The sequence below is a fragment of the Orbicella franksi genome, chromosome 14 (genome assembly GCF_964199315.1).
Source record: "Orbicella franksi chromosome 14, jaOrbFran1.1, whole genome shotgun sequence".
NCBI lineage: Eukaryota > Metazoa > Cnidaria > Anthozoa > Scleractinia > Merulinidae > Orbicella > Orbicella franksi.
Window position 1 is genome coordinate 14,672,795 of NC_138158.1, and position 68,926 is coordinate 14,741,720.

Below are 68,926 nucleotides of genomic sequence, written 5' to 3' on the forward strand. Positions count from 1 at the left end.
CCTTATTTATGGAGTTTTGCTCTTAAAACTTAAGCAAAGACTGAAAGGGCGCTAGTCATCAGCCACTCCTTTGTTTTTGTTTACATGCGGAGAGTTTGGTTCTGATTATATTTTATTCGGAGCATCCCAAAACGAAGGAAATCACTTTGAAACTACTAAAGATAATATAAGCATTGCACGTTCATTCCCGGGAAGCGTTATTGTAGCCCACAGGGGAGTTCAAAGCTGCGTTTCATTGGTTGGCGGCATGGCCACGTTGACAACCGCTTCAGTGAGGTGCGAAAACTGTGAATTTCTTTCGAGGCCGAAACTCAAGGTTTATCTTTGCGTAAATTAACTTTATTCAACTGAATTGATAGGGTATGTAGATTTAGTGGATTTTAACGAAACTTGGCTAAAATCTTCGTCAGATATTAGCGGACCAAAGTGTGTGAGGTTTTTACGAAAATCGAAATATTTTTCCTGTGATATTTTTCCATTGAGTAGCAGCAGTCAGAAAATTTTCCATTGTCCAACCTAAGCAACCAATAGAAATATCGAAAAAGCCTCACATACTTTATTAGCCCGTCTCTCCTGATTGATAATGTCTAGTCAGTTTGTATGTCCGCGGTGACACAAAGGCTGGTAATTCAGTTTAGCAAGTACGGTCAGTTTTGCGTTTTTACACTTGCAAAATATATTATTTTCGGATTTTACAGTTTGTTAGCTTTACAATGACATATAGTTTACCGTGGTTTTCTTTAAAGCAGCGCGTAAAGAAAGCATTTTCCGGAAGGCACCCCTGAATGTCTACAGTAACCTTAAACATACAGGAACACAACTTAAAGTAAAGCAATAAGATTTCGTCTCACCATGCAAGATCAATAATTCGATGGCATCGAAAATTGCAGAGGCTGACCAGGGTCCTTTAAGGTTTCAACACACATTTCTTGTTTTCATTTTTAAGTTCAACTTGTTGATACTAGTGCGTGTCATAAAGGAAATGAACACAATGCAGCCCACAGCGGGAGAGAGGCATAATCATCAGATAAGGTAGGAAGGAACACTTTCCCGAAAAAAGAAAACAGTTTTTAGAATCTAACAACAAGATTATTGGTTAACGTTTCGGTTACGTAATTCATGCATAGTTTATGAGCGCAAAACAAAAGATTTTGCGCGGACGTGGACCTTCAAATATAAATCTTGGGATCTTTGTTTGCTCCTTTGATGTTTGCCGGCTTCATAACCAGTCCGCTGTATGGGCCGAGCAAACAACTGAAACAAATAATTCAAATTGAGCATAACATTGTTAAGAATCCCAACCGGCCGGAGGCAAACCAGTTGCCTATTTACTGAATAATATTTATTGAATAAATAACAACGGTTGCATTATATACTAAAATTATTGGAATATTTTTTTTTTTATTTCATATAGGTACTCAATGCAGGGAAAACGGAAATTTGTGAAGCGTCTACATATCATCAACTCATGTTATAACTATCATTTTTGCAGACTTAGCGTCAGAGCGTGCCTGGTGATGAGTCCTTTGCTTGGGATCACGTGGTTGTTTGGTCTTCTGACGCCATTGCACAAAGCTTTCATCTACATTTTTACGATCCTGAACTCTACTCAGGTGAATTATTTGTGCCTGTTTCCAACCATAAATGATCTTTAAACTCTTAATTAAAGGAGATTTATTTTACCCGGTAAAATAAATGGTTTTATGATGCTTGTTATGACTCCGTTCTCACTTCCGACTGAGGGGCTTCCGTACTACGCACGGTTATGACGTCACGTTCCTCGATGCGCTTTCTCTCCCTTCACGTCGATTGAAGAAAGCATCTTGCTAGAATTTCATCCCCTCCTCCACCCCGTCTCCTCTGGTACATATACTCTTATTCTGGGGCTCGCCAGCGGTTTTCACCCTCACCTTTGCTGAGAACGAGATCGTTTAAAGGGTTAGCTCTTCCTTAGGGATGAGTGATTGGTAAATAAATGCTGTACACTTTATTACTGATTTACTAAACGGCCACTCACGTGGCCAAAAGTTTGCCAATCCGGGTGTTATCCTTTTTACCCACTTCCTCCGTTCTCATCAAACCAAGCTCGGCCTACGCAGTGCTCATGCGCGGCTTTGTTAATAACCTACTTCATGAAAGCATCTTTTTATGCTATGGTTAAAGGATAAAGTCTGCATACGAGCCAAGTGACCCATCCGCGTTCCAGCATTATCTCCGCTTTCTCTCTAGCATGAAACAACTAGGAGTATTTCTACGCAACCCTAGATGGGATGCTAGTTCATCGAAGGGTTATTCCCCCAGCATTTTTATACACCCGGGTGGAGAGAGGCACCGTGAGAGTACAGTGTCTTGTCCAAGAACACAACACAATGTTTCCGGCCAGGACTCGATGCAGAGTCGAGCACACTAACCATGTCGCCATCGGGCCTCCCACATTTTTTTATTGTATGATATAAAAGTATTTTTTCACAAACTTGCTTTATCGACCTGTATACATTTATCGTTAATTATACCCATGTATAATTTGCGAGTTGCAACTATTGAATACTAACATGATAAATTACTTTATTTGATAAGAGTAAGCTTACATCAAAAGAGGTCTTATCCTTAATTTACTGAAATGCGTATATATAATACATATCTTTTTTTGAGTAGAACATATTTCGTAGAGCGCTCAACTCAATCGATTGAGGAGCATCAACTATAACTTTACAGAAGTTCAGGTTTCACGAGTAATCATTGTTTTATTGCTAAAACGATGATTACTCGTGAAACCTGAACTTCTGTGAAGTTTTAATCATATAATACTTTTTTGTCTTTTAAAGGGATTCTTGATTTTTGTCTTGCACTGTGTGAAAAACAACCAGGTAAGAGCACTCTGACGACAATCAGGAAGACCAATCATTACGTTCCGAAACTCAAAATAGGATACGCGTCTAGAAACCTGGCAATTACCTTCATTTGTTTTCTGTCAGTCGCCGATAAGTCCCAGCATCTCGGAGAAACCAGTCGAGACGCAGCTAGAGAGAAAACAAATTCAAAATAGGATACGCGTCTAGAAAACTGGCAATTACCTTAATTTGTTTTCTGTCAGTCGCCGATAAGTCCCAGCATCTCGGAGAAACCAGTCGAGACGCAGCTAGAGAGAAAACAAACTTAAAATAGGATACACGTCTAGAAAACTGGCAATTACCTTCATTTGTTTTCTCTCAGTCGCCGGTATATCCCAACATGTCAGAGAAACCAGTCGAGACACTAGGAATAACTGCGAAGATCAATAACAATATTCGCACTCGGCTTGGGCTAACAAGGGAAAGACCAGTTTCGACCTCTGGACACTGGGAAGAAATCCAACCAGTTTGTGGATCGGCTAACCACACAATACCGCTGAGACGGACAATAACAGACTCGCCTTTTTCTTTCTTTTTTTTTTTTTTCAATGAATTTTGTTGTTCCATTAAATCTGCAGTTTAGAGAGCGGTTCCAAAGAAAGCTGAATGTGATTTTTCCAGCTGTAAGCGATGCAAATGTTGGCATAGTGGGGATGATTGAAGTGCAGCCATGTGGCGGTGCTTTTGAGCTGAAGGAGCTGTGAAGAAAAACTTCCCAGTTACTCTAGATTTCTGTCATGGCCGATGAGGTCTAACGAAGCTTTAGAATAATGAACGAGTTCTTCGGATTTGCTTTGTTGTTTGAAATGGCCTTTAGTTACACAGCTAAGAACTTGTATTTCTAACCTATAGCAAAGGTATTTGTGACAAGAGTACTAGTTTCCAAGAAAACAGTTGATCTGTATCAGCAGACAAGTGAAACACAGTTATTTATCAGATTAAGTAAATAAAAAGCGGCAAGACATTATGACCATAGCCTCTTGAGAGTGGATATTACACGGCGGTGCGAGAATATGAATATTATTTTCCAGCGGTAAACTGAACAATATTTACGAACGAGAGTGCAGCACAGACAACTGAGAAAAAGCGGAAAATGACGTCGTCAATATATTCACTAGTGAGGATATGAAAAATACGCCACTTGGGTCCCGGATGTAGTTTCGTATGAATTTCACGAGTGGTGTATGATCCATTACTAGATAGAACCCTGAGCGCGCTCTGATTGGTCGAAAACCCATGTTTTATCAGAATATAAAACATAGAAAAAGCGTGTTTTAGTGTTTTTCTCCACATTACCTCTATATCATAACGCAAATGAAGAAGCCTAAGCCCGCAATATATAGATTTAGGCCAGCCTAAAAGCGAAGCTCCTGGGCCAGCTTGTTAAGAGCCCGATTACGCTAACCCAGGAAAAGGTAGAATTTTGATTTGAGTTTTGTAACTTTGCTGTGAGGCTTTCTGTATATTGTTTGGCCTTCTGTTTTGAGTTTTAATAATCACCACATACACAAAACAAAGCAGCAAAAAACATTTGTATTCGGTTAACTTTTAATCCTGGGCAAGCGTTAACCGGCTTCCGAACAATCCTGCCCTGCTTACAACAAGTTAACTTGACACGAGCCCGCGATCAAATCGAAAACCAGCACTTGGTCAAAAACACGTGACCACGTAATGTAAACTTGAGCCCGCCATATGTTCACGTGATACTGGTCCGTGGATACCTTGTTTTGACAGGTGTCAATTGATCATAACCTGGATGTCCAATATCACAGAAGTACACGGTAAACCAAGGCTACATGTCTCTGCAACCTATTATTTGGAGTATGGCCGCCATGTTGCGCGACTCCGTCGCCGCCGTCACCGTCGTGCGTACGCGCCCACGAGCAATACTGCTAGCCATGATAACCGTGAGAAAATCAACTCACGGGTTTCCTTTTCTTTCCTATATGAGTATGGGGCTCCGCTTGGCGGCCCTTCGCGCCGCCGGAGCTCCGCTATTACACTGTGATAAAACACTCCCGACATTTAAGAACACTCGATAAAGGTAGAAAACACTCGCCTACTGCTCGCGTTTTCTACATTTCGCTCGTGTTCTCAAATGCCCGTTGTGTTTTATCACAATGTAATACACGGCTTAGGCTTCTTTATTTGTTAAGTAAAACGCTCTTGTCCATGTAATGAAGGTGGATGAAATGCCTAAGTGAGTTGTGAAGCTGATGTTTCAAGAGTTATCTTGGTCACTTTGCCCTTTCAAAGTTCCAACGTTCAAAACATCACCTTCCCAAACTCGCTTCCGCCGTTTATTTAGCTGCATTAACTTTAGTTTCAAGTTTTGAAGTTTTTCGTTCTAAGTACCGTAATGGTAAAGAACGAGTAAAATATGAAAAGGTTTAGCCAAAGGAGTCCAGTATTTTTCATGAGTTTTGAAGTAAGCTTGAATTCTGTTTTTATAAGAATTATAGAAGAGTATTTTTGGTTTTTCTCTGTATGGTTAGACAGACGTCAGTCTTGTACATGTAGCTGACAGCGTTTTTTCTTCAAACGATAGTAGTATAATAGTACAGAGGAAGTTCCTTGTAAAATTTTAACCATCTAGCTTTCTTCATGACTGATGAAGGTCTTAGTTTGTTCCTGAATTTTTATCAATTTTTTTTTTGTTTGGTTTTGTTGTTGTTGTTGTTTTTTTCCAGTTTTCTGTCTATTATCTCAAAAGGCTGCCAGTTTTATAGCTGACAACTTAGGGGTTAAAGTTTTGATTATTGAACGGTTCCACAATTTTTCAGGCCACTATTTATAGAGGTAAACCAGGTCATCTTCAGGAGCCCATTACCCTGGCTCCTGGTCAGCTTCCTATAACTCATGCTCACAATGCTAGTAAAGGTCAAAGCAGTCGCCATCCGTGGCTCGCGCATTAATATGCAAAAGTAGTTCACATTTTAGGTTTAACACCTACTGTGTGTTTTTAGAATGTACTATACTATCATAATCACTATTATCACCTAGCTGTATCAGTTAAGTGTTAGGGCAGCTAAGATTATATAATCAAGGTTAAATCAAGTTAACGATAGCTGATAATTATTCAGGATATAGTTTTTTAATAGTATTTAGTATAATTCTGTACAGATAGATTCTGTACTTTAGATAATTCAATTAGTTAAGTAAGCGCGGCTCGCTGGAAGAGCACATCCATGTTATGTGAATTGATACCGTGGATAAATAAAGAATACCTACCTACCCTAAGGTTGTAATGTATGTCTGCATGTACCAAACCATATAGAAAACTGAGATAGGACGGTCAATGTCCCTTTATTATTGTAGAACTGCTCCCAACCTCTCCCAGCGGCGAGGGGTGATGACTGCTCCAGTGTCATAAACCTAACTCTCGCAATATTTTGCACTCAGACAGTCCTTTTCACACAGACGGCTTTTAGGCACAAATTGGTCCCACATTAAGGAAATAATAAAGCTGCTTTAGCTTGAGAAGGAGTTTCTGTTCAGGAGGTTCTGTTCTACCATAATTCGATTTCAAACCTTTACTATGGTGTGGGTTAACGAAACGTCTTTTTCCGATCTCAGCTGCTCGACTAAAACTTTTCAGTTAGAGCTGACACAGGTAATTGAAAGGGTAATTTCAGTTTACTGGGAAACCTCATTCTTACACCTACATCTGAATAATTTCTTACTATTAGGTACACAATTAGTATTGTTCATAATCGTATCATTGTTGTACTTAATCCCCAAAACATTTTAATTTTGTAATGCCGACATTTGGGTTATGTAATCAAGCCACGTGCAATGAGTGGAAATATGATGCCGACGTTTCACCGCAGTGATACCTAACGCTTACGGATAAGACTGTAAGATCCTTTAATTCGATAAAGAGCACGTACAATAATCGTTTTAAAAGTGTGAGTGTGTAACGCTGAACTGACAATAATTTGCAAGTCTGTGCACGTGCAGATGCACGTGGGTATACCAGAGCGGAGTGAACTCCCAAATCAAACGTGAAGTCAATTAAGTAAACCAAGCCAAACCAAACCAACTACAAAGTAAACCACACTGCTCTTTGGTTTATCGCAGCTTCATTCCCAGAGTCAAACTTCAATCAAGTACAGGAGCACTTTGGATAAAACGCTATTCTCTGAGTATGCGAGCCATTTAACCGGTACGCATGTACGTAAAGTTTGTGCTAGAATGCTTTCTTTAAATGGAATTTTTTGTTGAGAGTATGAATCAAGACAATTCAATTCATCTAAAACAATACCGTAGAAAACAAAGAGCCTTACCTCCCAACTCTCGTCTTCTGCAAACCGAATCCAAGACCTCGAAAAGTACTTAATCAAAGTCTTCAGGCTTGCTGTAAAAGCACTTGTGGTGGCGGTGCAGGTTCTTTTAGGCCATGCCAACATAACGCATGCGATGAGACACATTTAATTGCTGTACCACATTTAATTGCTGTACCAATTATCATGGTTTGTGTAAAGTTACACGGTAGCCGTCAATGGCGTTCGTTTGCGTTTTTTTTTTTTTTTTTAAGTACGGCGGTCTGAGAAGGATCCCACGGATTGTCTTCCCAAAACTATAACAATATTGGTAAAATAGAAAAAAGGACGTCCTGTTAATTTTGTTGTGTGTTTTGCGATACTGTAGTGAGGGCGCATTCAAATTTACAATTGAATTAGCGGCTCAATTATTACAGTTAAGCTAATTGTTCAGACAGGTTTTCACAATTGGTGATCCGTAAACAGAGAACCCGTCGTTTGTTTAGCAATCGTTTTCGTAACGGCACTGGCTCTGGATCATACCGATCAGGTCTACATCTCAAATTCACCGGGAATTTGCTTGACCAAGTAAGACCGCTGGAAAAAAAATGACAAGGGAAGGATTGAAGCGCCGACTCTCGGAAACCATTTTGAAGTTCGGTCGTGGAATGTCCACGATGAGTTGTGTTCAACCGCAAGCTTTTTCAGAGGACAAAGGTTTCGAGCCCTTCAGGGAACAAAGAGAAATAACTCCGGAGCAGGAGCAGCACGATTCGGAATGTCTGCGAGAGAGTGAGGAAAAAGAAATGCTGGACACTTTTGAGACTCATCGAATAAGGAGTATCTCATTCACAGGTTTTGGCATACACGAAGTTGAGCATTTAAGGCGCAACACAGAACGCTACGGTGCAAACACAGCCACTTCAGGACCAGAATCCACTCTACCTGAATCACGCAGGAGAAGGTGTCATTCGTTTGGAGGTGTTAAAAGCAAAAAGCTTGTGAAGATCACTCGAAGATCACACGAAACTGCAGTTATAGACGGATTATTAACGACAACACTTTGCTCCACTGATCTTTGAAATGGTTGAAGACAATAGGACTGTTGAACATTGGACTTCGTTGTCAAGAGCTTGACTGCAGACAGTGAGTGCTTCGGGCGACATGCGACACGGACACTTCGCAGTGAGCAACAATTGCCCGGTTTATATATTCATGCGGGTGAAAATAGCAAAATGTTTACAAAGCTCGAGGGTTACATCGAGCCAAGTCCAATATCAGGAAAGACAGAAAATTAAACGGCCAGGTAGCCAAGAAATCCAGTTAGGCTAATATCGTTGTGAACGTCTACAGACGCAAACACCGCAGCCTAATGAAAAAGCTCTTAGCTGATGTCGTGAAATCTTGTCGAACTGATTGGTTCAGATCCTGCTAAGGAATATGGACGACCTCTAAGTTTAATATTAGCTACATACTGAGAGTTACTCAGTTGTTTATGTATAAGTATCCATAACAGAGTGTGAGAGAGTTTGGATGAACACAAGTACTGTGTACATTCAGAAATGTTCTGTACGTCCTCAAACACTACGTCCTCAAACACTATTGGTCTCATCTGCAATCACTGTAGTGCCAAAAATTTTAAATTCTGGATAGTGTGCCAAATATTTTTGTTCTAAAAGTGAAGAAAAGCTGAGACGGGAAGGCCATCTACGTGAGAGATCATGTTGAAAAAAAAAAAAAATCAACTTCGCTTTTTTCCTGTATACATTGTGTGTACTTTTGTGTTGTTCTTATCTGTTTCCATTTCTTGTTTCGCAAACTTGAATAAAAGTCCGTTAGGAACTTCCATGAGCCTTTCAACCTCAAATTGAGGTGCAAACATTACTAACTGATGTTTATAGGAAGTAACAAATCTAAAATGCTCTTGCAATCATTTAACTGGAAATAGTTTATCATTTTAAATTGTTTCACGACAAGTCAATCACTAAAAGAATGTCGGTTCGTGTGAAACTGGTGTTTTTCAGGCAGAAATAACCGGGTCAAAGCTAAAATGTTGTAGTATGACTGCTGCTATACGGAGTGCAAATCGTGTAAGGATGAGATTTTAGGGTTCGTTTGATGATTTGGCGATCAATCAATCTAGTTTTTCCTACCTAAAGCTTGAATTTTTGCAGTTGATAATTCAACGAATGCCCGCGGCATCAAATGATTACTGCTTGTTAACCATGTGTGCTGAAACTAAGCGTATTTGAGTGTTTTGCTCTGTGTTTTCTCATGAATTGATCGAGGCTATTAGCACCCTCTTCACAAGCAATAAAACCAAGATGGTCAAACTTTGACTTTGATGGATCGGCACAACCTCGTACCCAGGGTCTCTCATCCTACCGCCTCAATCGCTCCAGGGGGCGGTAAGATGAGAGACCCTGATAACGAGGTTGGCATCGGCATTGCGTCATGAATTCCATTCGGGTGGAATATTTCGGTAAACTAAAAGGATATCGATATTCCGATAGAGCTTACCGATAAAAATGCTTCAAGACATGTTAATTGTTAACTTCTGTTACTTATTGTATTTCTCTGGAGTCACATAGAAATTCGGTTCTAAGTTAAATCTTAAATCACTCATAGATTAAAATCGAAGATATCAGCTGCTAATTTCGTTTTGTTTGTTTTGTATTTGTTTTGTTTTGTTTTGTTTTTTTTTTTGGTGTCTGTCGTCTTGCTGAGCATGATTAACGTCACGACAGTGTCAAAATAGATGTAGATTTCCACAGCGATTTTGACATTAGCGATCTAATATTCAGGACGCCATTGAAAGAGCATGGGTTATAGTTGTCATGTACTAGAATTTGCAGCAATGTTCTCTGTCATTCTTTATCTCCTTATCTCTTGGGCCATCAGTTTAATTAACTTATAGCGCTTTTAAGTCTCCACGATTTGTAAAGACTGGCGAATGCGTGCTTGACCTTCGATTCGACATGCCTTTTGATTGTTCATGGGTGGTTACTAATGATTAATATTGTGTCTGACCACAGACCAATGCTATCGGCGTCCAGTCCTTTTGTTTACTGCAGAGAGAAACGGCCTGAGAAAAGTACTGCGTTCACACTCGGTCAAAACATGTTTAGTCTCATTAGGACGCAGGGAAACGTTTCACAGCGCAATTGAAAGTGTAAATATCATGCACTGAGTTGCGCAAATAGGGATCGAAACATGCTACTATCCTGAGTATGATTGAAACTAACTCTCGAGGTAGTCTCACATTAAACGATCTCTATGCAACAATTTCCTACCCTGTGCCCTCTTTTCATTTAGTGAGCACCGAGAACGCGGAATTTGGCCAGTCCCGAGTTTTTGCATAGGCCCAGAGTCGATTGTCAGCCAATCAGCATAAAGCTGAAACCACCGGAAGTCCGTGGATCGCGAACTCTTAAAGTGGAGTCAGAGTCCGCTTTCTTGGTGCAGACCAAAATAAAAGCGGCTCTGGGGAAGATATTGAAGATCTAGGGACATCGGTTGAAAGACCGGGGGTACTCTCAAAAGTTCATGATCAGTAATAGGGTTGTGTGGCTTGAAACTTGACAATTGAAACTTGAAACCAGCACCCTATATTTAAGAGCAAAATCTGTGATTTTTCATACCCTATTTCATGCATTCAGACCTGAGCGAAATATCTATACCTCATTTCAGACCTCTATAATAAAATGACCGCAGCTAACCAGAAATGGCTTCCATGTGTGTGAAAATTTGAGAAGGGCTGCAAATTTGCTAATGTCGATGCTAAAAAGATACTGTTTTCTTGTAATCAAAATACCCAATGCCAAGTCAGAGTGAAAAAAAAAAAAAAAAAAGCCATACCCTTTGGGGCCGCACGTACCTATATAGCCCACATAGGGGAGTCCCCCCCCGGATGAAGGGGGGTTGAAAGTAAGTATCAAGTGAGATTAAATTCACCTAACCCCAATTTTTTTTTTCGCTAAAACGAATCCACTTGTTTTTAGAAGCATTTGGGCGAAGAAAGAATAAATAAATTTGGTTGGATCCTCGATTTTCTATGCCCTTTCAAAGTCGCTCTTGAAGTATTGCGAGACCGCATTTTAGGGAGTCTGGGGCGGTGGTTGCTGATGACGTCTAACCAGGAGCCAAACACAATGGCGCCTCTGTCAGCTCTCTATATTTGCTCGAGAAAATGGGCAACAGAAATAATCGTTCCTATATATTTTGGGACTAAAACGTCCAAGTTTTGTCTCAAATCATTTCTTTTTCGTCTCTGGAGTCAGAGTTAAATTTCGATTCGGAAGACACCGAGCACGTTTGCCAACTGTGAACTCACTGCTTAGAGCTTTGAGAGCAATTTGCAATATTCAAACGAGGACGGGGAAAATTTCTTTCCGGACGAACTGCCTGCATATTAGGAACAGATAGCTAGATACGAAGTGGTGGAGCAGGCAAACAAAAAGCAGAAAGAAAACTTAAGGACTGCTTTGCATTGTAATTTCGTCACCTAAACAAAAGATTCCCACGCGTGTTTATATAGCCCGTTTACATTTGTCCTTAGCGAGAATGTATTTTGTCGAGGTATGATTTTGTCAAGGTGTTAAATCCAGTTTGTGTTTTACTTTCTGGAATGCTTCATGTTTTTAAGAGCGACGTAAGTGTTGCAGTTTTCAAGACTTGATGACCTCCAAAACACTGGCTTTGATAGATTGAATCGAAAATCGTAGAATTGTTTGGAGCTGTATTTTTGAAGCTGCGGGAAGCAAGGCGGAAGTTTCTCAAAGTTTGCAGTGAAATTCGTCGGATAAGCGAAAAGGATGTGTTCCCTAAGCAGTCCGCAGATAATGTTACGCGGTCATATTTTTGACACTATTGCACAGGATGTCTTCCGCGCTGCTCATTTTCAAAAGGATTTATCTTCGAACTCTATCTACATCGAAAGAGAAATAAGTGTTGGTTGGCGGCGTATAGTTGCGACCTATTTACATATCAGTATATCGGTCGTAACGCCTCTTTATCGATCACAACTTTGCCGGTTATGTTATAAATACTGCGGGATTGGAAGATATTGGTTGTCGGTAGTATTTCTAAAAATTGCTGGTTGGCTTTAAGCAGAAAATTTTGAAAATAGCGTTTGAAAGTCTGCGGAACAAATTCCAGTGAGAAGGCCTACTCTAGGACCTTAAGTCGCCTTAAGTCACATTAAGCCGCCTTAAGACGCCTTAAGCCGCCTTAAGTCGCCCATTGTAAAAGAGTGACAAAAGTGAGCCATTTCTTTCGCAAAAATCATTATTTGCGTTTTACTTCTACATTCGACCAACTGTAAACGTTAGAATTTCGTAATTGGACGAACCAACTGGCAGCATAATGTTTATCTATCCTTTTCGTACATTTGATGAAGCCAGGTATTCACATAATTTTATACACTGTACGTGGATTGCGCTACTGCTACTATCAAAAGCTAAGGTACAGAAAATTCTCTTTGATCAACTCTCAGTAGAGGGTGGTAAAGGGAGGGGGGGATCTAGATCACGTTTCACGGAAAATAAAACGGTCCTTTCACAATTTACGAAAAATTAAACAGGCATTTCACGCTTCACGGAAAAAAGGAGAACGTTTTTCGTTTTTCGTCTGCAATGGCTGACAACTGTCATGAGTGTCATCGCGCTCGCTGACTCGCCGGTCAACTACATAAATTGAAATTCTCGACTTAAAAATATTTAGCTCTAAAATCATTCAAACGTTTTTCTGCAATAGCTTACATTGTTCCATCGATCTGCTGGTAAATGCATGCAAAAGCCATTATTATTAGAATGACCGACAGCAAGCAGTAAGCGGACATAATTTACAATGCAAAGACAAATAATTCAAAGTGCTAACATAGTCAACTTACCTTGCAAAATACTGTCGCGTCCTAGAAGAAGAGCCATTTCATTTTCCCACTATTTCTGGGTACGAATACAAAAACTTTCCACAGTTCCAGAACGGACGGTTCGCATAAACGAGCAGTTAATGCTTTTTACAAGGCCTTTGGCTTCAGCTAAAGACTGCACGCCACAAAAATCTAACACAGCTTTCTTAAAGATTTCGAAATCTCTATGGAGGAGGACATGGGGATTTGCGGTGTTGCGGTGTTGATGTTTTTTTAATGCGGTGATTCGGTGAATAAAATCTCAACTTGCGGTGTTGCGGTGATCTCAAACCCTACGGTGTGCGATGTTTCATGTGTTTTTCACGCTGCGGTGTTCGGTGAAATGAAATTGTTTGCGGTGCTGGTGTTTTTTTATTTACCTTTCTCAAACCTAAATTTGACCTAAATTTAGCATGTAAACTTAGTTAATCGATCTAATTTATGACAAACACGTACCATTGAGGTTAATAATTTATGAAAAGAAAAAAAAAAAAATACAGACCATCACTTTCTAGTTAATCTTCAATATGCTTCGGCTGCCAATCCTAAGCTGTTTTCATTTATACGTAACTTGACAAGTAACTTGACCTCTGCGCTGCCACCCGGCGCTCAGTGTTCGGTAGACACGTGGAGGAGCGAGGACAGAAACAATGTGTTTATTTTGTGGAATATTGTTGAGGTATAAAAAGTATTTTTTTAAGTGTAGATGAACGAATCATGGCGCTAAAAATACGTGTTGCGGTGACGGTGTTTCGTTGACTTTTCTGGCGGTGATGCGGTGTTGGTTAATTTCTTTTTTTTTTTTTTTTTGCGGTGTTGCGGTGATTAGAACCCCCTGATATCCCCCTCTCTATGGGCTGTGGCAGAAGACGGAAAACGGGATTTCTCCCTGTGAATCAATACTTTTTTGTTACCTTCGGCTTCGGAATTTTGACAAATTTGACCCAAATTACTACCAGCCAGAGAGACAGCTTGTGTATATATATAAGGTAATTGGACTTGAGTCCATGCACATAATTTTATTTGTAGAATAGTTTGATACACTGCTTTTTAGCCTTACACTACACTAGATTATCACTCTACAGTAATATTTCAGTTTTCTGTGATCTTGTCCCTCTGGCCGGTAGGATCTTGAAAATACTACCGGCCAGAGGGTCAGCTTGTGTATAAGGTAATTGGACTCAAGTCCATGCACAGTTTTATTTGTACAATAGTTTGATACATTGCTCTTATTGCTTGAGTCGTAAAGCAGGCTAGAATATTGAGGATTCCCATTTATATGAAGGTTATCAGACACTTGATTTCAATGCCTTAATAAAATTTATTTTGCATTCACTCCAAGTGAAACAGAGTGCCAGACAGTACTAGGACACAATTCTGACATGTGGTTACATCATAGGTCATAAAATGTTGTCATTTAAGCTGTCAAAAGATGTGAAGAGCTAGAGGAGCAAGGCTGAAAACAAAGGAAAAAAGGAAAACAAACGCTAAAGGTTGCGCAGCTAAATGACAAGTATGTGTTTTGAGTGTCCTTATTTACAGGGGACAGGGCGAAACTGAGGACGGCGGGAGTCAAGAGATAAAGGTACGGGAAGTGGGAGAACTGGGAGGCTCTGACCCTCTTTCGCCCCCCCCCCCCCCCCCCCCAAGAAAAAGAAAAGAAAAATCGTCAAAGAACAACTTAATTGAACCCAATTAAATTTTTTAGTCAGCACACAAAACAATCATATGCAAATGGAACAAATAGGGCTACAGTTACATTAGAAAGCTCATAGGGGTCCTTGTGATGTAAATGGCACGTGATGAAATTGGCGCGAAATAGGCAGAAAATTCAAGTGACAAAGACTCTGGCGGCCATGTTGGATGACAAGAACAAGAATTATAACGACCCATCAAAATCTAAGTTTTGGAAACTGTTTTGAACCACCTTAAGATGCCACACATCTTATATTATAATAAAGTTTCCATATAACGCGCGCTCTGATTGGCTGAAACAGCGTGCTTTATCAGAGAGCAGAGCACGGGTTGATGACGGTAAGTTGGCTTTCAAAATTTTTGCTTCGGAATTTTGACAAATTTGACCCAAATTAAATATCCCCTGTGATTCAGACAAACGCATTGGAAACCAACTATTTGTCTGCAGTAAATATGGCTCACAGAGACCATTTTTAGCAACAGTAGTGTTAAAACTGTACTGAAATAACAAGTTTTGCTAGGTTCCTGCCGACAAAACACGTAGCGAAATAAACAAATTCTCAACCTAAAGAGTACTTCTTCTTCGACCATAACCCTATGTGGGTATAGGGCCAGCTAAAAAGTACTAGTGCTTCGATAAAAGACATTATATTTGTTACGAAGGCAGAAATTATACTTAAGAAGTAAAATAACGATAGAAAACAACAATTGAACTGTCTCTGTTTATGATGAGAAGCTTTATTTTGTAAAACTGCTCAATTGCTCAAACAACACTTACATACAGTGTAGTAACACTCGTTCTCCGGTCATCTCAGCGAAGTGAACCGACGAGTGGTCAGCGCAAAGCTTGCTGAGGTATTCTCTTCTGTGCTCGGAGTAGAACCAGTGGGGGCCGTTCAGTCTTTCTAACTTTTACGCTAGTTCAGGCAATCTTGCTGCATGCGGCTACAAGCCGTAAATAACTTGCTCCTTTCAAATTCAACTCGGCATTTCTCATTTTCATCCGCAAGCTTTGATCTCCGCGTGTCGTAATTTCCACTGGAAAAGTGCTCGTTTTCATGGGCCGCAATACGGCCGGATTCCTCTGGAATATAAACCTTTATGTGCCTTTAGATCCGTATTTAAAAAATTAACTTAAAAGCGAACTTTGAAGGCATCGTTCTTCTCTCGAAAGCCGCTCAAACTACTCGAAACTGAAAGCTTAGCTGAAGTCCAGTTTGTGATTCACAGTTGTCGCTTCGTTAGCCAATCAAATTATTTGAACAATTCTAACAAGGATTGTGATTGGCCTATTTTAGCGTGCTTTATCAGAGAACAGTGCACTGCTCACGCCACTTTTGCCCGTTTGGAAAATAAAGTTTGGTTTGAAAATTCAGCCGAATGCGTGGGGAAATTATCGGATTCTTTATCATAAAACAAATAAAGAAGCCTCGACTGTGCTCTGTTCTGTTGTAAAGCACTTACGCCCGGTCCAAACACCGCTCCACTCATGTGCCGAACCAAACTTGATAAAGTTCGACTTTAGAGCGACTTTGGAGCAGCGGCTGATTCAGATGGCGTACCTGCGTCAAACTTAATTCGGGAAGCCGGTGGTAACAATTTTCGACGAGAAAATATGCGTTCTGAATTCAAGAACTCTGTCCAAATAGAAAAGTTGTGACAAACATTTCGCTGTTATAGCAATATTTAGGGAAGCAAATTCAAACTCAAGGTTCAGTGTGTGTATTTAGACAGGTTTTCTCGCGGTTAGTCCGACTTGTTAAAGGGAAATCTCATAAGCTGGTCTATTATCACGAAGAAAAAGCAAAAAATGAATTGCGCTAAAGGAACTCGCTTATACAGTCCCGTTTCTCATAAATCGAGGACATACTGGTATTTTTAGTGACGACTTTGAGCTTCATGCATGACTGGTCACGCCAGCCAATCACGAGTCCCGTTATATGAAAAATACATTACAGTAATTTATGCATTAGGTTCGACACATGAGGAGAACGCAGTATGAATCAGCTGCCGCTCCAACGTCGCATAGTGCGACAGACCCTGCCGAATTTAATGTTGTTTGCCGCACCAAACCTAACCTGCCGAACCAAACTGATTCAAACAATTAACGCCGCTCTTCTGCCGTACTTAACTCAGCTGCGTTTGGAACGGGTCTTAGAAAGCGGTAGAGCACTCAAGAAGTAGGGAAAAACACTCGACTACGTTTCGTGTTTTCTCCTACACTTCTTTTGTGCTCTACCGCTTCCTGCGTGCTTTACAACAGAACAGAGCACAGTCGAGGCTTCTTTACTTGTTAAATAGTGCATGCTGGACTATATTATCATCATGTGCTAAATGTAATTGCAACGATTTTTTTTTTTTTTTTTTTTTTTTTGACCCAATAAATTTGTTTGGGGGATCAACTTTATATCGCTTAAATTTTTTATAAAGTTTCACTTTTGCTGCTCCCTAGGAAATTTGTGTGAAGAAAAACAGTTTCAAATTTTATTTAACTTGGTTGATGAGTGACTCATACCTTATACCCTAATATTTTTAGATGTCTGCTAGATTTAAGATTTCCCTCGAATTACAGCAACAGGCCACAGGCTGCCCAAGCTCACAATACGAGCAGTTATTATTATTATTATTTTTTTAAAATCTTTATGCGAACGTTTAGCGCGCGAAACGTGACACAGTTACCGCCGACATCTACTATTACATAACGACCGAGTTCGGTTACGCGAAAACGTGACCTTTGCCTTACAGCATATGATGGTGTTTTGTTACAACGGTTTGAATTTATAAAGGTTTGTATCGGGAAAAACGGTAATCTACACAACCTCGTTCCCAGGGTTTCTCATCTTACTACCCCTTCTTCGCTCGCTCCAGGGGGCGGTAAGATGAGAGACCCTGGGAACGAGGTTGATCTACATTATAAATTCAAACCGTTGTAACACAACACCACTATAAGTCGCAAGGCAAAGGTCACGTTTTCGCGTAACCAAACTCGGTCATTATGTAATAGTAGATGTCGGCGGTAACTGTGTCACGTTTCGCGCGCTGAACGTTCGCATAAAGATTTTAAATAATAATAATAATAATAATAATAATAATAATAATAATAATAGTAATAATAACTCCTCGCATTGTGAGCTTGGGCCGCCTATGAACAGGCCGGGTAGCAAAAGTTAATTTACGGGAAACTAAGATATAACTGGACCCTGTAGCCTTTCAGAAGCTCAAGGTAAGAGGTTAAGAACTTTGACTGTTTGGTATAAATTTTGTAGAAGATTATATTGCGGGAGTTGTAACAGATAATCACTCACCTGCTACCCCCGGGGGGTACTTTGGGAATTTCAGGGTGGGGATGTGCTGCTGGGACCCTGGAACCCTAACCCCAGAGCTAGTTCAGCTGAATTTTGCTACACTATACTTGAGTAAACTCCCCAAATCGCCTCATCTGTCGACACTGTTGAGGCTGATTTGCGTAAATTTAAACTTTCCGGTTCGATTTTTTTTATATATTTTTGAGTGTGCAACTCCTGGTACATGGTCTCCTTAGTCTGAATAAAATCTTCAACCAACTAGTCAGTTTTGTGAAAAAATGATACCCTATTCTAGACCCAAACGCTCTGATTTATATACCCTATCCTAGAGTAAACTGCTTGAAAACCATACCCTTCACAGCGGCACATACCTGTATAGCACATATATGGCAGTGTTCCCCCCCCCCCCCCCCGCCCGGGCTGCTACCAGACTTAAGACCAGGAAAAATAAAGAAAAAGCCGCTGCAACCTAAATATAGACGATAAATGCTCTTGTTGTCAAAACAATCAACTTATGAAAGACCGAAAAAATACCATCCCATGAACAGGTAAAACTTTTCTTAACCGATTCCCTTGGGCTCAATTTGTTCTTTTGTGGTTTCGTTGTCTTCTTTTGTACCATTTACTGTTGTCAATTTGAGCTTGTAAAACTTTTCCTGAATCGAGATAATCGTGATTATCTCGTTCTCGGAGGTTATTACTCGGTAGCTTTCATCTTAATATTTGAAGTCAAACTGACAATGACGTACATAATATATATATATAGACAACTGTTTTTAAAATAATTAACTTGACTGTTATTAAGTGACTCTTTCGTGGCCGATTCTTGACAAAATCGTACATCGAACGGCTCACCTCGCCTGTTTGGCAAACAGGTTCTTGAACTCACTTATCAGTCAATAGAACTCAAATCACATAATATTTCAATTGATAGATATTTACATATATGTCTGAGTGTGGCTTGAGTAAACAGATGAAAATGTATCTTTATTTTTAATAATACTCCTTACTCCTATAAATTCTTATGTCTTTCTATACATGGTCATTGGTTCTCTTATAGTTCACCTATCTGCTCGCGAGATTTTATCCTCTTTGTAATGGGATCTTGTTCAACAGTGGCCGACACGCGAACACGCATCATCGACTGATAGAATTACTATCTACCTCAGTGATATAATAAGAATTCTAGTGATATTTTAATACATGTATTCCAGCCAAAATAGGCATAAGTATCCACCATTAAAGTTCTGTAGAACAGAACGTTGTTGTCAACAAACCATCTTCAAGTTGAGTGTCTTCTGCCGTTCCTGAACCGTACGTGCAAGGGATTGAACTCACTCGCCGTAATTTTATTCGTTCATATTGGTCGCCATCAGTTGCTGCTAAGACTTGCTTCAGAAGAACTAAAGAACTCAACGAGCTGCTTCGCTTTCTCCTAATTTTGGGTTTCTCATCTTTGTCACCCATTTCTGTTACACTTTGCGAATGACTCTCGATGGGCTGTTGGTTGCTTTCTTCGTTTAAGTCAGCGCCACGGTTCTTCAGGCCCCCATTTGAACCAACATTACTCAGCTGACTTTGGTCATCGATGTTACCAAACGCACAGTCTTTGTCTGTTATTATTGCGTGATCTGGCAGTTTCTCGCCTATTTCTGAGTTTGTGCCCAACGGGAATGCATCCGACTGAACTATTTCTGCGCCATTACATTTGAAATAACACACAGATTTTGACATTTCTATTTCATATATCTGCCTGCTGTTAATGAATACACGATCACTGCGTTGGCGCTCGTGATTACAGGGTCCAGCAAGCAACTATGTGATTAATAACAATTCTATTCTTTTGAGATCATTTTTGAGACTGCTCCCATTATTTAAGTCAACTTTAATGTCAAACGCTCTATTGTTCCACAGAAATTGCTATCATAATGAATTCTCTCTTTCAGTGATTTGCTTCGGTCAGTTGGTCAGTTGTCTAAAAACCTCTCTGTGGCTCAACTCCTCGACATTCTGTTCTTTTTGTCCGTAAAGAAGTAATAAACTGGAAAGAAATAGCATTTCGGAATCACAGAGAGCGAGAAGACCACTCGTATAAGAGACATTGATCAATCCTGTTCAAATTTTTAAGTTTTAAATTTGAATATGTTATGAGGTTATGCTTTTGTAATAAACAATTGATTATTGTGATCTCGTGGGAATATAATGGAATTGTTTATACAAATGAAAATGAAACAATATGGAAATGTGATTGAGATAAATTAAATTTAGGGCTCGAGTGGTTTTAGTGATAACGGCAAACCACAAAAAGGAAAGCAGATTTAAAAATTAGAATCAAAACATGAACTATTTCTGTATTTTCGTCAGTATTTTTCTTTGCGTCTCATTTCTTAATTCTGATGTGCTGCAAGAGATATGATGTGACCTGCTGCAATACTTTAAAAAGTTCTCCATCTTGAGCGCACATTAGCAGTGGTACGCGTGGATCCAGACCCTGAGCTGGGGGTTGGAGGGGGTTTGCTTGCGATTTTTTGTCTAGGGCCCCTCTCCTAGATCCGCCACCGATTAGTATATGTCATTAAACGCATTACAATTCAGCAAAATTGTATTTGAACTGTCGATGAAAGGTTGTCAGTAAATTATTCCGCAAGATTTAGGAGAATAAATGAATGAACAGTTAGCCTACGCTATACGCTGGTAGTGTAAGTTGTAATTTCAATAATTTGTAATAGAAATAGAGGATATTACACGGTGGCGAGAAAATATGAATTTTATGTTCGAGTGGCAAGAACAATATCTCACGAGTGAGCGAAGCGAGAACGAGAACATAAAATTCATATCTTCGAGCCAACGTGTAATGTTCTTCTTATTATATGGAGAAACCAATTCAACAAAAGCAAAAGGCGGGAATCGTGACTTCATTGAACGATACGACACTCACAAAGATGACATACGAAAAATACACCACTCGGGTCCCGGATGAAGTGGCGTATGGAATCTACGAGTGGTTTAGTTCCCAGTAAAACACTCTTCTCCATATAATAAATATATATATGAAACCATAAAACTTTAAGCTGTAAACTTTAAACGGAAAAATAATGAATGAAAACACAAAAAGGTGAAAAAATGACCGAAGAAAGAATGAAAGGATGGTATCATGAACAAAATAATCAAGGATGAAGGACTGCATGGTAGAATAAAAGCATTTCTCTTTCATGTTGATTAACAGCAACAGTAAATCTGCCTTGAGAATGAGGCATGGACTCGTAGCACCGAGTTTTGCCTCAAAAGGCATGCAAGATTATATCGTTTAAAAAAGGGCCGTCCTCTTGAATGCATTAGGCGGTTCTGATGGATCGGTCTCTGACTGCACAGACAGTCTTGTGAAAAACGTATGAAAGTGTTACACTTTTTAAGGACCCTAATAATAAAGTTACAGACAATTACAAAGTAAGGAATTACAGACTAAGTAACTGAATTTAAAATATTTTTAACCTTGGCAGGTGTTATATAACTTTCTAGTTAAAATAATGTAGGTCTTTCCCTTTTACTGTAGCCTAAAATGTTGAACTATTGCAATTGTTAATAATAATAATAATAATAATAATAATAATAATCAATATTTAAACAGGGTGACCCCTTCAGTCGCAGGACTGGTATCAACGGGGGCCCTGTATAACGTAAAATAAAAGAGCATGTATAAATAATATATATCTATAAAAAAAAAAAAACTAACTACTTTAAAAGATACGCTGAAATGTTTAAAAAATTTAAAAGCTTAAAAAGGTAATAGCGTTCTCATAAAAATTGGATATAGAATTGAAAATGTTCTAAAAAATAACCTAAGAAAAAAAATCGGAGATAGCCTTGAAACGTTCCTTAGGTGGCAAAATCTTTATGTTCGTTGGAAGGCTATTAAATGTGCATGCACCATGATAATAAAAAGACTTTTTAGCGACATCTAAATGAAATTTAGGAAGTATAATGTCAGTGATTGACGATCTAGTGCATCTGTTAAAAACATGTTGGTTGTCGCTCTGGCAGCGTAACAGGAAATAGTCTTTAAAGTATAGAGGAACTTCTCCGACCAAGCACTTGTTAACTAACAGTGCACAGTGCTTTTCCATGGTTTTTGTAAGAGAGGGCCAGCGTAGGTTCTCGAGTATTGTTTCCGTGGCTATGTCAGGTTTAAAACCGTATACGATTTTCGCAGCTCGTCGTTGCAGGCGTTCAAGAGTCTTTCTGTTAGTGCTTCCCAGAGGGCAAAAGCACGTATCACAATAGCTTAATATCGGTAGCACCGAGGACAAATAGATCTTATTTGCTGCTTCCGTGGTTAAACAACCTCGTAATCGTGACAGGAGGCCAAGTCTGCTAGCAACTTTTGACCTTAAATAGCTTATGTGATCGTTGAAAGATAAACACTCGTCTAGCAAGACTCCTAGGTACTTGAACGACTTTACTTGGTTGACTTCCTTTCCTTCCATGCAAAGCGGACTATGAGATTCAGATCTGACTAGCCTTTGCCGAGTTCCAAATAAAACATACTCAGTTTTCTTTAGGTTGAGGAAAAGACCGTTTGCTGTTAACCAGTTAGAGACGTTATTGAGATCAAGGCTTAAGTTCAGCTGTAGTTGGTCAATGTTTGAAGCAGCAGTAAAAATAACGGTGTCGTCGGCATATAACATAACACTAGACAGACCAACGGCCAAAGGAAGATCGTTTATGTAAAGAATAAACAAGAGAGGCCCTAACACGGAACCTTGAGGTACTCCGCTACTGATGTTGGCGGCAGAAGAAAGGTGATTTTCAATGGACACTCTCTGAGTCCTGTTAGTGAGATAGCTCTCAAACCACGAGAGAGGCTGGTCTTGAATTCCATATCTGTACAACTTGTTTAAAAGACCGTCATGAGGAACAGTATCGAAAGCCTTTTTCAGGTCAATAAACACTGCCCCCGTCAATAGCCCTTTGTCCATATGACCACGAATTTTATCTGTAAGGAAGGTAACGGCCAACTGAGTTGAATGATTTGCGCGAAACCCCGATTGATAAGGCGAGAGAAGAGAGTTTTCTGATAGGTAGCTATGTAGCTGATGGAAGACAGCTTTCTCCAGAATTTTCGACAAGATCGGTAAAATTGATATAGGCCTGTAATTGTCCAGATCATCTTTGTTTCCAGATTTGAACAAGGGTACAACCTTTGCTTGCTTCCATTCAGACGGGACTGCACCAGTTTCAATAGAAAGATTTATCAAATGTTTTACACAGTCAGCTATCACAACTGCGCTGTCCTTTAAAAGTCTAGCAGGTAAACCATCTAGACCTGTAGCTTTCTTGAGTTTTAGGCATTTAAGTTGCTTAAGCACAAACGGTTTACCCACTGCTGTGAACTCAAAATGATTCTTTGTAAACAGCTCCTCGGTTGTAGAATTAAAAACTGGTCTTGCATACCGGCATGATTCAAATAACTTGTTCACAACAGAAGTAAAGTAAGTGTTAAACAATTCTGAAATGCTTTGTTTATCAGTAACAATCTTGCCCTCTGCCTTGATACAGGTCGGAATAGATTTCTGTTTCGTGTCCGGCATTATTTTCTTCACAGACCTCCAGAAAGATTCAGAATCGCCGCTGTTCTCTTCAAGTAGTGATCTACTATAGCTTTCCTTAGCACGTTTAATCCTTGCACTGACTTTGTTTCGGAGTAATCGATATGCGGCCAAATCGGTGTCTAATTTTGATCTACGATATTTCTTGAGACTGGCATCCCGAGCTCTCATCATCTGTTTGATTTCCAGTGTAAGCCATGGACAATTACGTCCTCTAACTTTTTTGTCGATTAGTGGAGCATGTTTGTCACATTCAGCCGTAAAGTTGCATTTCCACAAAGACCAGGCTTCTTCGACGTTAGTCGAACTCAACACATCATCCCAGGGGATTTTCTTCAAATCACTGCAGAAATTAGTTGGATCGTATTTAGCATAATTCCTGCACTTTATCACACGAGGTTGTTCTTTGAAGTTATTTATCTTTCGAACTGAAATTAGCATATCATGATCACTCAGACAGGATTCAGCAACTACGGCTCGAGAAATGTTTCGTGGATTTGTGGTGGCAAACAGGTCAATAAGTGTAGCGGTGGTTGACGTAGACCGTGTTGGTTCATTAATCAACTGTGTTAAACCAAAGGTTTTAAAAATCTCTTTCAACTTTTTGGTTTCAGAGCTTGGTTTCTTAGGCAAATAATTACAGTTGAAGTCCCCGTTTACAATAATTTCTTTTCCCTCAGCCGCGGCAGAATCCAGGCTGTTGTAAAAGCGAGCCAAATAATCTTCGTCAGGCTGGCTATCTGACTCTGAAGGTGGCCGATAAAATGTTCCAAACAGTATGCTTTTTGATTTAGGCAGAAAAATCTCAATCCAAACAGATTCATCAATCTCGAGGTCAGATCGGCGCACAGCATTAATTGACTCACTGACAAACACTGCTACACCGCCTCCTTTCCTCACCAATCTATCTCTTCTAAAAAGTGTAAAGCCAGGCAATGACACTTCTGCATCCGAATGACACTTCTGCATCCGAAAATCCGAAATTGTTCTGTTAGAGCGGTTTTCAGTTGAGCGTCATAAAACCAAAACCGAACCAGTTACTTACCAATTAAACTACTCAGCCAATCTCAAACCGTAGTAAAACCAAAACCAAAACCAAAGTAATTGTCTAATTACTTTCGATACTCAAATGAAAACCGCTCTATATTTAGTTGGTACCGACAACCTCAAAAGCTGAAAGCGTTGACAAGTAATCGTGTTTAATATTCAGTGGTTAAAACTTTGCATATATGTGTCTTTAAGGAGATTCATCCATTTTACCAATTTTTAACTGAAAGGATAAAAGAAATATATAGCGTAATAGTGCAAGAATTCAAACCGTTAGAATTTAAAGTCCAGTTTTTTTTTTTTTTTTTTTTTTTTTTTGGCGTCTGAAACATTTCTTTACACTCTGTCCTATTTAAAAATTGTATGATATTTAAGGACAGTTTCACGATTCGGCGCACGTACAAGGTACAGCGTGAGCATAACGTAAAAGTAATTTTCTCGCTTTCTTACTGAGATATATGCAGTTCATCGGTTTCCAGACTATAATATGTACAGGCAGACTAGGCAAATTTTCACACAAGATTGCAACGGATCTACACCGCGGATGTCGAATTTAGTTTTGAGCATTAAATTCATCATTCGCCCCGAACGATCTATTCTGGGGGCACACATGAATTATCTCCTTTATAAACAATGCAACGAGATTCTAATGAGAAATATCACCGGTATCGCCGCGTTTCTTCGAGGGACCATGCAACTTTAGAGGAAAGAGGGTGATCAGCTAGGTTGTGATTGTTTCTTAAGACAATTGAATGCCTTTGAATTGTCATATGTTAACATTTGGTCACGCCATTGGAGAATTTAAACTATGGTCTTGTTAACCAGCAGATTCTACGATAGTCAAAACATGCAACTGAGTTCGTTTGGATCACCGGAAGCAACAATCAGTTATAATTCAATCTCCAAACTGAGCGAACGTTTTTGCAGATGACATCTTTGGGAGACATAAAGTTGAACGTTTCCTCAACGTCCTTCTTGGAGACAGAATGGGGGCGCCCTGGGGCAGGCGACTGCTCTAAGACAGTTTTAAGATGGGTAAATGCATAGAATGGTACGAGACTGAGACCAAAAACTCTCGGCGTTGTAGACAGCCGCTATGGGATGTTACGGGATGTTATGGGCCGTGCTGTTATGAGGGTCTGAATGGGGGTACCTCGATCGATAACACTAAACACTTATGTTTTTGGCTCTGTAACCCAGAGCAGTTAAATTTTAGGTATTTTAACACTAACAGTAAAAAATTCTCTGTAACAGTGAATTTTATCCAGAAGGAAACAAAACCGGCTCCTAAAAGGGCAATGTTATTTTGTTCAGTATAGCAAGAAGTTTTCGGCCACTTTCCGACGATTCCCGATCTTTTCGGAAGATTTCCGAAGATTTCCGAAGACCGCCAAAGATGTACAGAGACTACCAAAGGTAGACTACTCGTTAAACCCAAGGAAGTTCTCTCAGATCGATGTTTCTTGACAGCTGCCACGCTGGATTGCTTCGAAAGGTCAAAAGTGACCCTGCTACTATGCCTTTCGAAACCAGAATCCTCTCCGCTTCTATAGAAGCTCACTAGAACTTTGACAACTCGGAGGAGAATCCACTCGCTGCCGATGCCGCCATCGCCGCCATGATGTTTCCACGCTGACCAAAGGATCGTGGGCTCCTGGCACGAGGTAGTTCCCAGTGCTACCCTGGCTTCCCAGAATAGACAGAATACTGTTGCACATTGGGTCGAAAAAAGAGACTAAAGAACCTTTAAGAGGCTTTGAGCACGGGCTCAAAGTTCATGAGTGATTTTATTACTGATTTCCGTAGAGCAGATAAGAATTTACAATGCTAAAAGACTATAGGACCCTATGGGGTTTCCACGAGAAACCCTCCAAACACTTAATAATATTTTCTCCAGAAACAGTAAACATTAAACATTTGGCCAATTTAACAGCAAACACTGAAAATTATGGTCAAATAACACTAAACACTAAACCCCATTCAGAACCTCTGTTATGGCCGTTAACGGAGAGGTGGCCGTTATGTTATAATCAGTCGAGATCCAACAGTGAAAACGTTCAACCAAGCTTTGAATAGCAAAGGTTCTCTCAAAAACGGGATGCCGCTGTTCTTACAAATTGATTTTGTTGAATTATGTTGAAAGTCCTTATCTGAGTTATACATTTAAAGAGATCCGGTATCTGATAGTAGATAAAGGACTCGTAAATCAATATACATAATTATGGTAATTTAATTCCACAAATGTCCTTGTCTTTGATTATCAACGGAAAGCGTTAATTCCTTGTTTTATCTGTATCTACTAATGGTAAAAATAAACAACCATTACTGCGAAAACTTAATTATGAGAGCTTTTATTGTTTATTTGTCTCAGGAAAGAAAACAGTCTTTAAAAAAGGAGCCACTTCACGTTATAGAATTATCAGACTATTTTGTTATCACAGGTTTAGAACGTCGTCATATTTAAAGGCGGTATGCGGAACATACTTCCGAAAGAAGTACAATGATTGCGTTTCAGTGGTCTCCACTCGTTGCTATTTTCTGCCAAACAGTAAAGTCAACAGCATCATCTATATCTATATTACATAGGAACTGTTTATGTCTACCTTAAGAGCCTCAAGGGCGATCCTTTTGTTATCTTTACACATTAAGTAGAACCCCCCAAAGCGAAATAACCTTCGTGACTAATTTGCTGTCACTTAGAAGTAGTGTATTGCACAGCAAGCTGCGATTTAAGGCTACACTTGAGAAACATTTCTACCCCGGTGGTATTCAGCTAAGTTACACTGATGTATTCAGTGTAAAGTGTCTGAAAAACAACCCAAATATGGAGATTACAAACAATTATCACCAGGATGCAGCAAACCATAAATGTCGACGACAGTGTGGCGGTATCGGTTTATATTTAACGTTGCAAAGATCCATGAAAACTTAATAAAGTTTCAAACACGATAACCAAGTTGCAGATACATAGAATCATCATCGAGTAATCGGTCCTTGTCAGAGCTGCAATACATTCATGGTTAATCTCATGCTTGGATTTACTGGTTACAGCTGAGCGGAGAAGGCGAACTGTCAACGACATTTGTGGCAGCTTGCTGAAAGCTGAAGTGATGCTAAATTCTCGATGGAAATGTATCAGCATTGTGACGGCGAATTAAAACATAACAGTTAATTATTTCATCATGCTTAAAACTACATGTTGAGGTTAAGCGCTTCATAGCGAAGGCAATTTGAACACCTATTCCGTTTCCTTAAGTATTGCACATCGCAAATGTTCCGTTTATAACGCTACTTGTAGACTGTTCAGAATTCACTATTCATTCTTAAGTGTTAAGTCTTTCTAAGTTTAACCACACAGCGGTAACATCCGGCTTCGGAGTCAAATTATCTCAGTAAAGTTCGTCAAAGTTCAGTTGTACATAACGAAGTGGTGAGCATTCCATCAGACGGATCAACTTCTGTTTCCTTGGCATCGTGCACGGATTTGCCACTAAACGATTTTCTTCGTAGTCTCGTTTCCAATTCAGGTACAACCAACAGTCCTTCTATGTTCAAACTGAGTAATGAGCTGGTTCGTCGCGAAACAAGCGGTGGTTTTCCCAGAGGCGTCTTAGTCGTGTCTTGCTTCTTGAGGTTTTCCTGTCTCTGGATGTTAGGACTCTCCCGTAATGCCTGCTTAATTGTCTGTTCGCTATTGTTGTTAGGCAAGTCTTTGCCATCTAAAGAGAGCAATATGGTCACCTTGTCACCCGGGTTTATAACAGCGTTGCTCATTGCTTGCGGTCTTGATAACTCAGAGGTATTAATTGCTCAACAATATGCGAACTGAGATATTTCACTTGAAGCTGATACGTGTTGCTTGCGATAAGTTCTCAGTGATACAACCCTACACACCTCCAACTTCAATCAGTTGCCTAATCTTCAGTTATTTCCTCCATGTGCCATTTGCTTTGCAACAACAGAAAGCTTTGTTACTAATTACCAGCAATTATTTCCCTTCCACCGCTGTACCTCCTCTTTGAAATTGATAATAATCAGCGAACTATCGACTACAGTTTCGCTGCCGGCCCAGTGGCCTGGAAGTCACGTGATTATCGATTACGTCCGGCGTGATTACTGAAGTCGTCTGTCTGTTAGCCTTAACTGAAGCGGCGTGATTTGTATAAAGATAATGTTTCTTTTTAAAAGTAAATATTTTGAAAAGGTCGGTTGGTTTGATAGCAGTTTTCATGCGATTAAAAAATCTCGCACGTGGCATTCAAAGCCGGAGTCTTGCACTGTTATTTGAATTGCACAACAAGGCAGATAAATCCTTTTGAAAGAGTCGTCATTAAAACAGAGAAATATATATAAAGGAATTTTATTTATTTGCAGTCATTAATTTTAATGAGGGTAATTAGCAAGATAGCTGGATTATGTTTTGTCTTCAATGTAAATAAAAGAAACATTCCGTTCATTCATTTATGTAAAACAGAATATATTTCGTGTCCAGAAAGATCGGTTTTTTAAAAAAAAATAATCTAACAGAAATAACTATTTCACCTGAACAAACTGCAGCCCGACTAATTGAATAACTTTCATGCATGCATGAAGAAAAATTCGATTGAACTATTCACTTCAAGACTCCAGATTAAGTCATTGTAACCACTGCTTTTCATTTCGGTTTAAGAAAAGGTATAGGTATCCGTGATATTTGATTAATTAATTATATAGTTATTTGTTGTATTTCAAGCAGGAGTCACCGATATCGATATTGTTTTCTGATTCAAACACACTCTCAGAATGGGAATTAATGCAATGGGGTAAAGAACTCTTGAATCACTCTTCTGAGCTGAAGTTTTTTCCACCACCCGGCTTGCATTGAATATTGGTTAGTCATAACCGACTCCGAGTCAAGTATTGTCATTCCAGTTTTTTTTGTTTATGTCAGTGACTTAGACACTAGTATCTGACCACTCAGTTAAAAGCTATCAAGAAGTACTTTTATGCGATATTACTGTGTTTTTCTGAAATCTTGCGAAATAAAATGCTTGAAATGAGATGAAATGAAACGGTTTTAGTTGGGACCTTGGGCGCTCGAGTGAAAAGGTTAACGAACCATCACTGTGGACAATACTTCGATCTCTCTCTAAAATTGACAAGGTTCTGCAGGTCATGTCATTTGCATTGAATTCTATCACGTACTCTTTAAAGATTTTACATTTAAATCTGATGAACAGAAACTTTCGATATAAAATACCGCTGGAACATGCCAATTCGAACTCGGTTATTTCGACCCAGGCTCGCTATTACTTCGTTCTCCAAACTATCATGAAACAAGAAGCAACAACTTCACATTTCCCTTGGCCTAATTATGACCAACCCCTTCTATTACGGGCTCTAATGGTAGAGGTAAAAGAAAAAGACATTAAACCATATCAGAACGCCGATGGGCTACTAAATGTCGACTTTTTGTACACAGTTTGATCTTGCACTGTTATTAACTTATTCTCCTACTGTTCTGTTTCGATGCTTATAGTGCATTTTTTCTTAAGGAAGATAAAAAAAAACCGATATCCTATAACTACTACTACTAATAATAATAATAAAAACGCTGTGTACAATCCGCCTTAACGCTGGCAGTAAGGTCCAAGTGATCCCTTCATGGAAAATGTCAGACACGAAAGACCGTGTTTGACCACATTTCAAAACATCGATAAGAGAGTTGAAAATACGACGAACAGCGGATTATTTTTGACGAACTTCGAGATGTTTGGAAATATGGTTAAACTCCGCTGTCTTGAACTAAGCAGAAAATGTATAATTCATGAAGAATTAAGATCAGCTATCTGGCTATCCAAACACCGTCACGGTCATGATTTCCTTTGTTTAAACTTGATGAATTATTAAATGAGTTTGAGAAGCTATGTGACATGCATATGGAGGATTATGAATTGTAACGCGCTAATTGTTATTTTTATCAAATCAACGCTGACTTTCGATCCCAACCTCTCTATTTCAAACTACATTTCAGTCTTTTCCCATAACAGTTCGAAATCGAAATGGCGCGGGGTTCGACTGCAATCGTTTGAAACATATTCAAACAGAGTCAAATCGAAGAAATCACTGAACAAATTCCATTTTATGCTTTTGATTTACATTCGTCAACGTTCAATAAGGTAGACCTGAGTAGACATTTCCTGGATGGCCTGCTTTGTTTGATCAGGCAATCAATTTGATATATGGTAATGAATTGACGTCATAGTATGAAGTGTCGGTTCACTTATTGCATGGATCAGAGGGTAAAATAAAATGTATTGTCCCTTCCGGGCCTAAAACACCACGGCTTCGTAGGGGGATGCGTATCCGCTGAAAGGATACACGTTGGCGCTCTTTATACTGTTTCTGTGACGGTCTGTGAATAGAAATGTACTTAATTTAGCAATAGACCTTTCCCGCATTCCAACAAACAATGGCACCGAGTCGAGGTCACGGTGGACAAAAATAAAGCAAATGTATGAAAATGCCCACCCCAACCTCGCTCTGGAGCTATTGTTCGTATGTACTCAAGTGGAATGCGGGAAGGATCTATTAGACTACGAGCCCGAGTTTTCAATGAGCGAATAGTCAACGAGGCGTAGCCGATTACATCATAAGCGAAATTATTCTTGCATTTTGATAAGTTCTCATCTATGATCTATCACAGGACAGACGCATATATGACGTCAATGTAACAAACAGTTTCCCTCTGTTTTTTTTTTTTTTTTTTTTTTTTTTTTAAATTTATTTTTTGAATGGCGGACCATTTTGAGGATTTAACCATAATCGGGGACGGAGACCGTAACTCTTGGGATCCGCGCGCACCTATGATATGGGACAATTTTTCTATTTTTAGGACAAATTGCGCCATCCTGACGTCATATATCCGCGCGGATTCACGCACATGTCAGTGGCTCTCGCGTGGATGTTGTCACGTTGCGTGATCAAATGGTGAGAGTTGCGAGATTCTCTTGCAGATTTTTCACAGCGATGGCACGGAATAAGGCAGGGAATAAGAACCAGGCTCTTATATGTAGTTTCATGCTCCGAGCTAATGGAAAAGGTGAGTTTTTCAGTAAGATTTTGCGTTTGTTCTGTAAAAAAAAGTTGTGCAAGAAAAACTCTTTACTCTGGTATCGAGTTAATTTGTGAGTTTCCCAAACAATGCTTAATCATAACCAAACCCTATTTTTGATAGGCTTATTGTTTCTGTTCGTTTGGCGAGTTTGCAAGAGTTTTGGAAAGGAAAGTCCGACGCGTACATAAGTAGCTCATTTGCATAGTGTAGCGCGTGCACTTTTAAATCCGAGTCGGTGTTTTCAATAGTCAACAAATCTTGAGAAAGATTTCTTTCGTTGTGTTTTGTGCTGAGATGCCGCAACAATTCTTACCAACGCCAAAAGCTACTAACATCATGTGTATTTCTTTAACATAGTGACTGAAATTTTACACTGCGAAAATAAAATAGACAAGGAGTTTTGATAACTAAAAGAAAGCGTCATCGTAACTTTGCTGATTATTTCTGCTGTATTCACATATTTTCAGCTAAGCTTTTAATATGTTCTCAAACATTTATCAACCTTAAACATATTTGAAAACTAGAGATATTATATGAGTTCGATGTACGTTTTCACACGAAAGAGCGGAAGTCCAATTTGTCATGTTTTACTGACTGTACAAACCACGCGTCGGCGGGCTCTCTTTATTGGATTTTTACACAAACAAAACTGAGCAGCATCTACAGACATAAACGTTATTGTAACTTATTGGGCCTTGAAAAAAACATCAAGCGTTGCTTACAATTCAGGCGAAACTCAAACTTGTATTTATATCTTTTCGGTGGAGATAGACTCTGGCGAAATCGTCGCAAGCGTGTGGCAAGCGGAGGGCCCTGAAACGGTACTATATCCAAATAAATCCAAATGGTTTTTTCGCTGTGTTATGGAAAAGCTGTTAATCTTCAACATATGTGAAACTTAGAGCTTGGAGTTAATATGGAGCTCTTGTAAAAGAAGCAGCGGAACATATCTTGGTCAGTGAGATAAAGCGGGACATAACTAAATTGGACACAGACTGCCTTACTTCACTCCAAAGTTAATTATGTTCACTCAAACTGAAGCAGCTTACGACGAAAATACTGAAGTAAAATTCCAACAGACATGAACGTATTGAGTTGTGGGCCAAAAGCATCAAACATTTCGGGAATTTCGGACGCCATTTCCCCGCGCTACGTCCGCAAAAATTCTCGCAGCATGCACGCGCATGTGCCGCAGGCGATGGCGGAATTTGTTCTAAAAAATAGGAAAATCGTCCCATATCATAGGGACAGCCCCAATACTAGAAACGGCGCGCGCTTACGGTCTCCGTCCCCGATTATGGCTCCCGGATTTAGATAATATTTTACGTGACTGGATGAACGATAAGGTAAAAAAAAGTCTTGTCGAGGCTTCTAACAGGTACGAGAAGTAGGAAGAAGAAACTGAAAAAAAGACTGTTTTTTTTTTTCAGTTTTAGAAAATGACTCAGAAAATAATAATACTCGAGCACTCTCAGTCCCCAGTCGAGTGAGAGTAAACAAAACACAGAATTGGTCTTGAAATTATTTCAAGTTAAGAAATCATTGTTTTGCCTCGAATTTGTCTCCAATAGGCAAAATGTTGATAACTTTTTTAAACAACCAAATCTCAAAGCAATTGTTTACTCAGATTGGTGCCGGGAAAGAAAAAGATTGCAACACCCCTTCTTAAAATAAACACGTAACCTTGTTTTCCGACGCGAATGTTCCAGTTCGTTTCAGGGCAAAGCAGCGAGCAAAGTATAGCTCACTACAGTTCACGGCCATCTGTGTCACAGCTAGAAAGCGTCTCCGACACTATGTCAAAAGCACTTGAGAATCACCAACCGCAGAGGACACAAATTTCCACCTTCACCAACGCTCCTCATTCAAAGCTCAAAGCGAATGGCCTGCATCGTGTCGATGTTGACTTCTGTTCAGTAATAGATTATAGAAGACGCAAAAATTTGGCTATCGCCTCGTGTGCCACATTTTGACGTCATCTGTGATCTATTACTGTGCAGACGCACGGCAGCATGGAACTATTTGTTAACTTATAAAATATGTCGAAATAATCTCGCATTTTGATTAGTTTTCACATGCGTTTGTTTAGTAATAGATCACAGATATACATAACGTCAAAATGTGATAAGACTATGCGACCAGACTATGCATGATGAGCGGCGGTCTTGCCGAGAGGTACTGGTTGCGAACAGATCATGCGCAATGTAAATTATTCCCGACCTCCTCTTTGGTTTAGATACCTTTAAGCGGTTTTGGTGCTTAATTTGTAAACGGTCTCGAGGTTTGCTACTAAAGGGGGCAGTGTTCGTCGTGTAAATAGCTGGTCTCAGTTCGATACGCCCGCGTTAGCCTTGAGTGTTGTTGTTGTTGTTGTTGTTGTTGTTGTTTTTTACCAAGGTAAGACTGTTTAATCGTCTTGCTCTGATAAGCTCAAATAATTTGCACGAATCACGTTTCGGTTTATTCCTATATGTAAGCCTAAGACATTTTAAATTTAAGATTGGGTCAAATAATGTGACGAATGTGAAGTTTCGTTCCTTTGTTTTCCCTCATTTCGTTGGTAGTAAAGAGACGTGCAAGTCATGTGAACACTGTATATTTTAAAGATGTGGACAAAGAACTTGATGCATAATAAATGTATGGTACTAGACAAAAATCTTGCCACACGCGCTGTTCTGCCGAATACGTGCTTTATTAATTGTTAGTCTGGAATGTTAAAATAGGCCATTTTACAGCTGTGTGCTCAGTTACCTCAGGCCTATGAATTAAAAAAACGAGGTTGGAGGTGACCTTGTCAGTTGACATAAACCTCTCTGCTTTTCTCATTTAAATGCAAACTGATCAGCATTTAAACAAATTGATTTACACAACAAAAGTAGTGAGGTCTGTATCAAACAAGGTCACTTCCACCCTCGCTGCCATTCAAAGGCCAGGTCACTGAGCAGTCAACTTTAAAATTGTCTATTGTTGCTGCAACATTTCTTCGCGAAACTGTAATTATTTGTCATAATAAATTACACTCACATTTTTTTTTTTGTTTGTTTGCTGTTATCATAAAGCAGTTGGAAAGGCGTATTATGGTTAAGGAAGCAAAGGAAGGATATCACTGGCTTAGTGACAACATGTATTTTCAGGTAAGGGACATCACTTTTATTTCTTTTTTTCATATATATATAATTTGCTAAGGAATGAAAGTTATATATTGATCGTGACAAATAGGCAATTATTTATTCAACATTTCCTCACCCCAGGCATACCCCAGGTACTTGACTAGTTGATGGACCCCGGTGTGTGAATATGACATTGGTGGTTAATATTGGGATGGGGGAATTTGACACTATTTGGGGAGGGAAGGGAAGCGGAAGTGTAAACGGCAGGAGGGATTGCAATACATCTTCTTGGAACCATGATTAAATATTGTAGATTAGGCACACCCAAGGACCACTGTTTTTTTTATACAGGGTATGTTGTGGATCAAACACAATTCCTTCAAAGAGTTTTTACAGTTTTTAAAGGTGAATAGAAAGTCTCCCTTGTGAAAAATTCTTTGTTTGTATAGTCTAATAATATGCATGAAAAAGTTATTCAGCCCAGTGGAAGCTGAAAGTGGGTGGGTGTTCAAGGATGATTTTTTTCCCATTACTTATATTTCCTATGTATGTCCCAGGGGTTGGGGCATTTGATTGCATAGTGATAAGTATGACACTAAGGTGGGACACTTGGACCCTTGACCTTTTGTGGCCCAGGAGATGGAAATTTTATCAACTAAAAATTCAGAATTTGTTAATGCCCGCATGGTGCCTGAGGCAATTGCAAGAGGGGAGGGATGTTGAATTTTGGAATCGACTGATACTAGTACATTAATTACTTTGAACACGATTGTCTTCTAAGGTTATCATTAGAACTTGTAATTATGATTTATGAAATGCCATTATAGGTCTTTGTGCTTGCAAGTATTTCTGTGTTGTGTTGTGTTCAACCTTTTACATTATAATATATTACCATAAACCAGAACAAAGGAAAATAAACACTAAGTTGTAGCGTGGGTTAAATTGTATATAGTATTGCCTGATATAGTTCAACCCCCATTAAAAAGGCACCCTTGGGGAAATGGATAGTGGCCGCTTAAAGGAGGTTGTCCGCTTAATAGAGGTAAAAAGCAATAGATTAGCCCTCATCGGGACTTTGATTGCAGACTGCCTAATAGAGGTGGCCATTTAATAAGTGGCCATTTAACTTATTTATTTATTTATTTATTTATTTATTTATTTATTTATTTTACTTTTGACTGTATATTAGTAATGCTCCTTCTTAATTTCTTTGACATTAATCTTCATGGACAGCTTAAGTGATCTGAACAATATTTCAAAGTCAAGACAGTCCAACTGCTTTATGATGTGTGGATATGTATTTGTTGCATGTTAATATTCACTGCTTTCAGTCAAGGGTAATTTCCAATCCTTCTTTGGCAACTGGAGCAACATTTGTTGAAATAAGTAGTTATTGCCTGAGCATTCCTGATTCCTCCTAACTAAAGGTGGTTACTATATCTATACATATCATCTACATGCATATTTGGCTGGTAAATTAGATTTAGATTTTCGTAATAACCATCCACCAATAAAAACAACCACAAACATTACCTTGCACTGCTATTTCAACTGTAATACTAAATCAAGTCGAAGAATAAAGACGTCATTGAGAAGCTTGAATCTTAAAAACCACCATAAATAATAACTGAATTGTCTTAACCTTACATTGCCTCCCTTCAGAAGGTGTTTTTTTATCAATGAAAACAATATATTTTCTTGGCATACATAGCACTGCCCATCTTTGAGTGGGTTGTGTCAAAACTGTCCATCTCTGAGTTGGCAGTGGAAACTCCATTTTGTAGCACCTGACATAGATTATATATATTTGACACATCTTTAGTCTATGTTCACAAACCTATACCTGTAAAAATGTAGTGAACATCCTAGTAAAAGTAGTCAGACATGCAGAAGAAATTTTTGAAAGGTGAGAAGGAGCTAAGAAAAAGATAAAAGGTTTGAATAAGGTTTCTAACAATGGGTGTACACTTGGTATTCTAATTTTCAGTAGATTTTCATTAAATTAATGAATTCTAGTGTATTGTAGTGTCTAACTATGGAATACCACAGAATTAAATGTACCCCTCTATTCTAGTGTACCATTCTTGTACACATGAATAGAAAGTAGTTTTCAAACCTTTGTTTGCTGTATTGTATTTTTTCCTCTTAATTTAGCATCAATGTATCTTATTAAATCTAACTGCTCATTATAATTAGGACCATTTTAGGAAAAGATGAAAATCTTAGATGGCTGATGGATTTTGTGATAAAATTGTCCCTCTGTCTCTGTACAGTAAATTAATTATTTCTTAAGATTTGTCTTTGACTAACGTTTGACTATTTCAGTGTACTTGCTCATTTTCCACGTTTTTATGAGAAAAATAAATTTAAGAAATACAAAATGGCGGATCTGAGAGAGCGGATTCAAGATGGCGGACGATTACATGTATAGTGCGTTTGAATGACATTTTTGACGACATTAATAGGGACCTTAAGCACCGACGACGACGAACCCAGAGGACGACGACCGGAAGTAAAATTTCCCCTTACCGCGCTACTGGGCATGCTAGACTCGTCGTCCACGTAAAGCTTAGGACGTCAAAACGTCAGGTTTGCCGTCCTGAGCGAACGTGAGTAAGTATTAATCTATTAACGCCGTGTTTCAGGCAGAAAATGTATATCAAACTATTGAAATGAAAGTTGGTTATTTATTTAATCTCTTAGCTTTGTATCAACTAGATTTTACGGCGAGTTTGGTGTAAAAATCGTTGGTAATAACCTTATTTTGTCGGCGATTTGTCCGTTGTTGAATTTGCTTGTCAGCGAAACTACGAAATTAAATGAATTCAGAAATTGAAAAATGACTCTGTATTTCGTTTCTTCTGGTTCCTATCTACATGTAGGCTTTCGCTTATGTTTTTAGGATAGAATTTTATACCGTGAAGGTCGTTTTAGATTATATCGGGCGAAAATTCGGCATCATTCATCTCTTCGAGTGAAAACCTGTTATGTTCTTCGTATGAGAAATCGGGATTTTTCGACATCAATTCCTCACGTAGGACTGAAAATGTGTTGTCATCGATAGTACTGTTTTCGTAGCTCAAGAGAAACAGGTCTTGGAGCTCGCGAAAGGAAGACATGACAAAATTTTTCGATGGTTTTAGGTCCATGTTTACAAGAACTCAGCTCTGTTTACATGTACTCGCACTTGGTTTTCACGCCGTGAACGACGTCCTCGACCCAGTCCTACAACAATTTTACTCGTCGTCGTCGTCCCATTCGTCGTCGGTGCTTAAGGTCCCTAATAACAACCAAAGTGTTAGTAGTATCTGGTATTATGTTCACATTTTTGGAAATATTGATGAGAAATGGTTTTCGCCACTAAAATCACGGCATTCTTTACAATAGCCCTTTTCAGATTTTGTGGACTACTTTGTCTACATGTACTGCTTTTGGAACCACAACTTCTTTGCTTTATCGCTTGTTGCCTCAAATTTTCCAGCTGCCCTATCATCACAAACAGACAAAGCATTGTTCACTCTTTTTGAAGCAATTTCTTCCTCTTGGTCTCACGTCCTAGCGGTTAGCAGATGTACGTCTGAAATGAACGCAAGAGTTCATTTAGATTAAAATGCTTGATATGGTATGATGTGTTATGGTATACTTTCATGGTATGATGTCACCAACTGACAGAGACCTGTGTCAGCTAGAAACGTCGTGGGGTCCTAACACCCGTTCAATGACAACTGCAAAATTGTTTACAGGTAGAAAAAAATTATATTGAGTGATTTTTTTTTTTCGGTTATCTGCACACCACAGTTACTCATTGTTACTTTTGAGTGGATATATGCGTTACTATTTAACGACAGAATATTTAACAACCGCTTACATCTATTCATTTGTGTGCTGATAAATGATTCGAAAAAAATCTCCTTTTCCATTCAGATTTGAAACTTCTTCGAAGAAATGAAAGTTTAGCGTAGTGGCAAGAAACAAGAAAAGCATTTTAATGTTAGACTAACAGGTCAAATTTAGTACACTGCACGGGATCAGTACTTCGCTAAGTGGATATGGTCGACAGTTTTATTTTTAATCTTAATCAAGATTTCTAGAAACACTAAGATCCGTCAGTCTTTCATCTTGTAGAGTGGCACTCACTGAATTAAAGGAAGAGTAGGGATAGCTATCGATTACCAAAATAGGCTTTGATCATAATATGGACAGCATATTACAAGCTTGGTTCGGCCTTGATATGAAACAAAAAAAAGTATACAGTCACCAATTCATTTATTCGAAAATTTTGTGTTCATAAAGACTGGATTAGCACGCAGATTTGCCGTCTTTTTTTCGTGAACCTTCACTGACTTCGCGGTTTACCAAGTAACCCACCGGAAATTCCAAAATAATTTGCTAATTACATTCATAGCTGATATCTGCTATATCTCCGTATCTACGCACCTGACGAACGAATATTTGACACGAGACGCGGAAGTTTATTAAGACTGTCAATACGAGTATGAACTGATGAAGAGTAGAATGGGAGCGAGTTTTCGAGCTCTTTGTTTTGGAGTTTGACTAAGGATTTAATGCTCTGAGGTTTGATTGCTTCATCGAACAACTGATCCCGCCTAACCTGAACAATGTGGAGTAACTCTCTTGAGCTGTTAAATGTATTAGTTTAAGGGACAGTGTCACGGGCTGCGCATGTGCAATATCGCTTTTTCCATATCACCTTAATGATACATGGTTATATTAGTAGCTATAATGCCTGGTATTGTGCTCCACCAAGTAGGTTCAGTTGCTGTAAAAACAAGCTTAACAGTTGATCATATTCCAATCAAAGCAGACTGCAAGTCTGCTGTTGGCATCATTATTTTATGTTATTAGAAGAAATGTGCCTTTTCTCAAGCTATATTTTGAGTCAGAGATGATACGAGATGGAGGAGGTCATTAAAATGAGTGGGAGTCGGCAGAGGGACGACATGCCACTACACATGACAGAAAACATAGGCAAATCATGCCAAAATGCCATACCCACGCTGAAAGCCGTCTTAGAACACATGACATGAATATCTTATTTCTTGTCGAGAAAGGATCATTTTGAACAGTCACCCTACTCATATTTTCAAGCAAGTTCTAAAACAGTTACTTTTGGACAGATCGAAACTTGCATCACACTTCGATAAACACTCGACTCACTTGCGCGTAATTGCGTGACCTTGATTTTGCCGTCCATGTGCCAATCTGTTATCGGCAAAGAAGTCGTTTGTTGAATCATATTAATGGGATTAGTGGCTATTTTTATCTCCCAGCAGTGTTCTGATAGTACCGTCTGGGTGGAGGTCATGCGACAGACTACTCAAGTCACTTGAACATTTAAGCATTGTAAACTGATATCAGGAGTATATTAAGTGATCGTGCGTCACGAAATACAATACACAACTCACGCTGACTGATTGAATATCCATGAACACAAGGAAAACCTGTTGTCCACGGTCATTGTCTCATTTGTCTGGTCTTCAATTGCAAAACACTCAAAGGTTTTGCGCCAAAAATAGGTAATTCTTTGGTTGATAAATATCTTTCTAAAGCCATTGCGCTCAAGACCGAGAAACGGAAATGAAAAGAAACCTGACTAGAAAGCGGTATTCAAGTTGATACGTACAACTTCCAGTGTGTTGGTTACTGAGTGATCTATCAAGAGCGGAATCTTAACAAAACAGTTCAGGACACAATAGTGTACAATATAAACAGGAACCGATATACTTAAGGCTTTTATTTGAGGTCACTGGTATAGTTGCCTTAATTTAGCATTGCATCTGACTGTCTGTTTGGATGGATTCTAGAGAATGAAACAAGACGACCGCTCAGTTATGACATCTGCAGTGCGTCGACTTGGCCAAGAGATTTCCAAACTCGGACTTCGGATGCGTAACAGATCTCCGTCTGGTAGCGACAGCGATGTGTTCTGTTCCACGGATGAATTAGCAACCAAAGAAACGTTGGACCGTCAGGCTGAGAAAAGCGAGGATAGTTTAGAAAACGATGGATCGTGCGATGCCGCGCACACAGCTAGGCAAAGGCGGCATTCGAGGAATGAATTGGACGAAGACGTGGAATGCAAAGAGCGTCGAAGTTCGATCAAGGCTGCCCTTAGACCAGTTCTTTCTCGCAAGAGTCGCTCCGATTTAGCGAAATATTCACGTCCAAACCAGGACCTTAATCTTAAACACGAAACGCTGCGTAGGAATGGCTCCGAAAATAGCATCAAAGAAAGTGTAAAAGAGAATCGTGTCGATGGGATCAGGAGCAGCAAGAACGGAAAGGGCGAGGGAAACGATCCGGAGATTCGTTCAGCGTCATATCGTGTTGCGGCCAAAAGTCAAGTTTCAGAGCATGTCGAGAAAATAACAAAGCCAAGGCGACTAAGGCGACCTAAACGAAGCAAGTCTTTCAGTAGTTTATTGAACTGGAGACACGGAGCAAAGCAAGCTCACAAGGAAGCGACTGGAAGCGATGGCTGTAAGTCGGTTGCGAGTGGATATCAAGGGAGGCCCATACGAAGGAGCAACTCATTTAGTGGCAAAGTTGAAAACAGCCAGTCTGATACAGAAACATCGATTGCTAGAACGTTGCATATGCAGAATTTCACGGCATCAGATGTAAACGACACCCACAGAAATAAAATTTCAAACCTTTCGCCCCAAATATTTGTGACTGCTTCGAGCGGCGACGAGTGTGCAAATGGAATGACTAGATCGTCTGGAACACGCTTAAGTTATATGGCTTTGAAAGGACTCAGGTACGAACAGGGCATGATCGAAACTGATCTCTGCTCAACGGAGCTTTGAACCATGCCGTACTTAAAACTGGGAAGTATCTGTTCTTACTCAAGTGAACATTTTGAGGCGCTGGATGCCGTAATTTACACTTGACCCGTTCATTGATGGCGGGAGCATTTTTTTTCTTGTGTTTGCCAGTTTTGATGTAGTTCCTGGTGGAAAACCTGACGTTCTACCAGAAATATTTCATTTAGATATTCATAATGTTATATGCGATTTGCTAATATTTAGATCCGGATGTTTGCATGGCGAAATCCTTGATTAGCGAAAGCTCTAAAAGAGCCGAATTAATGGACAATAAAAGGGTCAAGAACTTGTAATCCGTTTTGGTTGTAAATGATGTTCAAACAATGCGCATTTTTCGTTACTCTCCGAAAGTCACAGCCGCAACATGTTGCCTTGATTTTGAGGTGCATTGGGGCACTGCGGAGTGATTGAGCTGGTAGCCCGAGGTGTTGATGTGTTTTCGAGCAGTCAAATTGTATAAAATTTATTGACTAATGGATTGCTTTCTTATCACAAGATCTGCAGCTTATCTATGCCGACAAACGTTATCCTGACGTTACTGGGGTATCTCTTACTTTTGAACTAAGTTTACAAAGATGATTTAAATACCGCAAAAATAAAACATTTGCTACGTTAATTAAACAACGGTTTCAGTCAAATTAATCAATTAACCACCCCCGGTTTCCTGTACGCCATCATGATCTAAATTTGTATATATTTCCATAATCAAACATTCAGAAAAGATTACCGGCCAATAAGCTTAAGTAGTGTCTGTGGATGAAAACTGCCTAAAGTGGTGCAAATTGGCACTTTCTTAATACAAAGTAATCCATCAGCGAATGGCGAAAGTCACATATACGGTATTTTTTTTTTTTTTTTTTTTTTTTAACTGAACGATTTTGAATTTGTCACTCCGGAAAGGTTGTAATATATTCAAACAAGTCGGTGTTACTCTGGTTCACTTCATTGTCAAGAAATCAGTTCTTCCCACTTATTGACAAAATTTCCTTTATCGGCAGTAATGAGAATTTAGTTGGACATCAAGATCTCCTTGTCGACGATTTTCATTCTTCACCACACTTTTATACAGTAATAGTTGACAATAACTTTACAATCGGATACTGCTCTTACAATAAGAAAATGGGTGTTCAGCACCTTTTGCGAGATCAACAACGAGATTCTCTCTACGTTTTGTTATACAGTTTTTATAGTTTCTCATGGGAATATTACGATTTTGGTGGAAACGATTTTCTGAAATGACCAGTTCCTTTATTCCTAATGATTCGAGACCTTTATTGAATTAGAAGGTCAGAGAAAAGACTGGGAACTAATAACTGCTGGGATTAATTACATCTTTAAAAGGGTCAATGGATTCGATATAAATCGCATTTACTTCAATGAAAAACCTTTAACTAAATGGATCGTTAAGACTTTCGAAGCTTGCTTTTTTCATTACACCGTTCACTTCCTTTGGTGTCAGAGTTTGCATGTTTGCACGTACATGCCATCTAACTTTCTCTTTGCTGAAATTTTCACTCATCATACACACTCGATTCTGTTACAGCTTATACGTATCATGCTGTAATCAGGTACGTATGAAATAAACAAGTAGATAAACTTAGATCATATATGTCAACAAAACGAATGGAATGCTCATTAAAATTAAGAGAATATCTGATACCTCACTCATAACGCTGACTGAAAAAACACTCGAGTATTTAACACCAAACGTATTTGAATTGGCTCTCATTTCTGTAAATGTCAGAATGGCAAGCAAGAAAAGCTTTGTATCGATGGTATCGATCATATCCGACAAATAAATTCCGACAATTTATATGTAAAGTTTTAACAGATTTGAATTGAAGATAGTCAAAAATCTGGTCGTAACTCTTTATGGTGGTGAAGAAACGAGAAAATATACAAACATTTAAGGTGGCAGTGTCTCGACATTTAGAAACTGTCAAAGTGTTGTGCAAAATTTGTTTCAAATCGAAGGAAACAACCAAGTCAAAATTCACAACCAAGGTGATTGATCAAAAAAGCAAGCAGGCGAAAATGGTTATGATTGGGCTAGACCGAGACCGTCAGACTGTTTCATATAGTTCAAGCTTGAAGGCTAAATGTTTCAAGATGGGCCTGACGTTAAGTGACACAGTTGCCTGTCAATAGTTTGTTTTAGAATAACTGCACAAATTCTCGCGCGCTCATTCACTTCACTTCACTTAGCTTCTTTGTGCCTCGTGGCACATAAGGCCTCATTGTCACACATGAACTTGTATAATTTATGACGCGGGAGTGGACAATTTGTTGTATTCAAAAACAAACTGACGTCAGTTTTTCATGCGTCTGTCCTGTTATATATAATAAATCAAGTTATTCTCGCATTTTGATTGATTCTCGCCTATGATTTATTAGAGGACAGATGCACGATTGACGTCATCATTTCAAAGTTTTTCCCTCCGTGTTTTAAAATGGCGGAAACTTTTGAGAATTTAGATAATATTTTACATGACTGGGTAAAAGATAAGGTACAAGAAAGTCCAGGCATTGAACAGGTACCAGAAGCATAGTCTAGCGGGAAGAAGAAAGATAAAGCCGTTTCTGTTTTAGAAAATGACTCGGAAAAAAATGCTCGAGCAGTCTTAGTCGGCAGTCGAGCGAGACGAAACCAAACACAAAATTGGTCTTGGTAAGGCGAGAACCATTGCTTTATCTCGAAAATTTAACAAACCCAATAAACAAAATTTTTATGAGATTAATTTATTTAAAACATTGAACTTTTCTCAGTCTCAAAACAATTGTTGACACAGTGATTGTCTGGAATGAAACATCAAAACCACTTCCTAAAATCAGTGAAAATAAACACATAACCTTGCTTTCCGATGCGAATGTTCCGGTCCGTTTCAGGGCACAGCAGCGAGCAAAGTATAGCTCACTACAGCTCACGGCCAACTGTATCGCAACTAAAAGGTGTCTCCGACACTATTTCACACCGAGTTGGGAATCACCAACCACAGAGGACACATTTCCACCATCACTAACGTTCCTTTCATTCAAAACTCGAATCGAATGGCCCCCAGGTTGACCGCAACCGCAAGTTTTCCGGGCGTAGTTTTTCAACTCCTGCAATATTCGAAGCAACATCCAAGCTTTTCGGCTCACAGGGCTGCTCTGATGACAAAACCTGACTTGACTTATCCAGCATTTTCTTTAAGATTTGTAGATCTCGCAGTTCAATTCTGCTTTCGCTGTAAGTTTTCATTCCACGAGAAGCGACGCTCGAGTTAGGTTTGACAGTGGCGTGATTTTCCTCGACCAATCAAAATTCTTTGCTACGCATAGCAACCAATGAGATTGCTTCAATTTGTATAGACAATAGATTACGTCAAATGGCTGTTTTCGTGTTCGCCAAAGTGGGCAGAGGCCGGCTTTCGAGTTATGTTGAAAGATTTTGAAATAAAAAAGCTTTATCTTTAGTAGTTTGTTTCGTTATTATATAAAACAAATAGATTCCATGTTGCCGTGCGTCTGTTCAGTAATAGATCACAGAAGACGTCAATATGTGGTAAGAACATCAGTGACACACTCTGCTATCGCCACGTGTGCCACTTTTTTGTTCTTACCACATTTTGACGTCATCTGTGATAAAAATAAATAAATAAATAAATAAATAAACATTTATATAGCGCCATTTTCGACTAATTGTCCATGGCGCTTTACAATACTTTAAAATTAAAGTCCTAAGTTTGAAATCCTAAAATTAAAATCCTAATTCTTTAAAAAAAACCCAAATCCTAAATCCTAAAAGTTAAAATCCTAAGAATTAAATACGCTATATAATACAATTAGGTTACAAATAAAAAGTAAAAACTACAAATCAAATGCACGCTTAAAAAGATAAGTCTTAAGATTAGCCTTAAACACTGCCTCTGATGATGAAAGTCCGATCTGGAGGGGTAGTTTGTTCCAGAGCCCTGGTGCCGCCACGGCCCTTTCACCATACGTGATCTATTACTGAACAGACGCACGGCAACATGGAATCTATTCGTTAAATTGACAATGAATGTCGCTGTGGATCCGCAGACTACTTTGACAATGTTATGACAAAATTCATTGTCAATAACAGGACAGACGCATGAAATGCTGACTTCACATGATTTGTTAAATAAAGTAGTAAAGCTACTTCAGAAAAACGATTGTTCTCTCTACTTTCTTTTTTCCTGTTATATCTTTTTGAACCTGTTTTGCTATTGCACTGTTGCAGACACTGGACCCGATTACACCGAACTAAAAACGTTATTAAAACCTTGATCAAGTGAGTCGCAGAAAAACTAAAAACCTTTCTTGAAATACGTTCTCGCATTTTGCATCGTGATAACTTAAAAGCTGTCAGCAAAAATAACTGAATAAGTATCCGTCCCTCCGATCTTCACTTCATTTCCCGTGGTTCGTGCGAGGGTCGAGAGCGACGACGACATGGCGGTACATTTCAGGCCAACACTGCATTTTTGTGTAGAAAACTGAATTTTTATTGACGTGTGTGCTCTCGCGTGGAATGGGGATATTTCGCACTTTCCTCTTGTGGTAAGTTGAGTAGATGCTCTTATCAAAGAAAAATGATCTGGCTTTGATAGCGCGGAAGCCAAGCTTCAAGTGCTTTTCTGGTGAAAGGTATTCACGAGTGAGCAATCGAATATAAATCAATCAAATTCAGGAATGGGGACATTTTGCATTTTCCTCCTGTGGCAAGTTGAGTAGGTACTCGTATCAAAGACAATCTGTTAATGGCGGTGAAGCCAAGCTTTAAGTACTTTTCTGGTGAAAGATATTCATGAATGAGTTATCGAATAGAAATTAATCAAATTCAGATGAATAAGTTTCCTACACATAGAATGAGTTCACGTGAACAACAATTTTCAGGTTTCATACCCAAACGATTATACAAGAAGGCCGGGTTAAGGGCGTTGACAAGTTTTCGTAATAGATATCACTCTCTAACCATTTTGCTTTCAGCTTTCAGCCTGGAGTTTTCCCTTCAAATAAGGCAACCTGAAGAGAGAGGACCCTGGGAATGAGGTTGCAAGTAAGGAAGTCTGTCTGTCGGCTATGCGGCTCTGACGACATAAAATGTGCCGATTTGGATTTCTCTGTTTCTTATAACGTCGGACGATGGCCGCGAAACGTTTGGAAAAGTCCAGAACAATGGAATGTTTAAGCGAACTAATACTACATAGCTTCTTAAAAACTAAAGAGGTAATTGCAGTGAAAAATTTGGGGTGTACAATTTTCAAAACACGGCTTTCATGGTAACGTCAGAAACTACCATGACAGATGAATGAACTGCAACTGTTGGCTCAACGCTATTAATTTTCAAACCGGGAAGGAAAACAGAACTTTAACAGGTTATGAGTTTTGTAATATTTAAGTCCGAAAAGCTAGCTGCCAAACTTTGCCACGTTATCTGAAATTCATGAGAAGCATTTTGGTGTAGGACAACGCGATGTTTCTATGGCAACCTTATCCAGTGGCTTGTATTTTTTCGCGATCTTTCATTCTGTTATTTTTACCGTTTCAGTAAATTTTAGTACCCTGAAAAAAGCTTGGAATGTTTAACCAGTGTAAGGGTTTGCCGGGAACTGAGGAACCTGTAGTTTGACACATGAAAAGTTGACTATTTTGAACAATTCCATGTGAACAATTAGTTTTAAACTACATTTGTTTGGTCAAACGTCAATTGCTTACAGTAGATGCTCATTTAACACTTGCTCATGAATAATTTTCTTTAAAAAATATAGGGTAGGATTTCCTCTGACCATTGCCAAAAATACCTGAATCATGATCCGTGGACTGGCTCTGATCTGAGATAATTACTGTATTAAAAGCTAGCTGTCAGTGGTACCGCACTAAGTATACCGTCATTACATTAAATTCAGTCTGAAATATCTTTCAGGTTTTCCAATCATGGTTTTTAAATAACCGCAAAGTCAATTCCTCAATTAACAACCCCGCAACCCCCGGAAAGTAAAGACAATGGAATGTGAAAATATCATCGACCTTCAGCCGGCAGTGGACATATTAAACTACAACAAGCTGTACAAAATGGTGTGATGTTTGTTTTAGCGGATCCTCATTCTAAAAACTATTTTTGACCTGTTGCGTAGCAACCGGGTTGACGTGTGCCACACATGATTTATTTCATCTGGTAATTGCTATTATTTATGTTTGGAAAACGCAGGCTTTCGTCGCATTTTCATTTTAATTCTTCTTTTTACCACCAATGTCTAGCCGGACAAATTGATTAAAAAAACAAACAAACAAAGCAAAGATGAGGTGTTTCTGTGTCGCACCTTTCAGTTTATCTGATTGGTTAGAATCTTGCGGAATTCTAAAAATCTTTCCCAACCTTATTGTATTTTGGATGGTATGTAGTAATAATAATCAGCTGTTGACCCTGGGACTAAATTGCTGAATTGGTTAATTGTATTGAAGGATCCAATTGCATTTGGAACACTTACGAGCGATGCTGTACATATGCAATAGTATATGATGTTTTATTTATTTATTTATTTATTTATTTATTTATTTTTACAGGAATGAGATATTTGATCTAAATACGTTCATCTGCTTACCAGTGGCGTTCATATGGCTACCAGCAAGGGACTGTACATTCCGTTGAAGCCCATTTTCCGAACCCGGATTTGAGTTTAAACAAATCTCTACAACCCTGAGTGAAATGGCGCGCAGTTGTTTTCTGCGAGGTCACTGGAAAATGTTTCTCATTCGGCCCTTACTTGTGAGAGAGGTAAAACGTAGCAATGAGCTTTTATATCTTCTGTCATCAAATCTTTCTTTAGCGTTAAAATTATTACTGTGGCGTGCCCTTTGCGACAACTTTGACATCAAATGGCAATCAAATCTATCGAAGTCCATCCATCGTTTAAAATTAAATTATCTCTGACAATTTTAGCAAAGAAGCAAATTCGAATAAAGACAATATTATGTTTGTTTGTCTGGTTTGCGCCATGACTGGTTAAGTAAACAATTTTGACAGGCCAATAATCAGTTTATAACACACAGGAAATGGTGATAGGTTCATTGATGCCATCGCTAAGTTGCCTCTCCCTGTGATTACCCATTGAAAGTGGTTAAATAACAGCAATTACGTAAACTGTTACTTGTTCCATTTATAAAATTGATACACATGTATATGACTTCTTAAAAAAAGAAAACTCTACTGACCTTGCTGTTGTTTCATAAGTCGGTTGAACATAGGTCGGTTTCTCGTGCAGCAGTTGAGTCGAGAAAGGCACACCATGAAGTACTGCCCTTTAATACCTCCGCAGTGCTAATCTTTAAAGCCCCGCTACTATATACATCGCTCCACGAGAAACTTCTTTTCCTTCGCGCCACTATTCTACTTTCGTTCTTATCAGAAGTCGTTGTTTCAGAGCGTAAAGTTGCAGGCATTTGACTTTCGAGGCATTCCTTGCTTTCTTGTCGGTCGTGCATCGAATCTTGTGTCGTGTCCAGCTGTAGCCGTATTGTGATTGGACTGAGTGTTAAGTGTGACTCTTTGTTCACCTCCTCGGGCGTCTGAATACAAATTTTGGGGATAATGAACTCGTGTTGTCTAGCTGATGAACCTTCAGTCTGTTTGGGGTTCTGTTTGCTACTTAACTCATGGCCGTTGGTATTCGGGTTGAACCTATTGTTTTGAACGTTGTTTGTCCGCAAACTGCCGCATTTTGGATCACTTTGCTTGTGACGTGTTTTTGCTCCAAACACGATCTTGATGAGACTTTGCGTTTCCTTTTCTTTCTTTGAGACTTTAGGTAACGTGAAAGACCTAGTTCTCCGCAAATTTCCCACGTTTTCGCCAACAGAAGAACATTTGTCGAAGTTGCGGAATACATGAGGAATGCTCTCAGTTGACCTCCCCATCTGCTGTTCCACAGAAATCTCTTTCAGACATATACAGCCATCTTTTCTTTCACGAGGTCTTTGCCCTTCTCTCTCCCTTTGCATGCTGACAAATATCTCACGATGGAATCGCCCACAGAGCCAGTAATAAACTTGTCACCTTGTTGCAGGCATGCGAGACAGTAAAGGAAGCCGGGCAATGAAATATAAGTCACACTGTCAAAGTCACGCCAATAATAAGGCTTGTTGCAGCGCATGTGATAGATAATCCTTATTTTCCTGAATGAAAACAATCGACTTTCTGACCGCTTTCGTCCTACCGACGGGTCATAAAAACGTGGGCACCGGAATGCTTAAGTTAAGTCGACGAGTTGTGGTAACACGGCATCGGGTGGAAGAAAAAGCGGGCACATATCTTTCATCTGTTTCTTATTTGTTCTGTTAAAACTGGCGCCGCAACGCAATAGATACACCGAACTGACCAACATGATGTTAGAGTGGAACGGGAACCTCAAATAGTGTAGCACGTAACTCTAATAATAATGATAATAATAATATTGTCAGTCACTTTGCTTAACCTGAAGTCGATCCTTGTAAAGGGTGGAATAGGGAAAACTATCGTCCCAACACTTTTGTCGCGTAGTCGGGTTATCAGTAGCAAGTATGCACTTATCACATTGTCACTGTAATCTATAACACAATCTTTTCCATTATACTTTAATATGAGCAAAGAAGGAGAGACAAGAAATAGGTGTTACTGTACTGGGAGCGGTCTTTAGTATACTTGGATGAACCAAACCCACTAGGGCCAAACTGGCCCTCACTCGTAGGTCCTGCTTGTCCCAGTTTAAACCCATAGCATGACGCAACTAAAGTATCTGGCGCGGAAATTTTCCCATCGTTCAGTTTGAGAGGGAAAGGGTCGATTGTAAGTACTTGAATGACAGATTTGAAGCATTACCAGACAGTAATTCTAATTGAAACACTGGAATTTGGTTGATATACAATTTGTACGCGAACCAACAATATGAGCGTAACTGTTATTGGCTGACGAAAAATAGCGCTTCAGTAAGTCCAACGGCGTCTTGTGGTTATGCTTAACAAGCCTATAACCACTCTTTTGATTAAGTCAGCGCGGTGCGTGTTATCCAGCCTTGTACATGTAATATATCATTTTCTTTCGGTAACCTCAGAGCAATGAACAAACATGGCAACATTAAATGCGATGCACGTCACTTCCTATACCACTCCTTGTCTATCGTGATATTCCGGCTACTTAAATGAAACGTCTTAATTTACAGGTCGATGACATTTAGAACATCTCGTATCCGAAGGTTGCTATGGCCGGCCGAAGTTTTTGCTATACTGGACAATATGTCGTGTAGGATCAATTGTGCGAAACATCTTTAACTAGTAGTTACTTACCTTATTGTTTCTTATTTTCGCGGGAACTTAATTTGTCGAAAATGGAGCAACACATTTCTTAGGAATTAAATTTCGCGATTTGCCCAAAAAATTAGGTTAACAGGAACTAAATTTCGCTAAAATTATCAAAATTCTGATCTTCATTATGGCAAACGGTCTCAGAATAGGCAGAATTGATTTAATCTTCCAAAGCAATAGTTTTCAATGACACTGTACAAAACCATATAAAATAACAAAACGAAACTTGAAACGGTTTCACATGCTTTTTTTTGGCAGCAAAACAGAGAAAAGACAGTGTCATGTACACCATCTATTTGAGCTTACAGCTGAAAGACATTGTCAATTTCTTGAAATGGATCCTCGAGCGGAAGAGTTGACTCACCCTTTACTACCCCAGTAACACTTGCTTTCTCCCCTCTTGGCAAAGTAATACGTCGATTAACAAATCATACAACAAAGTATTAAATTTTGCGTTGTTAATTTTCGCCAAAGCGTTTTTCCTCTGGTCTCTCAAAATCGCGAAAACTAATAAGTCCCGCCAAAATAAATAGCAATAAGGTATCTTTTGCCTGATAAGATCTCTACCGGTAGATGCGTCATCCAACTTTGGTGTTCTAACCACTTTCATCTGGTATTGTAGATCAAACTACATTGCTGTCTGCCCAGCACTCTCCTCATAAGTTTATATTGTTGTCTGATCACTCTGCAGCGAAACGTAACAAAATGATTTCTAACGTTGTGTAAATAAGAAACCAGTCGTATAGAAGGAGCATCTCGTTTTTTTTTTATTCAACATAAACGGTCCTATTTGAATGGTAAAGCACAGTTTTAGAAATATTAATATAACAAAATGAAAATTGAACGGAAGACAGTCGCGGGCCGTCCAGTGCCTGATCGAGTCGTGCTTACGCCCAGTGGCACATACAGCAGCTATCGAATGCCAACAGACTACTACTAAGAGAACTACTAGTAGCCACGAAAAAGCTCAGTGGCAACCATGCAGGGTAAAACATGTGCGCAAGTGCCCAGCGGCAAAACAATAAACGCACAGGGCCAAGTGGCAAACACTTCAATATTCAAACGGGAATAAAGCCACAGATACAACAAATATAGTGAATTAAATTAGCTCCATTAATACATAAGAAGTATGGACGAACAAAATTCATCAGAACCAAAAATGTCCTGAACTTAAAGTACACAAAATAAACACTTACTGTTAGACGAAAAGGAAGAGATACAGCAGAAGCAGAAGATCCGGGGGTTCTTTTGAAGCTTGAAAATCTCGGTATCTCCGAGCGTTTGCTATTGAAAACCTTCAGCCGTGAGGTTTGACCGGGGGTTTGACAGACTTTTGTTTGATCTTAGAAAGTATACATGTCACTCAGCGGTATAAAGCTTCTTCTCGTCTTCGGAATCGCCCGTGAGCTCACCAAACTCATCATACTCTTCAACTGCAGCCCAACCATAGAGCAGGGTTTTGTCTGCAAAGCGAATCAACTTAGTGCACTTCTCGACGACAGACTTGGCCTTTTGGAGTTGCTCTTAAACCGCCAGAAGGTTTCGCACGGACACGCTCGGACAGATTAGAGATCAAGACAGTCAAGGAGCTGAGAATTAAACTCCAACTGGTTTCTGTTACCTTTAAGTTGTAGTGAACTGGTTGCCTTAGAGTCTGTTTCAATTTCTTTAGTTCGCCGGCGCATATTGTCGACTTCTCGTTCGTCTAATCACAACGAGAGTTTGAAATGACCAGATGCCTTCTGCAGCTTCATATCAAGGGGGATGGGGGAAAGAGAAATCAGCGAGTTGCTCCAGAATTGGAAACGTCTACCGACTGAGCGGAATGAAGCAGTCTCTAGCGGTGGATCAGGCATAGCACGAAATTTACTAATTTAGATTTAGTCAAGCTTAAAAGTGGAGCTCCTGATGACAACATGTTAACCTGGCTTGAGCCTGCGATCCAAACTATTACCCGGATAATGACCGCCGGCCGCCATGTCGCCACGTCGTCGTCGTCGTCGTAGGGCGCACGCGCCTGCCATCCATGCCGCTGGCAATGTCGCCCATGGAAAAAGAGATATATTATTTTCTATTTCTATGAATGCATGTAGTTCTGTTCCTATAGTTGTGGCGATCCGCTTGGCGGCTCTTCGGACCGCCGGACCTTCCATACAAGTGGGTTCCAGGATATGAATTGCTGTACCCTGGTCCCAGAGGTTTTTCTTGATTTTTGTTCTTTTCGCAGCTCTCTCGTGCTGGTGGGTAACCCGGTAATTTAATTTAACTTATTCAATTTTCACTGCGATTATATAACAAAGAAAAAAAAAAACATAAACGATATTACAAAATAATAATATTAACAATAATTGTAATAATCACATTAATAAAAAACATCTTAGTACATAACAAGGCAGTGAGGAAGACTAGAAGGGAACTGACGAACCATACGTGCTAGTCAACCCATTATGAAAATAAAATGTATGAATATATAAAAGCTTAATCATTTAACAAGCAATTTATTAACTATCTACTAACTACCTAACTATAACTCGCTAAATAACAATCTAACTAACTGACTGGCTAAGTAACATCCTAACTAACTAACTGCTGATGTTAACCCAGGTGGTATAGGGGTGCTCAGGGTCGAAAACCTTATCTTTATAAAAAATAGTACATAATCTCTTAAAGGAAGAAACACTAGAGTTGGCAGTCCTCAATTCATCGGGCAAATTGTTCCATAAATACAGAATCCTGTTAAAAAAAGGGTTCCCTTACAAAGTTCCGTCCTGACTCTAGTAATTTTCAGCTTATTACTAGTGTGTGATCTTAATCTCTCATCAGAACAAAATTGAAAATACGAATTAAATGAAGAGTTAAAATGCCCGTTCTTCATTTTATAAAAGGTTGAGAGGTCCTTGACTTCTCTGCGGTAAACCAGTGGTAGCAGGTTGAGACGTTTTAAGCGCTCATTATACGGCTAAAATCGGGTAACATAAGCCGAATCGCACGTCGTTGTACCCCTTCTATTCTTTTTATCATAGTAGCTGAGTTTGGGCTCCAGATTTCAGAGGCGTACTCGAGATGAGAACGTACGAGAGACACATAAAGGGAGCTCAGAGTTGGTAATAAAATTTTGCTCCCGCTGATAGTGCGACGGATGAAACCTAGCATTTTGTTAACCTTATTCACCTGGGCGTGCATGTGATCACTGAAGCTGGCTGTACCTGACATAAGTACCCCAAGATCGCGCTGGGCTCCCACCCTGCTGGACTAGGTCTAGATCGTAACTAGTGGAAATACTCCAGAAAGTAACTGCTTCGGAAACCAACATAATGCCCGGCATTATTCTTCTAGACCATGCCAGGCCGAAAACCAATGGTTGCGTAAGTAAAAAGTTAGCATAAGGCGAAGTAATCTACCCAAGTAGCTTTCAGCATCCAGGTGTGACGATTTCTACATCCCACTGGATGGGATGCTGGTCCATCGCCTTACCCCTGCCCAGCATTAAATTTGCCGGCACCTATCGTTTATACTCTGGATGAGTGGCACTGTGAGAGTAGAGTGTCTTGATCCGGAGTTCAGGCTGTCTAGCGCATTAACAAAAAGGCCGTTGCGGTGAAGCCTATGCTTTATTTAGTTCTGTTGTCATAACAGATCACAATTGGGGCACAAAATTAAAGAACTACGAAACGTCACTAGTGAGATCAAAAGGCGGTTTGGCCTCGAAAGAACAAGACCTGACTTACCAATTGACCAGAATTGTAAATATTCATTTTTGCATTTAAGTCTTCTTTAATGTCCCCCGATATTAGTCCGCTAGGTTCTTATTTTTATTCTTATTATTCTTGACTGGAATAAACTGTACCGAAGAATAATTACTGGTTACACCTGCAATGGAATTCCGGTCAAGTTTGACAGTTCGCCGCTCTAAATAGAGAGGCGCGGTGACCTCGTGGCACGGTTAGTGCTCTCGTGTCCGGATAGAGCGGCTCGGGTACGAGCCCTGTCCGGGAATTGTGTTGTGTTCTTGGGCAAGACACTTTACTCTCACAGTGCATCTATCTACCCAGGTGTATAAATGTCTATCGGCGAATTCAATGCTAGGGGGTGACCCTGAAATGGACCAGCATCCCATCCAGAGAGGAGTAGAAACTCCTCGCTCTGGCCTGATGGGCCACTTGGATCGTATGTAGACTTTTTTCAGTCTGTATTTATGCACTAGGGGGTAGAAACGTAGTGAGAGGATCTTGCCACGGTTCTAACCTGTAATGAACTGTCATTCCATCCAGGAATTTGAGTAGTCGCCTCATCCTACAGAAACCGGAGTCAGTTAAGAACGATGATCAGTACCAGTTGATTTATCGGGTTGGTGTAAAACCTCTTACAGACATCGCGTATTTTACATTTGTAAGGTATCGATAAGATCGAATTACATGTACAGTATTACTTTAAAAAACACACTCGCGTCGAGTTTTAAAACATAAACAAGTAAAAATTGTTGACGTCAAGTAAGTAACGTATCACTTCTTCACGGCCGTATTGCCGAAAGCTTGTTCTAGCTAACATCGGTTTGTGATTATGTGCCTACCTAGCCCGATTCTCAACACGGTACAGGTCGCTCTGAAAATCAGGCAAGTACCTACGTGGTAAGAGAATCAAAAGGCAGTAAAAAACTTGAAGGGAAAACGAAATGTTGTTAAATAAAATATAACTAATAACCACGTAAAAACCATTTAAGGTCAAGTGCAAGTGGGAGACAATATAATAAAAAGCAGCCATCTAGACCAAGCTATTATTAGGTCGCTGAAGAACTGACTAAGCACGTAATATTGCAACTGAGCTTAAAGATGTTTTAGTCAAGACGTTCATACCTGAATTGTGCTCAAGTTCTGAAGCGGTTTGTCAAGGAAGCTCTCCCCAACAAAGGCTCCACCAGTGTGTATACCGCTAAACTATATTTAAACCAATAGTGTCAACACATATTAAACCATTGTCTAAAAAAAACCTACCAAATTGAAAACTCATTTGATTGCATGTCACTTCGCTCATGCAATAAAATTTCATGTTAAAAATACCTCCGGTATCGTATTGAGATCAGTTCGAAAATAGTTCAGCTTTTTTTAGATGTCCTTTTTTAAAGGCTAACCATCCATTTTAGAATTGTATATTTTTATTATTAGCACCATTGACGAGTCTTACACTGATTAAATTACAACATCAAAAAGGAAAAAAGAAATGGAACAAAGCCGAAAAAAGAAAAATGTACAACTAAAACAAATTGACAAGACATATATATTTTTCACTTTCAAAGGAAGATTCTAGAGTTTGGTTTACTTCTATGCTTACTTGTGTTCTTATTTACCGTTACTTTCTTTGTTTGAAAGCATCATATTATCGATATCCTTCTTCCGGTCGATGATGTTAAAAAACTTATTTATACCGAGGTAATCAAGATTTGTGGTGATACACAAGTGCTGGTTGTATTCCAAATTCAGTGAACCCACTCATTACTAGACATTTTATGATAGATTAAAAAAATAAATAAACTAACAACAGTTAATTAATTATAATTACCGTGAATCCATAATGGCGTAGACCTACTTTACATCAAGTTTTGAATGACCTATCTTGCGAAATATTTAAGTCATATTGTTTTTCTTTTTTTTTTTTTCTTTTTCTTTTTTAATTTGTGATCTTTAAAATAGTAGGCTATCAAGGTAGAAAAACATTGAGAGGAAATATAAACCTCAAATAATCAAGGATGGCGTTGTGTGAAAAAGATAGAGACTAGTGTGCGCGAAGAATTCATGAAATTTGGGCTAGATTGTTCAAGGTGGAAAACATTTAATTTCTTAATCAAGAAGAAATACTAGGACTCAATTAAGAAAACTATAATCTAAATAATTTATCAGCAGATTCTCACAACTGACTGAGTGAAATGATTATAGCAAAATGTAAGTGGAATTCTCATTTGATACTTTTTCTGAGATTTAAGTTACACCTCGCTTTATTAGCACATAATCATTCATTAAATCTAAATCTAAATTTAGTACAGGTTATCAAGACATCTTGAAATGCGGAATTCTCTGTTGATCCAGCACTTGTTGCAATGTTTGCATTCCCCTTAGGAAAACTGCAATTAGCGTCAAATTACCGAGACGTCACGTGAAACGCCAATCACCGACTCCAAAAGCTCGATGGAATCGGATGATAAAAAGACGTCGTGATGCCACGCGCGCGAGCATTTCTGGTCTCGATTAGCTGTACAGAAGGCCTTTTACTTTGCAGCTTAGTGGCTTACTTCTTATCAGAATATTAATGGAGAAGTTAAAGATGGAGTTCACTGGTAGGCGTCGATCCATCTCAGGGAACATCAGCTCGGCGTCCAGCGAAACTTCCTCTCGCAGCGGGGATTCATCTCCTGTGGTAGAAAATACCTTGAATGAGGTGGAAAGTCAAATCAGCGATATGGCGGACATCGCAAAAAGACGGCGGCAGCGTAGAAGCAAATCTGTCCCACACGTGAGACGATTTAACTGCTCTGCAGCAGATGATACGTTTGACTTCACTTTCAGCACCAAACTAGATGCGTCAAGCTTCCAGGAACTGCCGACTACAACTCTCTGTTCAACGGAACTTTGACGTTGAGGAAGACGAGGCATAGATCCTTTTTAAGGAAGGCCTTTACTTCCTTTCTCGTAATTATATTCCGATCTGCACAAGTTGAATCAACAGTGCCAAATTGACTGCGTCATCGTGATGTTAGAGTTGGCCAGCATCTCTGTTTTCCTCAGCGTCAAGACATTTATTGTGAAAGCAGTTTTTCAGGAAAACAAACAAGATTGTTATGACCTCGTTAGACTGAAACCACCACCGTGTCTGGGATGCGAACAATTTAGCCATAGACGAAATACTTGCTGGTGAGATGACACCCTTTTCTAACTATAGCTCTGCTATACTGTGTCTTAGTGGAATTTAGTAATGCAAGATATGAACTTATGTAGTATACAATGATTTGTTTTCTTCTTTGGCGTGTGTGTTTTGTTTTCGATAGCTCAATTATGTTTGCTATGCATTCTAGGCAAACAGGAAAAAAGCGTTTAACGTAGCGTTCGTCAACTGCAAAACTCCCGTTGGGACAAAACTAGACGGTAATTTTCAAAAATGCTTGTCTAATGTGGTCACTGACGGCCAGCTGTTTGTGTGCAATTGTCATATAACAGTTATAAACTCTTCGTGTTTGAGATTATTTATGAGTTGGACTGAAAAACGTAAAACAGACCATAGCAACTGATATAGATCTCACTTAAAAATTTCTTATGAATGGTCTGCCATAGTAATTGAATATTCCACATTTGCTTATTACCTTGACATTGATTGTGACGCTGACAATTATTTAGTTATTGGAGAAATCTATTGTTTCGCTTCTGAAGAGATAACAATGTACCACTCATTCAGTAAAATGAGAGTCCTGGTGATTATTAATAACACACCAAAGTAACTTAATGTCTCTTTAATACGGTTTTATTTCCATATAGCTCAGTATACCTTTGTGTTATCGTTGAAAATTTTGCATCTTTGGAGTGGTATGTGTGATATCGGCTGGTATTTTTGGATGATCTTTAACCTCGTTGCCGCAAGAGTCAAACCTCAAATCGATAAACGTGGTTGTACAGATTTCAAATGCACATTGTTTCATTTTAAATTTAAGCTTTTGTGTGAGACCATTCCAACGCTTTTCCTGTGGTAGTGTAGAGCCGCTATAGAAGGTGGTTAGAACAGTAGATGTAACCCTGGTGACCATTCAAAAAAGTCAATTTTAAGGCAGTGGTGTCTGTTTTGAGACCGCTTTCATTACGAAATTTTAACATTGATTATTTATTTTGAACATGGAGCTCTTGATAGCTAACCTCGTGGCTAAGCTAGCAGCGGTTCCACTGATCCAGGTAACCTTAAAATCTTTGTCAAAGCAAGCTAGCATGATTTGTAATTACTTAAGTGAGCGATTATTATACAACTGTTCTTAATTGCGGTCCAGTTGGCCGGATGTACTAAGCAGTTTAACAGAGCGCTACTGGACATCTAATTTAATTACGGCAAGTGCGTTTAGTGCGATAATCCTCTGTCCCACCTCTTTCATTCGACCTCTAGGATTACGGCGGATAAACTTAATGCTTTATTATTTGTTTTTGTCAATTATTCATAAGCCGCTGGCACTGTGTCAGTTGAAGAGGACTTTCTACTTGTGTGACGTAAAACAGTTCTTTTAAATTTGTATTAGCATTCATGTTGCAATATTCGCAGAGCCCCATCAAGGAGTTAAATAAGCTGCAAGATCCTCTCTGGAGTTGAAGCAGGTGGTTCTTACAGCAACCCAGAAGCTACTAAGATGTAATAAAATGCTACGTTGTTTGATTGTTGCGATCGGTAGACATCGATTATTTGGCTTAGGTATATCCGATGTGAGGGTTTTTGTTCACTGAATTTTCGGTGGCATCTGTCCACCCTAATCAGTTGCCACCAAAAATTCAGTGAACAAATAAACCTACAGATCGGATATATTTAAGTCAAATAATAATGCTGTGTTTTTTGTATAATTATACATTTCATCCAAGAAAGAACATTCAGCCCGCTTTAATTACAGCATATTACTTGAAATTGCCTTCAAAATTACATTGCATGGCATTTTAACCAAGTTATTAAACAGCTGATTACTAATATTTAGGCTGCAAATGGATGACTCCAAACAAGTATAACTATGGACGAACTATTACACAGAGGTTTGTTCCTTAATATGATGCACCCATCGTTTCCAAAGTTTGTTCGATTGAGCATGTAATCTGGCAGTTTCCTTAACATTCTTTACAGTTTTGTTGTCCATATCATGTTTATTTCTGATCTATAAGAGTAACGTTCATTTGGAAGCACTCTTCTAGAGTTGTCTTCAACCTCAATCATGGTTGGATGCCTGGTCGGTCGTCTCCGTTTAAGCCAGTTGTTTTGATCGTTCCATTCAGTATGGCAACTTGACAATTCCTTCATAAAGGCATTCCTTTTGAGTGTACAAGCTTCCTTAGACGCCCCACCATGTAACATGAACAGAAAAATAACCGTGATGGTATCAAGGACAACGGGCAATAGCAATCATAACATCAGAAAACAAGCAAGAATATTAATTGTCTTCATGACCTTTTTTTGCAAAAGGAAGTTATTGTTGGTGTTTTCATAGAATTTTAGTAGCAGAAGAAAATGTTCAGAACGAGAGAAGCTGGTGTCTATACGCGAGGGCATTTTAGGAATAGAGGTTTTAGCGATATATTTCCTTAACGACTGATGTTGAAAATAGTTGACTTTGGTTCCACAGTCGTTGTGGCAAATGTCTCTCACACAATAACAGCGAGCGTATAGTGTCGATTTCGCTTTGTTGTTGTTTAGTATAAATGAACAGGAATGCATATTCCATGTTAGTCCAAAACAAATCTGTTATCGAATATAAAATATTTGTGCATGTGTACATAAATATTCAGTAACAGTATCTGGTATTTTTTGTGTTAAAATTCATAACTGACTTTAATTGTTCGTCAATACACGAAGTGAGTATTTTTTAACAGTAAGGAATTCCCATGTGTCATTTATGGGGTCATTTATTTCTGAGTGGTCATTAAAATTCACTTAGGAACAGTTACCAGACAAATACGCCCACACACCATGAAATAAAGACGCCCTATGGCTGCCCGTTGTTACCGATAACCCTTGTATTTGGAATTCTAAGGTCATCATTAAAAACATGTGGGTAACTCCTTTTTCGCGTAAACTTTGAATCTTTCTGTCAGCTTCGAAGATATTGATTTAAAGGCCATAAAGTTAAATCTCAGGGCATAGTTTAAAGTGGTACTTTGATGAAATTTTCACCCCTTGAATTTTTAGATTTGTCACATTAAAAGCGCCTTTTACCGTTTGCAAACATCTGCATACAGTGGAACATGTATAACGACCCTGCATTGAGCGGTCACCCTCTGTAGACCTCTTTAGCTTGGGCGGTTTGTTTTCCCATTGCAGACCACACGATGATACACTTGAGAATTCTTGCTTTCAAATTTTTAAATAGTCGCATGTATCTGAATGAATAATTTTAAGACGAATAAAAGAAAAATTCTCTAGAGAATACCACGTGGCCTACAATGGGAAAATAAACCGCCCAAGCTGAAGATGTCTATTGAGCCGCCAGTTTTCAAATTCCCGATTTTTCGCTAATACAAACGCTGTATTTGCAACCTTTATTAGGTGGTCACCTCTCAAGCGGTGGCGGCAACCCTGTAGCAGTCCTATGTTTGTCTTTCCTTGTTATTTTTACCTGTATTAAGCTATGAACGTAGCAACTATAAAATGACGGAATGAGATATTTTGTTGTGAACTGTAAGTCATAGAAATACAGCACTGTATATCGTAGAAGAGAATAGGACAATTTATTGCACAGTACTTTTACACAACGTTACGAATATTACACCGTTTATGTTACAAGTTGGCACTGAACCTTGTTTAAATTATTGATTGCTTGAAAGAGTGTCGATTGTCCTATTGTTTCCTTGCATGAAGTGTTTTTTGTAGCTACAGTGCGCCATTAAAGTTGACATTAGACCACGCCCAGTGAGTATTTTTAGTGATCCTGTATTAAGCGGCAACCTGTGTTAAGTGGCCAGTTCCTCAAGATCAGAGGGTGGCCGTCATATACACTTTTAACCGTATTTAAGTTTGAAAAATGCGTAAAATATGCAAATGAGGACTGAGACTTCATTCACTCAACCAAATATTACATCAAGTATATAAATAAAGCTATCACGGTATTTGCAGCAGAAACCATTGAAACCTGGTAGGCTATTGGTTATACGTGCAGCACATCAACGGCTTTAAAAATTTCAGTTCTCATGACAACCCACTCTTTTCCAGTCCCCTCCAACCTGATTTCAATTTATTAGTGATTTTCAGCTCGAAAAACATTAAGCAAGGCCATGAGATATGCTTGCTGGATTATGTAGATGAGGAACGCTAAAGGTGGCCAGAAAAGTCTCAAATATCGGGGACGTTTGGAACCCAGTATGTCGCCATGGTAACAAAAATATTAAGCTCATATTGTCAAGATATTGTGGAGCACCTCTAGTAGAATATTACTGTCAAGAATTAGACATTTCTGATTCAAATCTTTTTTCATCATATTTGATCAAAATTCGGCTGAGTTTACGATGTCACCACTTAGCTAATTTGCATATCTTTAAAATTTGAATATCTCTGGAACGAAAAGAGATATTTAAAAATAGTAAACAGCATTTTTCTTCTCGCACAGACCACTTGTCTATTTTTTTAAAGTGGCTTAGACAGGAAAGATGAGATTATCGTCTTAGTACCACTTTAACAATAGTTGGTTTTGCAATCGTAATGTCTACGGTCATCATTGCTCGGGTACAAAAAGCAAGTATTCTGAGTAAACTTGATCAGGCTTTCTCATTAAGCAACATAGTTTGCCTTTATCAAGACCCTGCTCCATTGATCCATTTAGTTTGATTTCTTAATAAATGTTAATTTTGTTTTCTAAAATCAAATGTCACGTTATCACCAATCAACACAAACGGTGCCCACTTCCTCACGTCAGAATAGCCGTTACCTCTCATCCACTTCATGGCCTCGTGAAGAGATTCACTGGCACTTTTACCACAAATAAGGTGCTCGTAGAAACGGCTCATGAACTGCTCTGTTGCATTGTCGTCTATAGCCCACAGCGCCACCAACACTGAGCGGGCACCGGATCCTAAGAATGCTCGAGCGATTCCAACAACTCCCTCGGCCCTGATATGGCCACGACCACTATGACAACAGCTAAGTACAACTAGTTTAGCACGCAGTCGAACGTTTGAAACGTCTGACATTGTCAATAAGTAGTCTTCCTCTTTTGGAGTCTTTTTATCAGTGCAACGAGAAGGAGCGAGGGCAATTTCACCACTTTCGCTGTTACCGTGTGCTGCAAAATGTATCAAACTTACTGAATTTATCGCTTGAAGTACTGCTTGTTTAGTTGCTTGCTGTCCTAACAAAGGCTTAACACCCAGCTTTAATGCTATCATCTTTGCTTCGTTTTCTGCAAAAGGTAGTCGCGAAATGTTTTTCAGACATCCCTTGTAACGGACCCGCCCAACGTCGGGATTTCCCACTATCAGTGCACCAGTCTGGCTGTGATAGTCTACAGGACTGTCCAAAATGAGCTTGAGAGTCATTAAGGAAGGAACGACGCGGATCCTGAAAGTCTCTGATAAGTACACTCCTTTTTCGTCGCGTAACGCGGCAAATGGAATGTTGTATAAAGAACTTGCAGGAACGATGATGATTTCGGGTTCTTCAAAGAAACTAACCATAGGGGCGACGATCAGTTTGTAACACAGAAAAAGATCGCGGTTTCCTCTACTATCCATTGAAGTCTGATGGGATTCTGTGTTTTCCTCCTTCCAAGATTTAGTGTCTCGTTGAATACCGTTCAAAGAACGGTCTTCGCAATGTTCTTCAGGTAGGATGCCAAAACTTCTGAAACTACATGTAGCAAAATATTCATCCAAATTTCCAGTCAGTCCTTTGGAAACAATCATTTCATTTACTTGTATGTTTCTGAAATGAACAACTCCCTTTGCTTTAAGAATCCATAAAAATAGGTTGTCACAAGAATGAGACACGTACAGACAAGTGGCATTGATATTGTCCTTCCTGAAGCTTTCGAAACAAGCGAATGATTGAAGATTGGCTGAGATATGATTCTCCAATGCGTACTGAGCTGACATTAAATCCGCGAGAGCTCTGGCCCGGCCAAGCTCCAAAAAATACAAGGCTTCTTTAATACTTCCAGCAGAACACAACAGTTTGCTCAGTACCCAGTAGGGCAAAACATGTTGATCTGCAAAAGATATCTTGAACTGATCGTTGTCTTGGAGTGAATTTCGTAAACTCTCGTATTTCTCAATACTTGAAAGGAGATAAAGCACAGCGTCATGAGCGTTTCTTTGCGACAATTTAACTCCAGCAAGATTGGAAAGAAATGTGACCTGTTTGCCAGCTTCTCCGTTCTTTTCACATATTGCAAGTCCCTTCTTCAGATATTCGTCTGCCTTCGCATACTCACCAAGGCATTCAAATACAGTTCCTATGTTAGCATAATCTACTGCTTCTCCTGCACTGTCACAAATATCTTTGTTGATAGCAAGTGATTTTTCGTAATATTCCAAAGCCTTGACAAAATCGCCAAGATTTCGACACAGACTTCCTAGATTTCCAAGACATGACGCTTCTCCTTTCCTGTTACCAATTTCCTTTGAGATCGAAAGTGCTTTCTGAAGATATTCGTTAGCCTCTTCATGTTTGCTAAGGGAGAGAGACAGAGCTCCCAGGTTGCAATAAGCGACTTGTTCCCCACGTCTGTCGCCAATTTCGTTTGTGAGCGCAATTGCTTTCTCGTGAAATTCTCTTGCCTTATCATATTCTCCAAGAAATTGAAGCAAAGTTCCAAGGACTTGGTAAGAAGAGGCTTCACCTTTCTTGTCTCTAATTTCTAGTTGGATGGTGAGCGCTTTCTCGAGAAATTCTTTGGCCTTATGAATCTCACCAACTGATTTAAACACACTTCCAAGGTTTCCGTAAGAACAGGCCTCTCCTTCTTTGTCCCCAATTTCCTTCTGGATCGCAATCGCTTTCTCGAGATACTCTTTAGCCTTCTCAAATTCACCAACTGACAAATAAGTATTTCCAAGGGTGCCGTAAAATGATGCTTCTCCGCTTCTGTCCCCAATTTCAATTTTGATGGCTAGTCCTTTCTCATAACACTCTTTAGCCTTTTTTTTTCCCCCAACTGAGTTATAAACATTTCCAAGACCTCCGTAAGATGATGCTTCTCCCCTTCTGTTACCAATTTCCTTGTGGACTGCTAGTGCTTTCTCAAAGTGGTTTTTGGCCCTATCATAGTCAGCAAGAGTCAAAAATACAGTTCCCAGGTTTCCATGATGCGCTCCCTCTCCATTTCTGTCACCAATACTTTTGCTAAGCACCAGTGCCTTTTCGTGATACTCGCTAGCCTTTTTATATTCTCCAACTGATTCAAACACAGTTCCAAGGTTCCCGCTAAATGTGGCTTGTCCTTCTCTATCCCCAATTTCATTTGCGATGGAAAGCGCGTTTTCAAAATATTCTTTAGCCTTGTCATATTTACCAATTGATTTGTAAACAGTTCCAAGGCTGTTGTAAGAAGTGCCTTCTCCTTTTCTGTCCCTTATGTTCTTTTGAATAGCGAGAGCTTGTTCAAGATATTCCCTAGCCTTCTCGTATTTTCCGGTTGATTGATGCAAAGTTCCAAGGTTACCAGCAATGGTGGCTTCTCCTTTTCTGTCTCCAATTTCTTTTGTTATTGCCAATGCTAAATGAAGATATTCTTTCGCCTTGACATATTCGCCAACTGATTTAAACAAAGTTCCTAGGCTCCCGTAAGATGAAGCTTCTCCATTTTTGTCACCAATTTCTTTTTGGATCGCTAGTGCCTCCTCGATATATTCTTTAGCCTTAACGTAGTCGCTGAGAGAAAAGGATATTGCTCCTTCATTTGCTTTTTCAGCTGCCTCTCCCTGTCTGTCTCCAATTTCAATTCTCAACGAAAGTGCCTTCTGGTGAAACTCTCTAGCCTTGTCATATTCTCCAAGAGATCGATACACACTTCCGAGGTTTCCGTATGACGATGCTTGTCCGTCTTTGTCGCCAAATGCATTTTGGATAGCTAGGGCTTCCTCGATATGTTCTTTAGCCATAACATAGTCACCAAGACAAAAAAATACCACACCTAGATTTCCATGATCAGCCCCTTCTCCTTTTCGGTGTCCAATTTCTTTTCTGATCGCCAGTGCTTTTTCATGATGTTCTCTAGCCTTGCAATATTTTCCAACTGACTGAAATACAATTCCAAGGTTTCCGTAAGATGTCCCTTCTCCTTTTCTGTCGCCAATTTTTATTTGGATTTCCAGTGCTTTCCTGAGATATTCTTCAGCTTTGACGTATTCACCGACTGATTGAAACACCCATCCGAGGTTTCCACAAGCTGTTGCTTCCCCTCTCATGTCCCTGAGTTCTCTTCTCATAACAATTGCTTTTTCAAGATATTTTTTAGCTTTGACGTACTCACTAACTGACTGAAACACAGTTCCAAGGTTTTCGTAACAGATAACTTCTGTAATTCTGTTGCCTATTGCTATGCTGGTAAGAAGTGCTTTCTCGCATATTTCTTTTGCTTCTGCATACCTTCTTTCATGGAGGTACAGCGTCGCTAGTTCTATGCTTACGGCACATTCTTCAGTTCTTTCACCACATTTGCGAAGAATTTCATGAAGTTTTGTTCCGCATTTTAGAGCATTTGTGTAATCGTCCATAAGATAATAGGCCCTAAACATGGTCCAATATACTGTCTTGCAAATTAACTTGGCTAACTCGTCTTCAAATATGCCTGCTTGGTTCTTGAACATACATAGGCATTCAATGCATAAATCTATGGCCTTTGGAACTCGGCAAGTGTTAAGAAGGAAAATGGCAACAAAAAGACCGATAGAGATGGCCTCTATAACTTCGTTTGTATTGTCCATGTCACGCACTTCTGTCACGGAAAGTAGAGAGTACTAGTGAAAACAAAGTAAGAGTTCATGCTCTTGTAAGTAACTGACAGGAATGTAAATGCTTAAAATGTTAATATTTCACCTTTGTTTCACTATTTTTTCGTTTATTCAGCGTTATCAAAGATGATCTTCGAAACCCAAGCAAGACAAGAATCCTTTACTAAGGTAAATAAACAAAAATACGAAATATAATTCAAGTGAATATAAAAAGTCATATATTTGAACTGCGGAGAAAGATGTGAAGACATGAATGATCATCATAGGTCTGTACACAACTTAAGCAGCTGTGAAATTAAAGAAGAGAAGACATAAGACAGAGATCTGAGATCTGCAGTCACTGATATCGCCTTAGAAAGGGAAAAAAAAGCAAAGTAAAACAAAAGTATTACAACACGGGCTTAACCCTGTTGATCCGACGGGACGCGTCGCTGTCGTTTTGGCATAGTAATTCTCAGCGGAGCTCCATATTTCTTTATTGCCTTAGAAAGGGAAGAAAAAAGCAAAGTAGAAAAAGGTATTATAACACGGGCTTAACCTTGTTGATCCGACGGGACGCATTGCTGTCGTTTTGGTACATGTATAGTGATTCCAAGCGGAGCACCATATATATTTTTTTAAGGTTTCTTAAAAGATAACAAAGAAAGAAGAGACAAATTTCGAAGCCCACGCCTGGAATTGACCCCAGGACCTATGGTCTTTAATGCCTAACTGGCACGAAGACCAGTTTCAGATCTCATCAAAGATATTTATACAGCCTTATTTCAACGGAGTGGACAACGGATGGGCCAAGCCGAAGACGAAGACGTCAGAAAGTAAATGTAAGGGGTAGAAAACCACTGATAATGAGAGGGAAAATGAAGAACAAAAAAAGAACACATTCTAAAGAAAACGAGAACCCGTAACCCGGTTATTTACTTGGCCACCCGTCAAGTACTACGCTTAGCTTTGGTTATCTGGTGATCAGATAAGAAGCGCGGTACTTTCCTATTGGTAACGTCTCGGACTAGGATGACTCATTATATGTATTATCCAGGACAGAGGGGGTGACTCTATTGTTTTCAGGTATTGATTCGTGACCGACGCATCGCTGCCAGCGTAGTCACATAGCAAAGAGTTAGCGCTTTGAGTAGACTATTCAGATTACGCGATTGAAGAAGGATAACAGAGGTTAAGAAAGACGAAACAACAAACCTAATATCGCTTTTGTTCGCTAGCTAAGTGCAGACGTGTACAGTTTCTTGTTGCTTTTTGTCTCTGTGCATTATCCGTTTTAGTTTTGTGCGCGCGTAAGAGTGTATTCTTGTTCAATTTTGTTGCGGATAAGTGGCGGGACCGCCTTCTTGAAAACGAGACGAGAAAAGTTAACGTAAAACGTTCGCGTTTTCTCCCTTAAATGTCTTACCAATAGTCTTGTTAATAGGAGGTTTAATGCATTGATAATATACCGTTAATCCGCGTGTTCTTCTGTGTCGATTGAACCAGCTGTTCCTCTCATCAATCCGTTTGAGTGTTGGGATGTTGTTTATTTCTTAATTTCCACCAAAATTTCCCTGCGATGTGATCGGTTTTTGTCTGTTTTGGAGCACCTTTGTAGGTAGTTATCAGGTTCTTGAATTCAATTCTTTGTGTTTCAACCTCCTTTGCCTTTTCTGTTGTAATTGTGTCCGCTGATTGTACAACAGCTTTATTTGTTGGCTTTTGTGAAGGTTTGTTGGCTTTTTTTCCTGTCCAGTTGCAACTGTTGACTGATTGCTGTCCGCTGCAATTGCGTTGTTCAGTGTTGTGGTTTTCAAATTTACAATAAACTTCAAATTAGAGTTTGCCTGAGTAAGCTGTTTTTGGTCTCCTTCTTGCCACTTACATTTTGGTGTACAATTTCGGTGTAAATTAAATATAGCATTTAAATAGTCACATTTATGGTGACATCAATTTTGCTTTATCATTTATCTTTTGTCATAACCTGATAACTTGGCTTATTCCCGAACAATGCCACATCTTGAATTATGCTACAACTGTCCTGCATTACCATGTTGCAATGGCTCCTATTTCCCGTCTCTTTTTCTCCAATTTGCTATTTGCTATTTCCACGATTTTCAAGGCTGCATTGTAGTCTTTTCATCCCTTCAAGTTCCCATCATATTCCAACTTAAA

General features: G+C 39.2%; 4 protein-coding genes across 6 annotated transcripts in view; 2 read left to right on the forward strand and 2 right to left on the reverse strand.

The window, feature by feature from the left end:
- The window catches only part of LOC145467547 (adhesion G protein-coupled receptor L4-like), an 8,117-nt gene extending 3,695 nt beyond the window's left edge, over positions 1-4,422 (forward strand). For both annotated transcript variants that reach the window (XM_081451104.1, XM_081451103.1), the window contains 4 exons: positions 947-1,032; positions 1,493-1,613; positions 2,826-2,867; positions 3,470-4,422. In XM_081451104.1, the coding sequence (XP_081307230.1) occupies positions 947-1,032; positions 1,493-1,613; positions 2,826-2,867; positions 3,470-3,595 (375 nt within the window). In that variant the 3' untranslated portion in view covers positions 3,596-4,422. The remainder of the gene's footprint in view (positions 1-946; positions 1,033-1,492; positions 1,614-2,825; positions 2,868-3,469) is intronic.
- A 30,513-nt stretch (positions 4,423-34,935) lies between these two features.
- Positions 34,936-50,620, reverse strand: LOC145467561 (uncharacterized). 2 transcript variants are annotated; one of them, XR_014042081.1, is made up of 3 exons: positions 48,987-50,620; positions 38,212-38,497; positions 34,936-37,389 (listed from the first exon to the last, which is right to left on the reverse strand). XR_014042081.1 is itself a non-coding variant. In XM_081451123.1 (2 exons), exon 1 carries the CDS (start codon positions 49,770-49,772, stop codon positions 48,999-49,001), a length of 774 nt encoding a protein of 257 aa, XP_081307249.1. In that variant the 5' UTR covers positions 49,773-50,620; the 3' UTR covers positions 38,208-38,497; positions 48,987-48,998. The 2 variants fall into 2 exon arrangements, 1 of the variants encoding a protein (XP_081307249.1); XM_081451123.1 differs by lacking the exon at positions 34,936-37,389 and having other exon boundaries at positions 38,208-38,497.
- LOC145467560 (uncharacterized) lies at positions 38,504-45,416 on the forward strand. Its single transcript, XM_081451122.1, has one exon. The coding sequence runs from the start codon at positions 40,749-40,751 to the stop codon at positions 41,748-41,750; it is 1,002 nt and encodes a 333-aa protein (XP_081307248.1). The 5' UTR covers positions 38,504-40,748; the 3' UTR covers positions 41,751-45,416.
- Positions 50,621-62,632: 12,012 nt separating the features above from the next.
- Positions 62,633-68,926, reverse strand: part of LOC145467859 (uncharacterized) — a 12,004-nt gene continuing 5,710 nt past the window's right edge. Inside the window, exon 2 of the mRNA XM_081451468.1 lies at positions 62,633-66,778. Within this exon, the coding sequence (XP_081307594.1) occupies positions 62,666-66,745 (4,080 nt within the window). The 5' untranslated portion in view covers positions 66,746-66,778 and the 3' untranslated portion in view covers positions 62,633-62,665. The remainder of the gene's footprint in view (positions 66,779-68,926) is intronic.

Bases quoted from the DNA above. Each gene is read 5' to 3' on its own strand.
- LOC145467560 (XM_081451122.1), top strand. From the start codon at position 40,749: ATGAAACAAGACGACCGCTCAGTTATGACATCTGCAGTGCGTCGACTT.
- LOC145467561 (XM_081451123.1), bottom strand. From the start codon at position 49,772: ATGCAAAGGGAGAGAGAAGGGCAAAGACCTCGTGAAAGAAAAGATGGC.